Here is a 72,089-nt window from a genome sequence, read left to right as displayed (position 1 = left end):
TTAAAGGCGATTGTGGCCAGTTTGGATCTAGATCAGCCAGCAGTCGCTTGGAAGCTGTTTGCTTAAAAGCGTTTTTCTGACAATAACAAATAATTTAATTGGATACTGATTTGACTGCGCTTTTCCTGTGACCTGGCTCAAATAACAGAATTGTCATTAATCAAATTATTGATTTTGAACATTAATCAATTGTTTTTATTGTCCCTCGGGATAAATGACTCCAGCGCTTTCATGTTGAGAATTGAATACTGCTAAAGGCGATGCTAGGGGGCGTGAGAGATGTTGCACCTTCCAGTATCGCTCGTTTGTTCATTGTCGGCTCGGGTACTACGTACATGTACCCCGGGTACTTTTAAGTATACTTACATGTATCCCGGGTACGGAAAATATACTAAAATGTACCCAGGAAATTTAACCCTAAATAAGTCGTTGTCGACTATTTTTTTGTAATAATTATATATACACATTTATGTCAATTTTCTGTAGAATGGCCTCTATATTATCGGAACACATACTCAAAAAGCATGTTGATGCAGTGTTTTTTGAAGAGAAGTGTGTTTAAGATAATCGGTTGCGCGTTTTACGACATCGGATTTTGGGCGCGAATACAAATCGGGTACAGTCTAATATGGACCGAGTACAATTACGTTTATTTACCGTGCCTGGGGTACATGTAAGTATACTTAGAGTACCCAGGGTACATGTAAGTATACTTAAGAGTACCCGGGGTACATGTAAGTAGTACCAAAGCCGACAATGACCAATCAAGCTCCATTATCCCTAATGAACCGACTCAAAAAACCGAGTCGGCAATATTTGACTTAATTTTTGGTTTGGTTGCTCTCGAGGGATCGAAAATTTCAGAATCTTCCTAAAAGCCCTACGGGTTTGATCCCCAGAAGCGACATTGAAAACTAGCATACTTTGTTATCTAAAAGGTTGCTAAACCTGATATACAATGATAATGTGAATTTTCTCTCACATGATGTTCATCAGTCATATTATATAAAACTTACAGCAGTAGTAAACAACTGGACAATAATTAATGAACGCATCTTTCATTTGTCTTTGACACTTTGATTTTGACATGGCATAGATTTAAATATGTGACTGGACTTTACCAGCACTCTTGTAACAGAGCTAAAGTTTAAATGTACCATTGAAGATCGCCTAAATCCAGATTTGCTATTATAGACGTGTGAACAGTTTTAATGGTGTGACAAGTAAGCAAAAATTGGTCATTACCCAGAGGCCACAACTGATCTATGACTGTATTAAAACAAGAAAAATCAGTGCCTGATTTAGATTTCCTTAGATAGTTCAATAAAAACTAATTTCATAAGCCTGGTAACAGTTTAACGGTAATGCTACCAATGTGTCACACCAGGGCCTTGAATTTGAAATCTAGGACATGCATGGTCATTTCTTCATGAAATCAGGACACAAAATTGTATTTTACGTCCTTAATTGACCTGGCTTTAGTTCTCATATTATTATAAGCTCAATCAATATATTTATATCATTATTTATGCTTTGTGTATTGTAAACATATACACAATCATGCAGTTACATGATAGCAATAAATAATATCAAAGCTAACCATACTATAAAGGTCATTGACAAAGCCTATGGTCAAAATGTGAACACATTGAGTGTAATCGCCCTCTCGTGCCAGCAAAAACAACACGTTGACTGGTTGTCATTTTTGACAGTTCTACTTTCACTTTCATTTTGTGATATCAAACTATTAACAATTATGTGGCTGAGAAAAATATCGCCATTGCTTTTTATGCTCCCGGTAGGGTGGCCTATATCAGTTGAACTGTCAGTCAGTCAGTGTGTCAGTCTGTCCGTCCGTCCGAAAACTTTAATGGCCATAACTTTTTTTATATTGAACATAGCAACTTGATATTTGGCATACATGTGCATCTCATGGAGCAGCACATTTTCAGTTGTGAAAGGTGAAGTAGAAGGTCATCCTTCAAGGTCAAATGTCAAATATAAAGCGTCTGTCTGTCTGTCCGAAAACTTTAACATTGGCCATAACTTTTTCAATATTGGCGTGCATGCGTATCTCATAGAGCTGCACATATTGATTGGTGAAAGGTCAAGGTCATCCTTCAAGGTCAAGGTCAAAGGTCAAATTTTGCAATATTGAAGATAGCAACTCCATATTCAGCATGCATGTGTATGTCATGGAGCTGCACATTTTGAGTGGTGAAAGGTCAAGGTCATCCTTCAAGGTCAAAGGTAAAATATATGGGTTCAAAGCTGCGCAGCAGGGGGCATTGTGTTTCACAAACAACAGCTCTTGTTTAATATATTTTCTGCACATTTCTTCAAAAAACTTACATCAATACACGATTTTCTTCGTTAATTCAATCATTCCTGACAGACTTGTGTACATATTTCGCTTACATTTTTGACGCGCGTAGGTAGGACCGCATTACCGCTTCCGAAATGTGTATTTATACTATTGCCTTCGAGGAACTTATCTGATGTTTGACGGAAAGGGCCGAAATGTGCGAGTGTGGGTCAAGTTCCCCACAGGTACTACTTTCCCGTTCCCCCAATTTTTTTTCCGTACCTAAAATTTTTCGTACCCAATTTTTTTTCGTACCCAATTATTTTTTCGTACCCATTTTTTTTTTCATCCCCAATTTTTTGTTCGTACCCAAACTTTTTTCGGTCCCAATTTTTTTGTTCCCAAATATTTTTTCGTACCCAAATTTGTTTTTATACCCAAATTTTTTTCGCAAAATTTTTGTACCAAATTTTTTTTTCGTACCAACATACACAATTGTGCTGATTGTGGTGATGTAGATAAACTTAACTTGATGCTTTAATATCCATCCTCTCAAAAGCATCGTCACACCTGTACTGTCAGTACTTTGATTTACTTGGTAAGAATAGTTAATACAAATGTCAAGTTAATACAAAACAATTTTCTAAATAAAAACAACGTATGTTTGACTTAAAGAATGTCTAATTTCTGTTTGTTGGCGCATATTATACTCTTTCCTAAACAGATGCGCAACTGACCAGACGGTGTACGTTTATTATTTTATTACTGATGGTTTAAAAAGCCATTTAATATGGAAAGCCTGGTGAGGATAAGTATTTTATTAAGGGAGATTGATTGTGGTTACCAGCAGCCGACCACCGATGCAATAGTTAGTACATGCCGAAATATTCCTATGTAACAATACTTTTACATACATAAATGAATTACGTCATTGCTTTGTCAGTTGTTGTGATATATGGTAACAATTATAGCAGAATCATTTATACCTATAGTGCAATTGGACGTGTGGTCATTTTATTGCAAAAAAAACGGTATTTATCCAATTGCCTGACTTTATGTGTAGCTAAATTATACATTTCCACATGCATATTTTGAAACAAATAAATTGCGGTAAAATTGTATTAACTGAATGTCTTTACAGTGTATTGAATACTTCTAACGCTGACATCATACGTAACCATACTGGACCACTTTTTGACAATATATAAATCCTGTTTTTACCAAATAATACGTATGAACATTATATATGATGTATTCCTAACTAGTGTTGTTATATAAAATTATCATGTATGATCCTGCCAAATTGTGTTATTTAGACTAACTTTGGTTAATTAATTCATTTAATGCAGTCTGCAGTCAACGTTAACTATTAACCAGGCATGTTAAACGATTTAATGAAATCTTAAGAGACAATATGCAGAGCGTATATCAGACATGCTGTGTATGTTCAATATATTGCCATTATGTGATTTGCAACTAAAACATTTTTCATTACGGCCGTACGATACTTGTGCAACCCTTGAAAAATACAAACACTTAATCGAAAGATATCAAATATAAGTGTACTCTTTACAAAATGAAATAGAACCTAAGGAGCCAAATTACATTTGACAAGTACTTCCCTAAAAACAAAGAGATTACATTTAAATGCGATGTTGTTTATGGGTGTGTTTGAGTGTATTGAATTGTTAGGTTAACAAAGATAAGTATCTTGCCTGATAGGTAACACTCAAAACACAAGTTGAACACGGAATTTTCTTTCTTTAACTAGATTTAAGTTGACGACATGTTGAATAATAAATGAGAATATAACGATAAGGATAATGCCTGTTAAAGAAGTTGAACGATGAAACACTTTTAAGTAATTAAGACAAGAAAACGTGAAGCTTAATGACGTCAAACAAGCACTTGAACGACACAAGAATGTTATTCATCAATGCCTGTGTCAAGATCAGGGCAGAAACGTAGATAACCACGTCTCTGATCAGGGTCAAGACTATGTTAAAAAACTGGAAGCTAACTCCACTCTTATGCACATGTTTAATAGCTTTCCACAAACTATTGAAAACAGTGGATCGATTAAATATATCGGGGTAAGCATAAATGATCCAGTTAAGGCTGATACATTTTGTTGCGCTGTACCAGCTTTTAACCTTAATGACCTTTACATAACACCAGCACACCCAAAATGAATACGTTTCAAATATTCCATTGGCTAATTTGAGCATAATCTGCCGGGATGTTGGCCACATAACTGCGTCTTTGTAGTATAGAATATAACGCTAATGAATGCAGGGAAATGTGGACTATCTCTGCATGTTTATTATGGCCCAATTAAAATTACGCAGTGCCGGTTAATTTCATCCCCATTATAAAGAAGCGAAACTCCAGCTGCTGGAGCAGTATTGAATACTTATAATAAACAATTAGTTTGTCCTTTATTTAAGGCAAGTGGCCAATTGCCCAAACAGTACAAAACAGCACAAAACAGCACACTACAAAACAACATATACACATATAAGAATAAAGCTGGGGTCACCGCCTTGGAACGGTCAATGCAAAGCATTGGGGGTTTAAACCGGTTTTAGAGCGCTAACCCTCACACTTGGCCCAGCAATATTCGTGATACATTTAAGTGTAAATAAAATTTAACCTCATAGCTGTGGCATAATTGGTGTATATTTCTTGTTCGCTAAATTATGCAAGCCCTGTGGCTACGTCAGTGTTGCTAGGCACCAATTAATTTGTTGAGAGTTGGTGTACGCTTGTAAATGGGTTCAGTCCGTTTAAATTATAAGATCATGACAAGATTACATGGGTAACATAGGTTTGTTTTCGTGTCGGTGCAATTACCAGCTAATAAATACGCTGGTAATTTAAACAAATTGGTTTGACCCATCAAGTTGACATGTTTATGTAACGATACATGTATATAAGCAATGCTTTTTTGGAAACTAAAAACAAAGGATTTAATACATAGGAGAGACGCTAGAGGTTTATCTTCAGGGCCGCTCTTGGGGTGGGGTCTTGTCTGGGTGGAGTTAGACTGATTTTATCTTGTCTTGGAAGCGTTGTTAGTTACTTGGAGAATTTCATAGACTCATAAATATTGCAATAACAAATAATTTAAAGAATTATATGGACTTGGAAACTTTATGTTAACAACTGAATAAAGAGCAAAGTACTTTCCATCGAGTTTATTTATATATGTGTCGCTACGGCACATAGCATTGTAACTTAAATTAAACAACAATAAAAGGGTATTAAAACGCATTAAATTTAATTACCATTTAATTACTCAATGGTAGGAAAGATACCAGAGCAACAGAGTTACAACTTTTTGAGGAACGATGAAATGAAACTCCGGACAAGTGTCAACTACATTCCTTCTTTATAGAAAAAGAATATAGCGTCATGAAGTTAATATTTCAGATCATTATCGCGAAAATACAGGGAGAACAGCAATAATGGGTGTAAAAGATCCATATTACATAGCTTGGTTGTTTATGTGACTGCTAAAAAATCTAACAAGAAACGCCTGTCAGAGAAAAAAATATAATTAAAATTGAACGCTTTAAACCCAATGACCTATGCATGTAGATTAAAACAGTTAAAGTATGTGGTATGAAGCAATATAAAAGCGATGACGTCACAAAAATCAATGTAGCCAGGAACAGAGAGAGAACGAGTATCGTATAACGTAATTGACAAGCGAATACACGATGACGTGAACAAAACCCAGGGGCATGTAAAAGACTCACTCACTAAGACTGCTCGCTATTTCAATACTTTAATGCTCACTCTCTTGGACTCTGTATATATAAACTAAATCACCGTGACGACAACGTTATGAACGTCACCGACGTCATATACAATAAGAAATGTTCTATGAATAGATCTCAATGATATAACATTTCTCCCAACATTTGAAAAAGAATAAAATGTTGCATAGTAAACAAAAACAAATAAATTATCAAATAAGCAATTGATTAAACGTATAATAAATGTTAATGATGGTTATGACGAGATTTCTGTTTCTTGAAAGGCATCAACCGTAAAGTCATTTCCGATCAAGTCATAACATTTGCTGATATGTTGAACGCTTGTTGTTAACATAGATCTCGATTAGCTTTGATTAGAAGATGAAAAGTCATTAATGATTCTTTGTCTTGTTCCTTTTCTTTGCATTTTGTTCTTGCGTGATATGGTATTCTCGTTATAATTCTTTCCAGCAGTTTTACACACTTTGGCTATGTGGTGCCACTTGCTGCAAGAATAGCACCTTTTCCCATAAGCTATACAATGCTCCTTTCTTGCATGCACTTGATTTCGTACACAATATCCACATGGTTGGTAATTTCTCTTTGCTATTTTCTGTCTTTGCAAATGCGGTTTGGTCCGACTCTTGACTGCATGAATGAATTCTCTGGATTCTTCTTCCGAACTGCTTGAAGTTTCACTGTCTGTGTCATTGCTTGTATATCTTACTTCTCTCGATACCCTGTAAGGTGTAGGTCTGTCTCTGTTCCCATGATCTTTTGATCTACAAACCTTTGCAAAATGGTTCAATTTACCGCATCACACTTTTTTCCATAAGCTGGGCATTTTTCTTTCTGAAACGGGTGTTTCCTATTGCAGTATCTACAATTCAAGCCTCTGTCGTTTCGCAAGTCAATAGCAGCTATAGTGCTTATGCTATAAAACACTATAGAACTTACCTAAGCAAGTTGCTTGGGGTAGATTCCATCGTCTACAGAGTGTACAAGCGCAGAAATACTCTCCGCAAGACATTGTGTCACACCGGTCTTACTGACCTGTGTGAATGCGCGTTAAGCATTGTGGGAAACGGACTTTTTTCCATCATGGCGTTGGTAAACATAATAAACACGGAAGTGAAAAATGGTAATTAATTATTATCAAAAACAGGCCCCATCAAACCGGGCCAGCTGTAATATATACATGGATGCAGTTTATGCTTCAAAAGGAGCCACTTTTCATGTCAGTCTATTGTTTGTAAGAATCACTAAACACGTAACTTAGACTAACTAAACACGTTGCAAGACTGTATCTTCGAAATAGTAAATAAATCAAAATCATTAATAAATATTTATAATTAAATACCTGCTGAAATTTGAGAACGTAAACGATTTAAAATAAACGCTGTGAACATTACAAGGAATCTTACATGTAGGCCTCATGTGTGAGAGGATTAATCAGGGATAAAATAAATGGAGTTCAAAGGATCTAACATTTTGAGGAGGACGTCATAGTATCTTGGACATTTGGCACTTTCATATATTTATTTAGTAGATACTGAAAATGCTGAATGTGCTAATTGCAACATCAAAGACGAGCAGGTGAGATTTTTACAGCTTTATTTTTCTTGACATAATGTTGTATGTTTTCCATTTAATTTATATGGCGCTCTAGTCTTATTTATAAGACGCGCAAAGAATTTAGAGATACTTTTTATATGGGCTAAATTCTTTGCTCCAAATATTACCCATATAAAAAGTAGCTTAATATTAAAGAGCGTCAAAAATTTGGACTAATGGCGCTCAATTTTAGCTCGGCTGTTTTCGGGGAAAACCCTAGGTATTGTCATAGCTCGTCGTCAGATGTCGGCGTCGAGCTAAAATCTTTACATCGGCTCTAAAATCAAAGTGCTTCCACCTATAACATTTAAACCTCACATGTATATGCACCGTGATGATTTCTACACACCACACCCATCTGGGGTCACTCGGTCAAAGGTCAAGGTCACTAACCTCTAAAAATTCTTTTAATAAATTTCATTTATTCAAAACTGCACCGCAGCCTAGCTTGGCACCCATAATGTGGTTCTCTTGTTTATATATAATTTTAAAAATGTATTAATAACCAGAATAGTTTATGCATGTATAAATAAAAAGATACAGCCATGAACAGTGTGTTTTAATTTTTAATAAATATGCTTTGATTGCGTATATGCAAAACAATGAAGTCCATATATTGTTAACTGATTTTTAAAATGTTGAATGTCACACATTACGTACCAGTCGGTTTATGTACCGACACTTTATGTACCACTATCTGACACTTTATGTACCATATTTATAATATAAAGAGATAACTAATTTAATATGAATGTGTGTTATTGATGAAATGTATTTTGTGTGATAGTATTTATGAATTAAGACTTATATATTGGCCATAGATTTTATATTTTGTCAGATTGTCTAAGTGTCACTTAGTGTCTAAGTTTAATTTATTAGCCCAAGTACATGTAGTACTTAATAAATGATTTATTAGTCTTACCTGAAATTGAAGTAAATTATAAAAATTCATTATTTTTCTCTTATCTTATCCTGACTAAGGATTATAAAGTCTAAAATGTTTGTATTATATTGTATAATTGAAATGTGATACTTTGAAGAGAAGAGAGAATGACCATAATGTTCAAACTGTAAAAAAATCAAATTATTTCCTTCTTTAGACTTTAATCATGTTTAGAGAATGACCTTAATTCATAAGGACTGCTATGAATAAATGGACAATAACACCTATATTTTATGTAGATGGTACATAAAGTTTCAAAGTATCGGTAGTACATAAAAGGTCTGGTACATGTACATAAGGTGTTACACCCTAAAATGTTCATGGTATCAGTGTTTCAATAATGTAGTGTTTTTTTTATTATGTATTGCTTAGGTTGTTTTGTTTCAAATTTCAAATTTGCATTTATTTTAAAGCATTTTTAGTCATTTTGTGAATTCCATGTTTTTTGTAATAAGGTGAATTATGTTGTACATGGCGTCAAATATTAATTCATGGTCGCTATGGTGTAGAGAACGATGTCCGCTGGAAGTGGGTTCGATCAATACTCTGGAAGTTCTCATTATCGTCTCCATGGACAACACGTTCTGGTGTACCAAGTAGTAGTAGTAGTAGTAGTAGTAGTGGTGGTGGTTGTGGTGGTGGTGGTGGTAGTAGTAGAAGTAGTAGCAGTAGAAGTAGTAGCAGTTGTAGTAGTAGTAGTAGTAGTAGTAGTAGTAGTAGTAGTAGTAGACTAGTGGTAGTAGAAGTAAGATCAGTAGTAGTAGTTGCTGTTCTTGTTGTAGTATTAGATAATTAATTAATTAGTAGCAGTAGTAGTAAGAGTTGTAATGGCTGTGTTTGTATTTGTATTTAATTCTGATAATACAACACAATGATGCTGCTGCTAACGATGATGATGGATGATATGATAATGCTGCTGCTGATTGTGATGATGATTATATGATGGGACTTTGGTATTATAAAATTTGTGAGGTTCAAACACAAAACCTGTTGGATAATAAAACTTCTCATTTTATGACAAAAGAGCTAGATTGTAGAGTAAAAAATAAGTATAAAATTCCCTAATAAGAAAGCTACCATTAAAGGACCATGACTTGTGGGCTTCATCAAAAGCAATGCATGAAACAGTTATATCTCTTTCAAATAAATGCACTCAATATTGCTGTTCCAATTGATATGCTCAGAAATGCTTCTGGATGGGCATACACCAATGAGTACTTTCCTTCAGTTATTTCTTCTAAAGACACATTAACAACACTGTCGCCCTTACCAGGAATTCCGGACGCCCCCCCTAAGATGTTCCCTCCCCAGACATTTCCCCCATTTTAGTTTTAGTGCTTACATTACCCCCCCCCCCACCCCCACCCCACAATAAATTTATAATGGTTTGGTTGAAGTATAATCTTGATTTATTATAAAATGATTATTTTGCTTATGTAATATTTTTATATGAAGCAGCTTGTTTGTTGTTTTCTTTGGATTAATCATTCATTATTTTTGTTAAACTGTTTAAGGAGTGCATGTAAATCATTAGTAAGACCTGCATGTTGGTGTACTAGAGGAATACTAGGGGAATACATGGGATATTCTCAAAATCTTACACATGTTGTTTTTTATATAATTAAATAGGATCAATTGATGAATTAATTCAGCTTGAGTCAACATGGGCTGGGTTGTGGAACTATAGTTATTTGTTGTTTTTAATCCAATTACATAGGGTACTATGTAACTGTCAAAGAAAATATGCATTCATACGCATATAAGCCAAGTGTTGGATGTCACTGATATTTTCAATTTTACTAGTACCTAATTAAGACTAATTAAAACAGAATTGGACTTTCCTTGCAAAGTATTTATTATTAATAATAAAATAAGCTAATGTAATCAAAACATATTGATATTTTAATAATTTAATTCAATGATATTAATAATATTTAAATTTGCCCCAAAAAAACTAGGGCAGGTAGATAGGAAGGATTTTTTTTGGAAAACCAACAGTGTTGTCAGTGTAAAATATTTGTAAAGCTTCTTCAATTTCAGTTTTACATTTTATGACCTGCAACATATTCTATGCTACTTTATTTTAATATGGTAAGTCATTAAAGTGTTATTTATTTTTCAACTATATAATGTGCTAATCTCATATAATGAATTACTACCCCATTTAAAGATGACACCTAATCTAAATTCATTAATACAATAGTTATAATTGTTTTATTGTAACATACTATTCCACTAAAAAATGACCATCATAGAACATCAATGCTGTGCTTTTACTAAAATTTTCATTGATCTCGTTTATTTAAAGAAAAAAATATCTCAGGCACTTTTAAAAAAATATATAATTAGGGTGTCAAAATTTCGAGGGGTGAACGGAAGACTGTTGTAACTCATATTAAATAAAGAAGGAGATACTGCAGTTTTCCGTTAAGCCCTCGATTTAACAAACTGAACAAGTCAATTTGAACTTCTCTTGCAATGCAAATGGAGCCACTTGAAATACCAAATTGTTCCCATACTAGTCGGCAATATAGCTATGACATTGTGTCTATTCATAACACGCATCAGATACACCTTCTGAAACTTTTTAAGCGGTTTTGAAAACGCTATTTCATTGCAAACTTTCGTCAATAAAGGATACATGTTGTTATACAACCGAAAGTGAAAGTACAGTTAATAAAAATGAATAAAGAGCGAAATTGTTGAAAACTTACGAAAATTTTAATTGCTTCTAACATAAGACCGTAAGACTGAACAAAATTATACTTAACTTTTAAATCATAACATGAAAGTTTACTTATAAAGCAAATTCTTCATTCATCCGCGGACTTCTTTGTGTCGTAGTCATAAATGCCTCCAAATGGAGGTGCGTGATGCGTCTAAGTATAGAGGTGACAATAACGTAGTGACGTCACCATTTATGTATAGAATGCTCCGCAAGATATAAAGGAACGTCCTGTCAAGAGGGTTGTTTACTGCACACACACTTTCTGTCGTCATTCTTACGTCATCAGCGCGTTTTTCGGTAAAGAGGGCGATTGGGCAAAACGGTCGGGATGGTCCATTGACAGTCCGGTCAATTTCACCATATTCCTCCCCATTTTATAGCCCTCCTCTTTACCCCACCAAGACAGTCTGCCACACCCCCATACCACGTCCCAAGACCACACAATATGATCTCATTCTTACAGACCGGAAAAATTCTGGCCTAGTTTTTCCATTGCATTACCCATTCACCATTTGACCTTTGTATTTTATTTTAACAAACCCGAGCATTCATTTAATTACTTGACCAAACGTTTCCTTCCCTTAAGCATAGACCACCTTACTGAATCCTGACCCATATTCCAATATTTTACCTTATCCTATTTCATTATTGAGTTAAATAACCACAGGATCCAATTCCAGTCTGACACATAGGGTACACATTCCACTATCAATACCTCTTGGCCAGTGTCTTACAGACATCCGACCGCTTAACCACTAATGAAAGTGGCTGTCGAATGCAGTGAGTTCCACATTCCTAGCCGAAATCCACTCACGAACCACAGGTGCGGTTTCCACTTCATCGCCCCATTCACACTCGTCCACCAGAGACCCGGGCTCTGTAATCGACTCTGCCACTTGAGCCGACGCCCTCACCCGGGCCCCTTTCGCTACACAACTGACTGGCTCGGGTCTCTGAATCAAATCCATCTCTGGACTCGACACAGTCGTCTGAGCCTCCACAACCACACTCCGTTCTGATCCGGCTGTCTGTGTCAACTCAGTTGCCCGAATCGACCCAGTTGTCTGGACCGCCTGTCGCATAATTGGTGTATTTCATGTATATTCCTTGTTCGGTGTAACTGAATACATAATATCTGTCTTCATGAAGAAATGCATAAATGGGCATCATATGTCATCGTCAAATTAGACGAGAAAAATGCACCAAGTTATTGCCCATGGCTGGGTTCACTAATTAGTTATGTCTATGGTAAGCACATGCAGCACTGTTAATTTGTGTATATTTTCATGTTAAATGACAGGTGAACTTTCATATATGCAGTTAAACAAACGTGGTCTCGCTTAATTATTTGCATATATATGCACAAGATATGTAAGTCACACATAAAGCCATCCCGTATCAGGTAATTCAACTCATGTTAAAGTCAATCATCCAGACAGCCGTCACCCAATTTATTTGTCCATTATTGTATAAATTGGCATCTGCGTTGTATGAAGAGGAGTCCTAAGTTTGACAATCGAGTAGAGTAGTCACGCTTTCTTGACGTGGTGGCAAATAGGCCGCCGCGCTGTAAAATTGTACTTCATGAACATTAGAAGCGTTGTGTTAGAAATTATTTAACAGAAATAAATCTCGATGAAAACAGAAATGAACTTTGGTTATTACTGTGTGATAACAACGTGTAATTACGCTACACAGTACATTTTATGGTGCGCAGTGCCCGGATCAACCTGAAGTGCCACTTCTTTCACGGGCCAACGGAAAAAAAACACAGATGGAAAAAAACGGTCAGTGTTTTCATAAATTATGGCAAACAGGGTTTTATGTCAAATTTTATAAAGTAAGAAATAAAACGTAAAACAAAAGCGTCATGACAACGAACTTTTTCAGAATTGTTTTAAAGAATTTTACGAAGTTAAGTGTTTAAAGAAATAATTAATCATGTACGAAGAAATTATGCAAGTATCAAAATCATACAGTTTTTCATTGATCTGTAGTTTTTTTTTAAATATCGGGAAATTAAGAATAAAATAAATAAAAAAGAAAGTAATTTAAATTTCCTGAATTTTCTGAGTTATAGAAATAATGAAATTAGAGGCGAACAAATCATTGAGAATATTTAAAGAATTTTATATAAATTGTGTATGATTATAATATAGATTGTATACGAACTTCCTTTTTTTTGCGCACAAATCCATTTTAAATTGTTGGTATTTTTTGTAAAATTCCATTTAATTAAAACGTACAAGGAAATAATAATATCTTATATAGTTTTGTTTATTATTTTAATAAAGAAACTTTGGCGGTGGTTTTATTTATTAATATAATAAAAAAAACTCGGAGATGATACAAATATTCAAAGAATTTACCTAGTATTTTACATTGGCAGAATTAAGAATTTAGGAATTTAGATTATTTAAGACAGTTTTGTTTATTATTTAAATAAAGAAAATAAGGCGGGTTTTGTTTCTTAGAATGATAAAGAAAATTAAAGAGGACGAATAAATAAAATTATTGGAAAATTTAAAAATAGTTTTCCGAATTGTAAAAGAAAGAAAATAGGAAATAAGAACCGTAATGGTAATTGCGAATATGAATAGGGCAGACACTTAAAATTTTTTTTATGTAAATATGTATATACGTCATTGTGTTGATGCAAATATATGTAGGATATCGGTAATATTGAAGGTCTTGAGTAATTTTAAGTAAGAATTTAATGCGATCTGACGCGTATAGCGCAGTGAAAATATAACAATATGTACGCATTAAATTTCTAATATAATTGTTTAAGGGTTACAATTATATTTTATGAGCACGGCTGACTGATCAGCGTTCGGACATACCGAGCCCGAGGTTCTGATAACCTTAGCGTCCTCATGAGTAAGAGAATTTATCCCTGTGCCATCGAAGCAAATTACGCTATGGACAGAAGATGCGATGTCGCATAAGAATTATTTGAGTAGTTCGATTAGGAGCAAAGACCTGAATTTTGAAGTATACCGATACGTGTTCTTATATTATGAATGCATATATATAAAAGTCTGCCTTGTCATATTTGCGCATTTTTACAAGTGCACAGGTCAAACATGTCAATAAATCTATGCCCAACGGCAAAACTATAGTGATAAAGATGAGGTTTATGAAACCATGATATGAACAGGTACGTCTATCATTACCCATTACTCTAGGTCAATAAAGTGGCGCGCGCCTGTCAAAAATTTACTGGCTGCACGTGCGTAAAATGACAAAATACCAAATAGTCGGAATAGTAACCATACGATGCCTAAGGCGGTACACAGGTCATATTAAGTAAATGGCTTGTCAGATGTCAAACTGTCATGTACTTATCCGAAGTATGTTTTGAGGAATTGACTAATATTTTTTCGTTGTAAAGAATTTATTTTTTTTGAATAAGATATCACAGTAAGTTGTCATGACGATATTTAACAATAACTAAGGGGATATTTATAAATGTTTGCCATGATTTTGAACAACTGATACTTGTATCACCACGACGCAGATAAAAATATCGAGATTTGAAGACAACGCCGAAGAAGAGCGACTTCGCGAGACAACGCCTTCCACAACGAATAGAAGAAACAAACAACATAATTAGAATGGAACATCACGGCGTTTACTCTCAAAGTGAATACCTGGTTCTATCGCTAAAAGAAGACCAACGCCAGAAGATTTCGAAGGATAACAAGTGACGCAACACTGGACACAATACTTGTGACGTTAAACACTATAGAGTAGATGCAGCCGTTCAACTGTTTGACGTGCGTAGATAACGCATTTGGAATGATACTTCCGAGGCCTAAGGCATCAAGGAGAACACTGCTATAGTTAATACCTCGTGAGCATTATGGCCAATAGAAGATCTTAATGTCCCAAGAGAAATGAAGACGCTGGAACCAAGAACAAAAGTACAATCAACAACAACAGAAACAACAATGCGATCACAAAGGTTTTAACAGACGTCACAATTGATAAGCAACGCGGTACGCATCAACACTATATCCAGAGACAACATCACGATGGATTCAACAACAGAAACAACGACGTGATGACGGCTGGTTCAGCGACAAAAACAACAGAAACCACGATGACATATCCAGCCTCGATGTGAACCTTGATACGCAGATGAGTGCAACCGACCACGTGCGATTTGCCTACACAGCTTGGCGATAGATAGAGCTTCTTCACGACAGCAATGGTAGATAACATCACCCATGAATCAACATAGACAGAAAACAACAAACCAAGACATCTACTTGACAGCAACAGGTACATATTCAACCCGGGCAATACCTACTTCGAATGGACAGCACAGGAGGTCACTAGTCAAACAACGCCTGTAGTGTTACGTGGACAATCGATCAACGTCATTTAACATTGATACATGATATTGTAAGACACTTGTCATTCAGGATTTGATCTTTCTAAAGATTTTAAATCATAAAATATAAAATCTTTCTTTAATGAAAATGAGGTGTGTCGCATAATTGGTGTATTTCATGTATATTCCTTGTTCGGTGTAACTGAATACATAATATCTGTCTTCATGAAGAAATGCATAAATGGGCATCTTTTGTCATCGTCAAATTAGACGAGAAAAATGCACCAAGTTATTGCCCATGGCTGGGTTCACTAATTAGTTATGTCTATGGTAAGCACATGCAGCACTGTAATTTTTTGTATATTTTCATGTTAAATGACAGGTGAACTTTCATATATGCAGTTAAACAAACGTGGTCTCGCTTAATTATTGGCATATATATGCACAAGATATGTAAGTCACACATAAAGCCATCCCGTATCAGGTAATTCAACTCATGTTAAAGTCAATCATCCAGACAGCCGTCACCCAATTTATTTGTCCATTATTGTATAAATTGGCATCTGCGTTGTATGAAGAGGAGTCCTAAGTTTGACAATCGAGTAGAGTAGTCACGCTTTCTTGACGTGGTGGCCAATAGGCCGCCGCGCTGTAAAATTGTACTTCATGAACATTAGAAGCGTTGTGTTAGAAATTATTTCACAGAAATAAATCTCGATGAAAACAGAAATGAACTTTGGTTATTACTGTGTGATAACAACGTGTAATTACGCTACACGCCATACATCCATCTTGTCCGGGTCTCTGCATCAACTCAGTTTCCTGAGTCGACCCAGTCGCCTGGACGACGCCGCACCGCCAGTCAAACCTTTGGGCCAGGAAATTGTCTCTGACCTGGTTTTTTTTTCGTCTTAAAACCCACATCATTCTGCTGGGACCGGGATCTGTCCGTGGTTCCAACCCCTTCATTCAACTCTGCAGCTCTATCAAGAGGCCTGAACCGTCTCTCACACCGGTCCATACCTCTTATCATCCTAACTTGAACTGGCATTGCCCTTACGGGCTCCGCCACTTCATCTATAGGTCGTGCTATGCCGGTCTCCTCCGCAATTTCCTTGTCAAGGTTAGCCACCAAAGGAGCATCAACTTCCATCTCTTCCGAATCAGAGATGATGATAACCCCTTGTTCGGGGCCAACATTGACAACAGCCTCCGCAACCCTCACATAAATTACCAGGTGGATCAGTTCCGTGCATGAGCCATTCTTGAATGAATTGGAAATTGTTCACCGCCTTCATCCCAACTCGCCCCAGTAAACCCCGAAGCATATCCTCCCCCCTTCCTAAGCCACTTCCCACCAATTTGCCTTGCTTTAGCCTAACATGGCGATCAGACATGTTCACCATTGGCAGCCTGAGCCCAGCTTCACTGACATGGACCGACATAGGCACCATCAGGTCACTACACTCAGCCTCAATTGCAAAGGTGTCTATTGGCTTTCCCAAAGAACATTTACTCATGGCTACCGAGTGGGGTGGGATAATCACAGTTCGAGCGACAGTCACATTTGCCACTCTTGCCTCGACTAACCCCCTTTCTTGAGACATGGGAACCACTTGGCGATTTAAACACATGGTGGCTCACACTATGTCAATAGTGGCTCCATGTTTTCTCAAGAAATCCAGCCCGAGCAACATGCAATCTTCAATAGGGGCTACATAAACCCTCTCTTGAAAAACCATATCACCCAGTTGGATGGTTACTGGTCCGACAATGGAACCATTCATCTGCAGTCCTCTCCCTGCAGTCTTCATGTACACATGTTCCAACACCGGAACCTCTTCCTACAACTGAGCCACTACCCGGTCCGAAACCAAGGTAACCTCAGCCGCCGTATCTACTACAGCCTGTACTGCAAGGCCGTTCAGCCTCACTTTAACCCGGAACATCGAAACAGACCTAATCTGTCTGATTATGACCGGTGGGCCCTTATCATTGTGGATCAGGTCTGGACCCTCTACACTGACCCCTTGCCGTTTAAATCGGCAAATGACACCTTCCTACCTTCTCTAGGGGTATCACCGACTTTATCACTTGCCTGTTTGGGACAATGTCTGGCCATGTGACCAAGCTCGTTACAACGGTAACAGCGGTCACCCCTAGCCGGGGACGGTGTCCTGCTCCTAAGTTTAGGACAGTCCCTTTTGAAATGCCTTGCCTCGTTGCAATTAAAACATTGGCGTCTGGCTGGGGATGGAGATTGACTTCTGGTGGGTCTTGCCAACAGTTGGTCAAGTTTACCCATCAGGATGTCCATTTTCTCCTCCAACTTGACCACCCTTTCAACCAGTCTATTCTGAGAGGCCACCTTCACCTCAGCAACCTCTACCTGCCCCTCACATTCCATTTTTCGCACCAACTTTGGTCTTCCATACATTAACCCGTGAGTATGGATAGCCCATTTAAGTTTGGCAATGGCCTGTTCTATTGACACAGGCCGCTGATTTATAACTTGTTCTCCAGCCTCTCTCTCCTTAGCTCCCATGCATAATTTCAAAATCGCTTCCTGCACCATATACTCCTTTGGCAAACCCCTAAAGGCTTTGCCAGCAAGGGTCAAAACCCTGTCCGCCCAGTCATCCACAGACTCCTCCTCTCCCTGTCGCGCACCCGAAAAGGTTACCCTTGCCGTTTCCGGCAATTCCCGGTAACCAAACCTCCTCTCGAGCTTGTCAACTATCTCTATGTAGCCCAGCTCCACCTCCCTGTCCATCACTAAGGCATAGTACTCACTTGCCTTATCGGTGAGACAGAGACACAAGAAATCCCGTTTCTCAAAGTCATCCCATTCGAAAATACCCGCGTATTTTTCAAATTTGGTCAGGAAAGCATGCCAGCTTCCCCGGCCATCATAGACCAGTGCTTTAGGTAAGGACTGGATTCTAGATTTCTGTTGACCTAAAAGCATAGCACTCTGGCCAACAGGTGTTGCAACCGTGTTATTGGTAGCACCGCGCACCGCATGTGTAGCATGTCGCGAAACACAACGTGGGGTTGCTACGCTCCTGCACACCTGCGGTGTAGGTACCACCTGTGGCGCGGCAACATACCCTGACTGTACAGGCGAGGTCATATATGTCATATGTGGTTGGTTTACAGGGTCAATTAATTGACCCTGAGATCCAACCAACATATATTGCAGATGACCCGCTTGTGATACCGGCACATGTGTCATGATCTGATACTGACCAGGCTGTGCCCCATGCCCCATGGCATGGAACTGAACAGGGTACGTCCCATGTGCCTGGGGCATTTGAGCCATAGCCTGGTATGAACCAGACTGCACACTATGGTTCATCGGAATATATTGTGTCGAAGTCACAGACCTATACTGTACAGGTTGCTCTAATGACCTCTGCTGACACCCTATTTCCGCACTGGGCTGAGTTGCGGCCTGGTAGTGAACAGACTTAGGTTCCATTGGCATTGGCGATGGTGTCACAGTCAGATATTGTACAGACTGTTCCACTGACCCCTGATTAAACCCTACCTCCGTCCTTTCCTGTATCACTTTTGACCTTGCCCCCTGATCCCCCTTCTTAGCATCAGATGATTTGATATATGATGCAGGAGGTCCACTGAGGGACGCACTATCAATCGCTGCCGTCACCCTCTCTATTACTCCCAAACCCAAATTGGTGTCCGGCACAACGACTAGCTCACTAGCTGCCTCTAACCCCTCACCTTCATCCTCACCCTCATTCACAATTTCCATCTCATTTACGGTCCCTGACTCAGATTTGCTGAATCTTATCATATTCCACATTTGACTTGATGGTCGTATATAAGGGAGTTTGGCCAAAGCATCAGGTGTAATGCTACCGTGAAATTCCCGGTACGATACAATTGATTGGGCCACCCTGGCGCCGATACCCGGAACCGTTTGTAGTTCCGTTACCGGCGCCGTGCCAATATCCACTACTTGAACACGATTCTTTTTTTTTGATTTATGTAATTAAAATAATGTGTGAAAGAAATAGCGGACAAATATTGCAACGCCGATTTTAATTTTACGGGTAAACAGCACACACAATGCACGTATATTATAATGAAATATAGGTCACACAAATTGAAATGTGCAAGCAGACAAAAACAATCACGGGAATATTACACATTCAAATACCCCGTAAACTTGAAATGACATTGCATTTGAAAAACACACAAACACAATGATGGCATACAATTTAATAATCAAAGCACGAATTTCAATAAAAGTAACAAGTATTGAATCTCACATGTAGTGAAATTATGTTTCAATTATACCCAACAAGAAAAGCAAAAAATTCACAAGTTATTAATTTATAACTTGTAAAAATGTGATTTAATCACAAATCAATGCATAATAATTTATAATGATAAAATATCTGTATGAGTATATCAATACTCAGAAAAATGTAAGAAATTCACCAGTTATTACCTTATAACTAGTGAAATTGTAATTGAGTCACAAATCAATGTTTGCTGATAAAATATCTATTTGAGTATATAGATACACCCAAAGAGAACAAGTCAGAAATTCACCAGTTATTACTCGATAACTATAGTGAAATTGTGATAAAATAACAAATCAAATTTTACTGATATCTATTTGAGTATATAAATACACCCAAAGAGAAAAAGTTAGAAATTCACCAATTAATACTTGATAAATAGTGAATTGTTTTCACTACAATACAGTTACACAAACAAATTCAATGAAACAATCAAATTCAATACGAAGAACACTCAAATCCATCATCACTTATAGCGGAATTATTAATGATGAAAATGTGAAACTATCAGAATTAAATTGAGTAGTAGAAATACTCTACTGAAACGTTATGCTGATTACCTAAAAATGTGGCGATTCGCCTGACGATAGACAATTGACAAAACAATCACAATTCAAATGTACAGCCAGCTTAATATAAATGGCTTATATGGAGCCAAACAAGTTACAGATGCGACAGAGCAATGTAAATAAACACTGCTCTAAATATAAACGTGTGATGATTTAAATAGAATTCACAATTCAACACATTAAACATAAACAACCTAAAAATAGACGTCACAGATGAGCTGTTTAACGGTTCAGCGAACCGCAATATGACGTAAATAGTTAAACCTAAAATTTAGACAATAAGCTGACAAAAACCGACGAAATCGGTTTAGTTTAATGAAAAGTACTTTAAGTATATTAAAGAAATATTTTATTCACTAAAAGGGTATAAAACAACGATAGGAAACTTAAATTTAAATGAAACTTTATTTATTTTCAAGATGGCTGACTTTGAACGCTGACGGTTAAAAATAGCCGATTGTTTATAAGTGAAAATACTGCAAGTTTGGTGCTCGCAGCGCTTATGCTATAAAACACTATAGAACTTACCTAAGCAAGTTGCTTGGGGTAGATTCCATCGTCTACAGAGTGTACAAGCGCAGAAATACTCTCCGCAAGATATAAAGGAACGTCCTGTCAAGAGGGTTGTTTACTGCACACACACTTTCTGTCGTCATTCTTACGTCATCAGCGCGTTTTTCGGTAAAGAGGGCGATTGGGCAAAACGGTCGGGATGGTCCATTGACAGTCCGGTCAATTTAACCATAGCAGCTGTAAATGATTTCTTCTTTTTTGCTTACTCTGGCAATGTCCCGTTCTTGGTGACCCATCACCCCAATCTGGACAGATGTATCCTCGTGGATTTGAGCATCGCATAATGCTTCTTGGAGTGTCAATTGTTTATGCAATACTTTTCTTACAAACTCAGAATTGCTAGTAGTTTGCGCAAGATGTTTAAGTATACGATCATCTATGTCCACAAAATCGCATAAAAGCGCCTTTTCCCGTAGCCTAGCAGCATATTAAATTGTGCTTTTATTGCTTTTGGGACGCATCATAAAGAATAAATATCTAGAGTACGTAATGTTTGTTCTTTATAGGTGAAAAATAATCCGACAACTTACTAGTTCTGGCTACCATAACTTTAAATGTCGCTTTTTATGATTTTTGACTGGCGCGACTTTATAGTTATGGACCAACCCCATAAGAAAGTCAACCAGAAATTCCCGAAAAGTTGACAGTTAACAAAGACCGGTCCAGAACAGCTTTTAAATGCAGTTATTGGCCCAAATTAACCACTTGATCGGAAAGATTGACATTTTTCACATTTAACTGATATATTCTTTCACAAAATACTATCTTAAACATGTAAAATTAATATATTCTGCTCTTACATATCGAGAAAAACAGCGATGTGACAAGACTTTCTTGAAATGCGAATCTCCCGAGATTTCACGGTCATATGACGTTTTTTCTATTTTTAGTAACAAACCATGTGCTCAAGTGTTTTCAAATTCAGAATGACATTTCCCGGTATTTCAGATTATTCTGGCTTGTTTTGTAAACAGATTGTAGTGTAAATACAAACTCAAAGTAAATATTATTTAAAACTACCTAATTCACACTGAAATCAGTCTTATAATCCACCAGACGTAAGTTGTTAATCACAAATAATAGATTTCAGAAAACGAAAGTAATGTTTACAATTTCAGCATAAAATGTCAAGGTCGATCCGAAAGGATCCAAATGAAAACTCGTCACGTGACAAAGCGACAATGGCGTCAAAATTGTGATTTTCAGACCGATGAGAGTTATTTTCCTCTATTGTAAGATGCATTTGAAACATTTGAACCTTAAAATATTCCTCGATGCAGTAATTTATATTCATTCACCAATATATGTAGAAATGTATCCAAGAAAATGAGCATTCTTTGATTTATAGCGTGACATAAATATGTTACGACTCTGGTTGACTTTCGATACGGGGTTGGCTTCAGCGTACAGGTATGTCAATATTATATAAACTGTACGCTGAAGTTTCTTTAGCTAACAACTTACTTGACAGTTTCTCATATTATGTACTTTTCTCCGGATCCTCTAAACTTCTACTTAGCCTTTTTTACCTCTGGCCCGCCGTAGATTAGTAAAGAGTCCGTTTTATCATCATCTTCAGTGATTCTGAAGTATCGGAGTTGCCTTTCAAAGTCCTCTAGCCATTCACACCATGCCTGGCCCGTTGCTATGTGGTCGCTGCAGTCCACCCGAAACGGTTGTAAATCAAGCCTTCTATTGCCGTTTGCCATATCTCAATTCCGTATTATGCGCGCAATAACAGCTGTATCAGTCCTAAAATGTTTTCTCTCGTCGCCAATGTAAAAGACTTACTCACTAAAAGACTGCTCGCTATTTCAATACTTTAATGCTCACTCTCTTGGACTCTGTATATATAAACTAAATCACCGTGACGACAACGTCATGAACGTCACCGACGTCATTAGCAATAAGAAATTGTCTATGAATAGATCTCAAGGATATAACAGGGCAATACTGTAACATACAAATATTAAAGGGGCGGTACTGTAAAATTGAATTACCAATAAAACCAGCTTAGGTAATTAAATATTTAAGAATCGAACGTTTCAAATGGTAATTCCATTAATGTTTCCAAATTTTAAGAGAATAAAGATATAGTGAATCGAAAACCAACAAGCACGTGTTTTAAGTACGTTAATATCATATCCTTTTGATAAAAATGAGTTTATTAAAGCCACACACCTTGAAATGAAATACATGACATAGTAAATTTAAGTATAAATAAGAAACATATTTTATCTATGCCAATTAGAATATATCTGGTGGTAACAAGGTAGAAATCCGTCTCTTTTGCGCTTTTAAACTTAAAAATAATCGCGTTTGTCAAAAATGGACATATACGTCTAGAAATACTACTTTCGGTTTTAAAAGCGGTTGGAAAATAATAAATTACTTGCTAACTAGGCTATAGATGTAATTTTATCTATCTTAATTAGAATATATCTGGTGGTTACAAGGTAGAAATCCGTCTTTTTTGCCCTTTAAAACTTAAAAATAATCGCGTTTGTCAAAAATGGACATATACGTCTAGAAATCCTACTTTCGGTTTTAAAAGCGGTTGGAAAATATTAAATTTCTTGCTAACTAGGCTTTAGATGTAATTTTATCTATCTTAATTAGAATATATCTGGTGGTTACAAGGTAGAAATCCGTCTTTTTTGCCCTTTAAAACTTACAAATAATCGCGTGTGTCGAAATGGATGTATATCCTACTTTCGGTTTTAAAATTTACAAAAATAAAAAATAACTTGCTAACTAGGCTTTAGATTTAATGACAATTTTGCACACTTTCAAATTGCATCTATATGTATTGATTAACATGTACTTCATTTCAAGGTGTGTGGCTTTAAATTGTAAATTTAATATAAACATTTTCATTCAGATATTTTAATTTGCGAACACGCTTCAAAACATCTTCATAAAATGATGTTTGGGAAATTCCATTGATTAAATGCCATTTTAAAGAAACATTATTTTTAGAAATTAAATAACCATACTTTGAGTGAAATTTAGCGAATTTACTTCTAAGTTTATGATACAAAAGGCCTTGTTTTAGCAATTTCTATGTTAATATACGATTACGATCATTAAAATCTTTAATACAGGACCCAAGACTTTTAGGTTCACTGCTGGGTCAGTAAATCGTCACGGAGAGATGGAATGTACTATTAATAAACGCCATATGTTGATAACACAGTATTGTTTTCAAGGTATTAAATAACACGACTTTTAGGGAGAGAAATGAATGCATAACTATCCGTAAATGCCAGTTGTTTTGCATTGTGAGACACAACTACAAAAAAAGGTTAAGTGTCAATGATAGAAGGGAAATCATTAAACTATCTAGCAAATTTTTTATTTACCTACACAGTCAGTATGTCTCAAGATCTTTCCTGCAAGCCAGATGAGGTTACCGAAATGTGTGAGTTTGCTTTAAATAACACAGTGTGACTTCAAATGTCCATCAGAAAGTATCTTGATTTGATGTTTACATGAGGCACAATGAGATTTTTAAGGACTCGCGTCATGCTTAAATGGAATTTTTGTAATATGCTGCCAACGTAGCTTTTGTCCAGCCTTTGCATCCAGTCTTGTCAGGATATGCATACTTAGGAAGATACTCATAAGATACCATGAAACATTGCGTGCTCATTTATAGCCAAAAGCGTAGCCCCTGTAGAGACTGTTTAAGTGCGCAGGCTGGGCTTGAGCAAGGCTGACTGCAAATGCCATTACATTGTAGACCAAGTTTCGCACAAGATGGATGTACCAGTGTTATTTGCATGTGTGAAAAGACAACTTCTTTAAAGCGTCTTAATCAAATATGTTGATGACGAAGAAACACATTCTTCATAAGCCATGCAAGGACGCATAAGATGTGATCACACATTGTAAAATTTGTAACTACGATCACTATTATGTGGTTTTATATATGTGCAATTCATAACAAACATTTCATGCAGTGGATATGCAACTTTTTGTCGAAAAACAATAACAACAACACGACAATTCTTAAATCAGTTAAATTATTTCAAAGTCAGGATAAACCCCAAATATCTTTTTTGAAGATATTACTTGTTGACTATAAACCAGCTCAAGTACAGACCAAGATTTCAATAATCAAGTTGGAAAAATAACCTTACTTTTATACAGTTGTTTTAAAATGATCAGAAATTTTGACCAACCAAATTTAACATGTCCTATTATGTATGCATACGTTTATAATCATAATAAATAAGAACAAATGTTTTTATTAATCTTGGAAATACAAGGCAACGTACTAAAACATCCTTTATAATGCCTCTCGCTGTTTCGTATTTCAATACTAGCAGGACAACACCAATGAAGTAATCATGGAGCCAGACCAAAAACATGTTCAATATACGAAAACGTTCGTATTCAAATCAGTTTAAATGTAAGCTACATTGTAATCAGAATAATTTGGTTTTTAACAAACCTCAAGGCAGCAACATTTGATTTGTTTACTTCAGATTTGCAAGAAGTGGCGTAACTATCCGGGAATTGCGACATAGGAAGAGATGTAAAGTAAGGATAGGAGGTCAAATCCTATCCGTTGACTTTACAAAAATGGCTACCAGGTATGTATATAATTTCTGTTAGGGCGTTCCAATATGCAGCAGGAGTTGTAAAGTTCCAGTCCCACACAGGTCTCAGTCTTACATGGCAGGTTGCATACCCTCTGCTAGTTAAATCAATGGGTCCCTATTGCCCCCTGCCAAGCACAGGGGATAAAAGATAGAAACATTTGTAAGGACGTTTTGTAGTAAAGGTTCCACAGTTGTCAAAACTGGCTTGCTCAAAATCACCAGGGGTGAAATTTGATTTAATTTAGTATTCGTGTACATGATAAGCTTTGATTACATATTGCAGTTTTATTTCACTGTAGGCACCCTTTACATTATATATAAAGACATTTCAGTCTATACACACACACGTGGCAGAAATGTTATTTTCAATGTTTTTCATGAATAACTTACTTGTCACAGTTTTAACTTGAAGAAAAAAGAGAGGTTATTTGAGAGGATCTCCAATTTTGCTCAGCATTCAATCCCTAAATTAGATTGTAACCACTTATAATCAAAGTTGCATAATTATCAATGTGTTGCTTTTAAAAGTACTGCTGTTTTCTTAATTTCCAAAACATTTTTCAGTGAGAATTTATTAACGCATAGCATGCATAGGAAGAACATTCTTTTCAGAAGAAACTAGGAAAGCATTTTGTCGTTGTTTTGAAGCAATGAGTTTACAGAATACAAACAAAAGTTTACTTACTGTGATTCAAAAGGCTGTTCAAAGCATATATTTGAATCTTCACTGATCTAAGCAAGGTATGCCTCTTGGCTGATCTGAGTATACATTCGCATCTTCACTGATCTAAGCAGAGGTATGCCTCTTTGCTTATCTAAGCAAACATAAGCATCTGGACTGATATAAGCATAGGTATGGCTCTTGGCAGATCTTAGCATAGGCATGTCTCTTGGCTGATCTAATCATAGGTATGTCTCTTGGTTGATCTAAGCATAGGCATGTCTCTTGGCAGATCTTAGCATAGGTATGTCTCTTGGCAGATCATAGCATAGGTATGTCTATTGGTTGATCTAAGCATAGGTATGTCTCTTGGCTGATCTAAGCATAGGTATGTCTCTTTGTTGATCTAAGCATAGGCATGTCTCTTGGCAGATCTTAGCATAGGTATGTCTCTTGGCAGATCTTAGCATAGGCATGTCTCTTGGCTGATCTAATCATAGGTATGTCTCTTGGTTGATCTAAGCATAGGCATGTCTCTTGGCAGATCTTAGCATAGGTATGTCTCTTGGCAGATCATAGCATAGGTATGTCTATTGGTTGATCTAAGCATAGGTATGTCTCTTGGCTGATCTAAGCATAGGTATGTCTCTTGGTTGATCTAAGCATAGGCATGTCTCTTGGCAGATCTTAGCATAGGTATGTCTCTTGGCAGATCTTAGCATAGGTATGTCTCTTGGCAGATCATAGCATTGGTATGTCTATTGGTTGATCTAAGCATAGGTATGTCTCTTGGCAGATCTTAGCATAGGTATGTCTCTTGGCAGATCTTAGCATAGGTATGTCTCTTGGTTGATCTAAGCATAGGTATGTCTCTTGGTTGATCTAAGCATAGGTATGTCTCTAGGCAGATCTTAGCATAGGTATGTCTCTTGGCTGATCTAAGCATAGGCATGTCTCTTGGTTGATAAAAGCATACGTGTGTGTCTCGTGGTTGATCTAAGCATAGGTATGTCTCTTGGTTGATCTAAGCATAGTTATGTCTCTTGGCAGATCTTAGCATAGGTATGTTTCTTGGCTGATCTAAGCATATGAATGTCTCTTGGTTGATCTAAGCATATGTATGCCTCTTGGCAGATCTTAGCATAGGTATGTCTCTTGCAGATCTTAGCATAGGTAGGTCTCTTGGTTAATCTAAGCATAGGTATGTCTCTTGTCAGATCTTAGCATAGGTATGTCTCTTGGCAAATCTTAGCATAGGTATGTCTCTTGGCTGATCTAAGCATAGGTATGTCTCTTGTCAGATCTAAGCATAGGTATGTCTCTTGGTTGATCTAAGCATAGGTTTGTCTCTTGTCAGATCTTAGCATAGGTTTGTCTCTTGGCAGATCTAAGCATAGGTATGTCTCTTGGCTGATCTAAGCATAGGTATGTCTCTTGTCAGATCTAAGCATAGGTATGTCTCTTGGTTGATCTAAGCATAGGTATGTCTCTTGTCAGATCTAAGCATAGGTATGTCTCTTGGCAGATCTAAGCATACCGGTAGGTGTGTCTCTTGGTTTATAAAAGCATATGTATGTCTCTTGGTTGATCTAAACATAGGTATGTCTCTTGGCAGATCTTAACATAGGTATGTTTCTTGGCCGATCTAAGCGTATGTATGTCTCTTGGTTGATCTTAGCATATGTATGCCTCTTGGCTGATCTAAGCATAGGTATGTCTCTTGGTTGATCTAAGCATATGTATGCCTCTTGGCTGATCTAAGCATAGGTATTTCTTTTGGCTGATCTAGGAATAGGTATGTCTTTTGGCTAATCTAGGCATAGGTATGTCTTTTCAATGATCTAAGCATAGGTATGCCTCTTGGTTGATCTAAGCATAGGTATGTCTCTTCAATGATCTAAGCATAGGTATGTCTTTTGGCTAATCTAAGCATAGGTATGTCTCTTGGCTGATCTTAGCATAGGAATGTCTTTTGGCTGATTTAGGCATAGGTATGCCTCTTGGCTGATCTAAGCATAAGTTTGCCTCTTGGCTGATCTAAGCACAAGTAAGCCTCTTCACTGATCTAAGCACATGCAAGCCTCTTTACTCATCTAAGCACTGGTAAGCCTCTTTACTCATCTAAGCACAGGTAAGCCTCTTCACTGATCTAAGCACAGGCAAGCCTCTTCACTGATCTAAGCACTGGTAAGCCTCTTCACTCATCTAAGCCTCTTCACTGATCTAAGCACTGGTAAGCCTCTTCACTCATCTAAGCACAGGTAAGTGTTTTTACTGATCTAAGCACAGGTAAGTATCTTCACTGATCTAAGCACAGGTAAGCCTCTTCACTCATCTATGCACAGGTAAGTCTCTTCACTGATCTAAGCACAGGCAAGCCTCTTCACTCATCTAAGCACAGGTAAGCCTCTTCACTGATCTAAGCACAGGTAAGCCTCTTCACTCATCTATGCACAGGTAAGCCTCTTCACTGATCTAAGCACAGGTAAGCCTCTTCACTGATCTAAGCACAGGTAAAGCTCTTCACTCATCTAAGCACAGGTAAGCCTCTTCACTGATCTAAGCACAGGCAAGTCTCTTCACTGATCTATGCACAGGCAAGCCTCTTCACTGATCTAAGCACAGGTAAGCCTCTTCACTGATCTTAGCACAGGTAAGCCTCTTCACTGATCTAAGCACAGGTAAGCCTTTTCACTGATCTAAGCACAGGTAAGCCTCTTCACTCATCTATGCACAGGTAAGTCTCTTCACTGATCTAAGCACAGGTAAGCCTCTTCACTGATCTAAGCACAGGTAAAGCTCTTCACTCATCTAAGCACAGGTAAGCCTCTTCACTGATCTAAGCACAGGCAAGTCTCTTCACTCATCTATGCACAGGCAAGCCTCTTCACTCATCTAAGCACAGGTAAGCCTCTTCACTGATCTTAGCACAGGTAAGCCTCTTCACTGATCTAAGCACAGGTAAGCCTTTTCACTGATCTAAGCACAGGTAAGCCTCTTCACTCATCTATGCACAGGTAAGTCTCTTCACTGATCTAAGCACAGGCTAGCCTCTTCACTGATCTAAGCACAGGTAAAGCTCTTCACTCATCTAAGCACAGGTAAGCCTCTTCACTGATCTAAGCACAGGCAAGTCTCTTCACTCATCTATGCACAGGCAAGCCTCTTCACTGATCTAAGCACAGGTAAGCCTCTTCACTGATCTTAGCACAGGTAAGCCTCTTCACTGATCTAAGCACAGGTAAGCCTTTTCACTGATCTAAGCACAGGTAAGCCTCTTCACTCATCTATGCACAGGTAAGTCTCTTCACTGATCTAAGCACAGGCTAGCCTCTTCACTGATCTAAGCACAGGTAAGCCTCTTCACTGATCTAAGCACAGGCAAGCCTCTTCACTCATCTATGCACAGGTAAGCCTCTTCACTCATCTATGCACAGGTAAGTCTCTTCACTTATCTAAGCACAGGCAAGCCTCTTCACTGATCTAAGCACAGGCAAGCCTCTTCACTGATCTAAGCACAGGTAAGCCTCTTCACTGATCCAAGCACAGGTAAGCCTCTTCACTGATCTAAGCATAAGTAATCCTCCTAACTGATGCAAGCTTATGACTCTTGACTTATCAAAATTTGAGCCTCTTGACTGATCTAATTATGGGAAAGCCAAATAAAGCTTAGTTTTTGGCAACACTACTTCCTAAGGTTGACCACATTCAGTATTGCTTACAAAGAACCATTTATTTATATACTAGTCATATTGCAAACAGTACCCTAACAAGAGCTGTCACCATAGGATGACTTATGCCCCCTATAAAAGCTTGGTAGAAGTTATGAGCTTTTTTCAAACCTAAATGCAGATTTCGAAACCTAAACACGGACCGCAAGTTCAAGGTCACAGGGGTCAAAATTTGTGTGCGTATGGAAAGGCCTTGTCCATATACACATGCATGCAAAATATGAAATTGCTATCTGAAGCAACATAGAAGTTATGCGCATTTTTCGAAATCTAAACGCAAAGTGTGACGGAAAGACGGACGGACAGTCACTAAATGCCCTCCTTCGGGGCATAAAAATGTCTTAGAATATCAAAATAAATCAAAAAGCCACATAAACTAGAGAGCGGACACCATGCTTAATCCTTGAAATGCACTAAGTGACCCCCTGACCTAGTTTTTCACCCGGCATGACCCATATTCGAACTTGACCTAGATATTGTCTTGATACAACTTCTGACCAAGTTTGGTAAAGATCAGATGAAAACTATTTGAATAAGAGAGCGCACACGAAGTTTGACAGACAGACAGACAGTGCAAAAACTACATACTCCCTTTTCTTTGAAAGGGGGCACAAAAAACTGAAAGGAACTGGTTACTTGTTCTAAATACATGTACAAGAACTCATGACAAATTGATGTTTGTACTTGTTTATTCCTTTCTTTTAAAATATTTGAACATTCATTATTATTTTTATCTTAAAAGGATATTTTTTGTCATAAATTGTAGAGCAGAGCTTATACATCTTGAAAAGTCAAGAAAAGCTAAGAAATATACATATATCATTGATGTTATGACAATATTCATTAATCAACACAAAAATTGTTTTTAGTTAATGTTATGTTCTTTTCTAATGTATATTTATATATCATTTTGTTTACTAATGTTTAAAAACTATAAATAGAAACACAAAACAACATGCTACTAAGTTAACAAAACATGTCTATAGAAAATATTTGAACACACAAGTCACTAATTTCATTTCATGTTTCATTATGATGTTACAAAGTGACAAAACCAACAACATTCAGAGCTGGTCTCTACGCATTTAAGTCTCTATATAACAACAGGGTCTATGAAGGTTTAGTTTCATTATGCTCTTATAAAGTTTCAATAACAAAAACATTCAAAGCTTTTAAGTTTCTACAGTGAACAGGTTCTATGAAGGTTGGACTGACAGACGTTGACACACTGTAAAGGTCCTGTGACCCACAGGGGGTGTGGCCAGTTTAGTCCTCAGTCCACTCAAAGGGCTCCGGGGGTTCAGGCTCCTCCTCCTCATCCTCTATCTTGGGGCCACCAGCTGAAATGTGGGTAAGGTAAAGGCATGAGCCCAAAACAAATTTTTCTAGTAAAATGCATTTTAATTAGTAATTACTTACCTGATATCATATGCTTACTTATTCCGATAGGATCGTAATTTATCCGGAATTTTTCGCCCGAGGAATCCCACACTTTTAAGAAACCCGTCAGGTAGGTCAGAGCGGTCACATAGTGCCGTGTAGCCGCACAACCAAAACGGGACATTACCCAGAATCCACTCTTATTCCAATAAAAAATATAAAATATTAGACGAAGAGCGGGGTGGGAGGTGGGACTTACCGATATCAGGTAAGTAATTACTAATTAAAATGAATTTTACTAGAAAAATTTGTTTTAATAGCTTAATTACGTTACCTGATATCATATGCTGAATTTGCAGCTGAGGCGGGAAGGTTCGCGAAAATCTCCCCATCACAGCGGAACCCATATCTCGGGTTCTCAGCAAATCCTCGTTATTACGGTATTAACTTAATTCACGGATAAGCGTAATATACCTATGCCGTAGAAGATACTACCGTTTGTGCAACCACAAGGGGGCCCAACAAATACAAGTTGTCCTGTTGGCACTCCAGAGAACGAAGATAAACAGATGAAAAAGAAGTCTGATTCCTCCAGAAAGCAGCTTGAAGCACGTCAGAGAGTGGGGTATGATTAATATATTCCCACGAAGCCGACATTGCTCGTAATTCATGCGGTCTAATCTTAAAAAGAGACGAATCCCTTGAAGAAACAGAAGAGTAAGCCCTTTTTATAGTCGAGGCTACCCAACGGGAAATAGAAGCCGCAGACACATCGCCCCCCCCTTTTAAGGGAATGAAGAGTCTCTTGCGAGAACCTCGAATAGACTTAACTCTACTAAGATAGAACTTCAAAGACCTGACAGGGCAGAGGAGTCTATCTTCATCTTCATTACCACAAGTTCTAGAAAGACTTGGGAGCTTGAAAGGTTTAGAAGCCATTGAGGGGAGTTGATTTTTAGCAAGGAATCCTGGCTGACACAACAAGGTGACAGAGCCATCGGAGGAATCAAAACGAAGATGGCTTTCTTCGATAGAAAGAGCATGAATTTCACTTCTATGTTTGGATGAAGCCATGGTAAGAAGGAAAACGGTCTTCCAGGTTAGGAACTGTAAAGAAGCCTGATTAAGGGGTTCATAGGGAGCTTTAATAAGCGATCCAAGAACACAAGCCAAATCCCATTTGGGGGTAAGAGAACGAGACACAGGACGTTTAAGTTCCATGGCTCAGATCAGTTCCGAAATGGCTGGGTCAGCACAGACTTGTGATGACTTAGGAAAAGCCAAGGTATGCGAAAGCACAGATCTGTATCCTTTGATGGAGCTAAGAGAAAGTTTCTTATAATTAAAGATATAGATTAGAAAATCCGCTATGCGTCTAGCAGAGGGATTGAGGGGATCAATTTTCCCTCGAACACACCAATTAGAGAAGAGTTTCCAGCGAGCATCATAGACTGCTCTGGTGGACTTTCTCCTTGCAGAGGCAACGAGCGTTGAAGCCCTGACAGAAAAGAGTTTCTTCTGAAGGGATTGCCTGATAACGGCCAGATGTGTAAGTGGAACATGTCTGGATCCATGTGAAGTCTGCCTCTCTGAGATAGGAGATCTGACCTGTGCGGAAGTTCCCTGGGAAATTCGCACAGGAGACCGAGAAGGTCGTTGAACCAGGATCTCCTGGGCCACCAAGGGGCTATCAGGAAGATCCGGCAAGAATTCACCCTGATTTTCCCTAAGATTTGGGGAATTAGAATGGGTGGGGGATAAGCGTAAGCGTCCAGTTGATCCCAATCGAACGAAAGCGCGTCTACCGCCCACGCTGCTGGTTCGTACACTGGACTCACATACAGAGGAAGTCTGTGGTTGTCTCTGGTCGCAAACAGGTCGACCAGTGGATAACCGAATGTGAGGAATATCTGATTGACCACTTCCTGATGAAGTGTCCACTCCGATGGAAGTAACTGGTGTTTGCGAGACAAACCGTCCACCAGGGCGTTGAGACGACCTGGTATGTGTTTAGACAAGAGAGAGACGTTTAGGCTCTTGCAAAGAACAAGTAATTTCATTGTTTCCAGATACAGGGAGTGAGAGTGTGTCCCGCCCTGTTTCTGGATGTAAGCCACGACTGATGTGTTGTCTGTCGATACCATCACACAGGAGTCCCGAAGATGTGATTGGAATTAAGAAACAGCTAGAAAGACTGCTCGCATTTCGAGATTGTTTATGTGCAGGAGAGACTCCTGAGGAGACCACAATCCTGATAATATCAGGCTGCGGGGTTCCAGGTGAGCGCCCCAACCTTCCATGCTCGCATCCGTTATGAGATGTAAAGACGGTTGCGGGGGAAGAAGCGGTACTCCTGCCAACAGGGTCTCCTCGTCTAGCCACCATAGAAGGTGGGGGACTAAGGACGGAAGGATGGGAATCTGTGTTAGCAGATTGTCTGGAGACCATTTCCATCGAGCTGAGAGATAGTGCTGAAGAGGACGTAGGAAGAGACGTCCCAACTGCACGAAGTCTGCTACAGAGCTCAGGATACCGTTGAGTGAGAGGAAATCTTGAGCTGTGATATGAGATTGGGACAGCACCCATCTGACCTTCAAAAGGAGGTCTGATATACGTTGCGGTGAGACCCTGACCCGATTGATGTGGGTCAGAAAATTCATTCCCACGAATATGAAATCCTGAGAGGGAATGAGGTCTGACTTGGCTACATTGAGAAGGAGTCCTAAAGAGAGGAGCTCCTTCCAAGAGAACTCTAGGTGAAGCAGAAGCAGTTGACGATCCAGCTGGTGTAAGAGCCAATCGTCGAAATACTGAAGCAGTTGAACCCCGTTTAATCGGAGGTGTGCGCTCACTGCGGCCATGAGTTTGGTGAAAACTCGTGGAGCCGTGGCCAATCCAAAGGGCATCGCCCGAAACTGGTAGACCTGGCCTCGAAAGGAGAAGCGCAGGTACTTCCGGTAGTTGGGATGGATAGGAACATGGAAGTATGCATCTTCCAGGTCCAAGGAAACCCCCCATTGCATGGGTTTGATGGAGCGTCGAATGAAGGCAGGAGTCTCCATCTTGAAAGTAGGTTTGACTAGAAACGTGTTGAACACTTTAAAGTCTATGACTGGTCTCCAGGAGCCGCTTTTCTTTTAAACAAGGAAAAGGCGACTGTAAAATCCTGGAGAACAAGGGTCGTGAACCCTTTCTACTGCCTGTTTTTCCAGGAGTCCGAGAATGGAGTCTGGAAGTTGTGGATGCGGAGATACCAGATCTATTGGGACACGAGAGAGTGGGGGCCTTTTTTCGAATTGAAAAGTGAGGCCTTGTGTGACAAGAGAATGAACCAACGCGTCCGAAGTTATTTGGAGCCATCGATTTGCGAAGTGCATAAGTCTGGCCCCGACTGGTACCTCCGGCATCAGAGGTTGTGGCGGTAGAAAGGGGTATGACCTAGGGCTAACCTGAAGGAGGTCCACCCTTGCCGGAAGAAGGATTAAATGACTTCTTGTCCGCATTGGGTTTGCCCTTACTCCAATTTTGTTTTACAGAAGGCTTCTGATAGGAAGTTGTTCTGTTCTGAAAAGGAGGCCTATTTGTGGGCTGACGTGGAGCAGACGGACGCTTAGTAGGGAAACTGTCCCTTTTAGCGTTCTTGGCCGGTGGGGCTCCTGGGGGCTTAGAAGCAGGGCGCTTAAAAACCACAGGGCGCTGGCCAGAGTTGCTCCTAGCTAAGGAGGCATGTATCTGATCTTCACGATCAGCAGTAAGTGCCGACTGTATCCTCCCTCCAAAAAGAGAATCTGCTGTTAGTGGAGCAGTTGGAAGGGAGTTTAGGCCTGTTTCCAAAAGGAAATTATTGGGCAAGGAAGAGAGGATGAGGTCTCTCCGAAGCCTTAACATCTCAGACATAGACAACGCAGCATTGTGAGATAAACACTGCGTAGTACGTGAAAGATGTATCAACAAGGCCCGGAGCTCCTCTGGGATTGAATCAGAGAGCTCCCAAACCAAGTCTACAGGGTTTTTTCTCCACTTTTTGGGAAGATAGCCCATGGCTTTGGAATTGGGAATTTTATCGGCATTTTCATTAGATTGGGAAAATAAATTCATTAGCCTTTTTTTCACACGAAATGTCCACTGATTAGGGAAATACTAAATTTGATATAACTCTTTATAATCATTCAAATTAAAAGAACAAAATCATATAATACTTTGTTAGATGTAATTGAATTAAATATGAGATAAAATATGCATAAGACACTTCTTTCTAAAAAAAAATTGTTTTTTTTTTTGGAAATTGGGAATTTTTTGCCACATTTTGGGAAAAAAGTATACTTTTTGGGATTGGGAACATAGCCGAATTTTGGCTATAAAATCAGGCCAAAAAAACCCCTGGTCTAAGGCTGTGGCTGCCATGAGATCTAGCTGGTTAGCCAGACCTATGGAACGGCGTTCTCTCAGCTCCCAATTTTCCAACAGGGAAAGAGGGACTTATGTATGGGTAGATGATGAAGGCATTGTAAGTAACAGCTTACTAATGTCAGCATCAGGAACCGGAAGTTTGAAAAGGTCCAAACCGGTAGCAGGGTCGGGTACCGGGGCCTTATAACTTTTCCCGCCGTCCATCTGTTCAGGCTCCGTGAGCTCCTTAGGGGCTTTCCATGGAGATGGCGAAGGCTTATTGGCTGGTTCAAGTGACTGGAAAACAGCCATTGTGGAAGAGCCAATAGGAAGGCGTAGATCCACTCGGGAAGTAGCCTTACTTATCCTGCCGGGCTCTCGTCTGCGTGCTACCTGTTCTGTAACGGTAACCGCAGATCCTGTGAGAGACAAGGAAGGGCGGGGGCAGAAGTCCTCATCTAAGGTATTGAACATAAGTTCCTATACCTGATTGATGGAGGCCAAATAATAAAGTTCGGCCTCATTAGACTCCGAGCCCGCCTCAATCGAACCATCTGCTGGAGCATTGGATTGATTGAAACCGGTGGATATAGGAGAAGGAATATTAGATTCATTCGCTTCTATCATGAGAGAATCGTTTTCCGGCACCATCAAAGATATAGCTGGTGAGTTAGGTCTCTCAGAGATCAAGTCAGCAGACTCACTTTGAATACCAGAGGTCTCTGGTAAAGGATCAGTCGAAAAAGGGACAAAGATTCCCGGCGACTGTTGGATCCACAAAGTATTGGGATTTGATGGTGTAGCGGCAGCCCGGGGTATACTTCTATGCAATGTGGAAGAGACACGTGGGGCTGAAAACGCAGCCGAAGTGGTTAGATTAACCCCTGTACCTTGAGCCTGATATGTATGCAAACTAGTGTTTGAATACAAATTATGCTCAGTGGTTGTAGGAACGGCTGAAGTGTGTGTTGAGGCCAAAATAGAGGCCGACACACGTGGAAGGGTGTCAATAGATTCCTCAGAGAAGGATCGACTAGGGGACCTAAGAGTCCGAGAGCGCCTAATAGAGGAAGGTCTATGTCCCTTATCCCTGCGATGCCGAGACACTGTTCGGCGGCGCTGGGAATGATGTTTCCTGATCGAACGTCTCCCCGAGCGCTGGCGTGATCGCTCTTTATGAGGCAATCTACGTCGAGAAACACTCGGTGAGCGTGAACGACGTCCCCTCCGATAATGATGAGGGCTATTTGAAGTAGACGATGAGTCATACGACCACGAGCCCGAGGTGGAGGAGTAGCCGGAAACATCAGACACTACACGTTTACGTCTGTGACTCACAGTAGAAACGCGGCTGCGTCTACCTTTGTGGAGTACTGACAAGGTAGTGTCAACATCTACGGTGACCGGAACAGTCTGTGGCACAGACCGGTACCCGGTGACCGGATCGGTCATTACATGACCGGTGACTGGACCGGTCAATGACCGTTGACCGGACCGGTCAATGACCGGACCGGTCAATGACCGGTGACCGGACCGGTCACAGCATGACCGGTGACCGGACCGGTCAGTGACCGGTGACCAGTTGACCGGTCATAGCATGAACGGTGACCGGACTGGTCAATGTTGACCGGTGACCGGTGAAGTCTCCGGACCGGTCAACTGGTCATTCCCTATGAACGGACCGGGCAAATTTTGTCCGGTGTCGTCACAGGGTAGGGACCAATGCCTGGCAGCTACTGGTGGCATATGGTCAAGATTGTGTGGTGAAAAGTCCCGACACACGGAACTTTTCCTATGTTGATCTGATGCCGAGTCATTCAACTGGTCATTTCCGATGAACGGACCGGGCAAATGTTGTCTGGTTTAGTCACGGGGTAGGGACCGATGCCTGGCAGCTACTGGTGGTATATGGTCAAGATCGTGTGGTGAAAAGTCCCGACACACGGAACTTTCCCTACTTTGATCTGAACTATTCTTGTTGTGTCCACGACTCTTGAAGGGTCGATGCTTGATGGCCCAGGTATCTGCAGACCAATGCTCACAGAAAGGGCAGCAGTTATCCTGGGTACATCCTGCACACGACAGGCAGCTACCATGGTTGTCCCATGCTGCCCTTATGTGTCCACATGAGCCACGTGTTTGAGGCATTCTTTGCCTTGAACAAACAAACAAATACACAAAACGATACAGAAATACACGGATATATATTCGGAGAATGTTTTAACGCAATACAAAAACTTCTCTATTCTGTTAAATAGAAGAATCCAGCGAAACAGAAGCAACAATTAAGTTAATAACAAAATGTCGGCCTTTGTATATCGCCATCCGGAATAAGAGTGGATTCTGGGTAATGTCCCGTTTTGGTTGTGCGGCTACACTGCACTATGTGACCGCTCTGACCTACCTGACGGGTTTCTGAAAAGTGTGGGATTCCTCGGACGAAAAATTCCGGATAAATTACGATCCTATCGGAATAAGTAAGCATATGATATCAGGTAACGTAATTAAGCTATTAAAATGTTCTCCAGGTTAGCTTGTGCACTCCACACAGGCTAATCAGGAATGACTCTTTCCGCTTATACAGATTGCCCTTGCATCTTGGGGCAACTAGCTGCAAGGGTAAAGGTATAAAGGTATAGGAATTATGCAGATGTGAGCCTCATTCTTGGAAAACTTGGCATAATGTTGTATTTTTTCGTTGAATGATGTCTCTTCTTTTCATAAATCCAGTGTTGCTGGAAAGAGTCATCCATGATTAGCCTGTGGGGACCACACAGGCTTACCTGGGACTACATTTTGCGCACATGCATTTAGTCCAGTTTTCAAAAACCAGGCTCATGCAGTTGTTGATTGGCTGTCAAGTTAGCACAGTGGTTGGTACACACGCTTCTAACTTAGGCATATACTTTATTTTATCATTTTCTCAGTAAAGGGAGACAATGACTGCTTGCATCCATCTTGAGGCCACCAGCTGCAATTTGAATGGTTGTGCTCATAATTTGATGTGCAGTTAAATTATGCAGTCATTCCTTTTTTAAACTATTATATTTGTATTATAGCAATGATTCTACTAGAATGCTTATCTAACATTACCATAAACAAACTAAAAACCTTTCTTGACGTTAGCCTTAAAGTACAAATATAACGCCACATTAATCTACCCACCAGCCACAGGTTCCACAATCTCCTCTTTCTCCCCCTGCTTAATGTCCCCCAAGACGATGATACCTCCATTGGAGATGTCTTTGAGGGGCTGGTAGCGACTTCCCTCAGTCATTGACAGGACTTTCAGCTGTAATAATCAGTGCAAAGATGTACACAGCATGTATTCACAAGCTACAAGCTTGTTAGTAATATAACACTTCTTATGTTATTTTATTTGCATGTGCAATAAAACCCTTTCGGAAAGAGTGTTAATACAAAAAGACAGTATTTTTTGCATTTCACCAATTTATTGTTAATTTTCAATTAAAGTGGTATTTAACAAATTTCTGCATGAGCTGCCTCCGTACAAACTAAAAGAGATTTACACCTCAATCCTAACTCATGTTTTTGAGCTTTTTGTGCACAAGTAGATTTGTCCTGCCCGTCACAAATGCCATCTTTAGTTAGGTCTCTATGCAAGATTCTTGATCAAGTGTCATTAAAATTGATAAAAAGAAACATAAGTAGGCTATGGTGGCCTTAATCGCTCACCTGACTTCAAGGCACATCAATTTGCAATGACTTTAGCTGATGACCTAGATGTTGAACACATCTGACCCAAATTTAAACATGGCCTATATATTGTCAAGATATTGTGACCATGTTTAATCATGATTGAGATGGTACGTGGCATCTAGATATTTCAGAAGGTTTATCTAAGATTTGACATAGTGACCAAGTTTTTGGATGCACATGACCCAGATTAAAACTCAGTCTAGTCATGATAGACATTCTGACCAAGTATTATTAAGCTTGAGCCATAAGTGCGGCCTCTTGAGTGGAACCAAGGTCTGTCAAACATTTAACCTCATGACCTAGTTTTTGGATGCATGCTACCCAGATTAAATCCTAGAATAGAAACTGTCGAGATAAAAAATCATCCTATCTTTCATTAAGATACTGTTACGTGACCAAGACTGATCTAAATATGTTCAAGATAAACATTTATACCATGTTTCATTACGATTATTATCCTTCTTTATAAAGTACCAGAAAACGGCACTTTCCCAATAAGGAACAAGAGGCCCATGAGTGCCTGAATCGCTCTACTGGCTGGAATAAATAGGGTTCAAGCCGTTGATAGAATGAACAAGAGATGAGTTTGTCAGAAACACAATGCCCCCTACTGCGCCGCTTTGAAATAAAATTTATATTTATCATTTGGCAGGTATAGAAATCATCTCCCTTTAAAGCTTATTACCTTCCCTTGGATTTTGTTCAATCCAACTGTGGGGGGGGGGGGTCTGTAGACAGTAAAAAATGACCAAGTCAGACATCACTGACAACCAAGGCCTTTGGTTTATCAAAGAGATCATTGCCAGAGTTCATCATGTATCTTTGGACATTAGTCCATGTAATGAACCCTACCATTCACAAATTAGTACAGGAAAGAAATGATAATTATATCATTTAAAAAAAACACTTTCACTAATCAATCATTTAAGTTATAAATAATCAAAACTTAAATTCTTGGTAAGGAAATATATAATCTGAGATTTATAATTATATAAATTACTTCCCTTGAAAATAATTGTCTCTAACAAATCACTATTTTTAGTAGCAAATAATTAAAAGCCACTACCATGACTGTAGATTCTCAGGTAACCTTAAAGTACCTAAGATACTTGTATGCCCTTCACCTTTCACCACTCAAAATGTGCAGCTCCATGAGATACACATGCATGCCAAATATGAAGTTGCTATCTTCAATATTAAATAATTATCTTCCTTTACAGCTTATTACTTCCCTTGGATTTGTATTTTTGACCTTAGACCTTGAAGGATGAACTTGACCATGACCTTTAACTACGATGTGTTCAGAAACACAATGCCGCCTACTGTGCCGCTTTGATTTATTATGCCCCCGGTAGGGTGGCGTATAGCAGTTGAACTGTCCGTCAGTCCGTATGTCAGTCTGTCCGTCTGTCCGAAATAAAAACTTTAACGTTGGCCATAACTTTTGCATTATTGAAGATAGAAACTTGATATTTGGCATGCATGTGTATCTCGTTAAGCTGCACATTTTGATTGGTGGAAGTTCAAGGTCAAGGTCATCCTTCAAGGTCAAAGGTAAAAAAAATAAAATCAAAGCGGCGTTCTCATGAAGCTGCACATTTTGAGTGGTGGAAGTTCAAGGTCAAGGTCATCCTTCAAGGTCAAAGGTAAAAAAAACCACATTTTAATATTATTTCAAAGCAGCGCAATAGGGGGCATTGTGTATCTGACGAACACATCTCTTGTTTAAAAAATATATATAATTTGACAGGTCAGATAATTATGTCCATTTAAAGCTTATTACTTCCCTTGGATTTGTTTTTTCGACCCTAGACCTTAAAGGAGGATGTTCACCTTGAAATTTTATCACTCAAAATGTGAAGCTCCATGAGATACACATGCATGCCAAATATCAAGTTGCTATCTTCAATATTAAAAAAGTTATGGACAATGTTATTTTTTTCCGGACGGACAGACAGACTGACATACTGACTAACTGACGGACAGTTCAACTGCTATATGCTACCTTGCCGGGGGCATAAAAAAGTGAAGTCTCTACAGTGGTAACAATTTAATATTAGATGACCTATGACCCACAACGCAACCCATACACTGACCACCATATCTCATAATGAGCACTTAAGGCTCAGGTGAGCTAAAATCCTGTTTGATTTCATTGCCTTCACTATCCCGAACTCATGACCTCCACCCCAAATGACCTGCCCAGACTTTTAACTTTGAATCCTAAAAAGTTTGATTATTATACATAAATAACTTCTAAAAACAGGTAACTGTAACCTTGTTATGACCTTTATTGATTTATATCTCTGATGGATCTATTTTGAATAGGCCTTTTCCTTGTCATTTTGGGGAAAATGCAACTGCGAATTTTTTTCCCCAAAAGTCCACTGATTTTGGAGTAACTAATTCAATATTTCAAACAAATCATATAAATTATTAGTAATAGTTATAAAGATGTAATCAAAATAAAATTGAGATAAAATAATCACAAAGCGCTTCTTTTATTCTTAAAAAATAAATACAATGGATTTTTTTTGGATTTTTATTTACAATTTCTCTTTTGACAGGGTCCATTTAAAGGACCTATAGAAAGGGCAGGAAAAGGCCTGCTGAATCCAAAATGATCAACAACAACTCACCTGTGCCAGCATGGTACGAGCTGGATTGTTCAGCATCTCAAAGTTGGGCTCGGGTTCCTTCTTTTTCTCTTCTTCCTTCTTCCCTTCCTCCTCTGTCTCCTTCTCACCACTGGATTTCTCTCCCTTGTCGGCGGATTTGTCTCCCTTCTTTTCTGTTCTGATGTCTGGCTTCTCGTCCTGAGACATAAGAAATGATTGATTTTAGTCGGGCTCTCTGAAAACAGGGCTTAATGCATGTTGTAAACTGTCCTCGCAGATTAGCCAGTGCAGTCTGCACATGCTAATCTGGGATGACACTTTACGCCTTATCTGAATTTGTGCTTAAAAGAGATCTCCTTTAAACAAAAATACAATAAAAGCGGTAAGTGTTGTTTCAGATTAGCCTGTGTGAACTGCACAGGCTAATCTGGGATGACACTTTATGCACATGCATTTAGCCCATTTAATCCCATTGTTTTAATTTAATCATCTATTAATTTTTTTTAGATAATAGCAGTAGTTAATATTACAATGAAGTGATTTTTTGGGGGGTTTATAACAAAATAATTAAAACATGTTGAATTTGAAGTTGAATGCTGGATTTTGATTTGATTATCCGCAAACATGACCTGTTTATCATACCACAATGAACCCTCTAAGTATGCAAACAAACTTGTGACTATTCATAAATGAACTATATTTTGATTTACAAATTGACATATCATACATATCCTTACTATGTGCAAGTCTTAATAATATAGCCATTCTATTGTCAACATATAAAATACATCTTTGTTTGGAGCAATTGGCAGCAATATGACAGCACAAACAGTAAACAAGAGCTGTCTCGATCGGAAGACATATGCCCCCGAAAAACGCTGGTTCGAAAGCTAAACGTAGATTTCGAAACCTAAACGCGGACCCTAAGTTCAAGGTCAAGATCAAAATATGTGTACTTATGGAAAGGCCTTGTCCATATACACATGCATACCAAATATGCAGGTTACATCTGAAGCAACATAGAAGTTTTGAGCATTTTTCGAGCGGAAACGCATTTTTTTTGATGATTCAAGGGCCATAACTCAGAAGTGCCTGGGTAAATTTGGCTGATTATCAAACTTAACCTAAATTTTATTGTCTCACACATATTTATGAAGTTTGGTGAAGATCTGATGCCGATGACAATTGCTTGAGTTATTGAGCGGAAACGAGAAAAAAACACTCAATTTTTCGATGTAACTCAGGAGTGTCTTGGTCAATTTGGCTGATTATCAAACTAGACCTAAATGTCATGAACTATGACATTTGCTCGAGTTATTGAGCGGAAACGAGATAAAAAGCAATTTTTCGGTGATTCAAGGGCTGTAACTCAGAAGTGTCTAAGTCAATTTGGCCGATTATCGAACTTGACCTAGATATTATTGCCTTACACATTTTCATGAAGTTTGGTGAAGATCCTAAGAAATTTGCTCAAGTTATTGAGTGGAAACGAGAAAAAACCATTTTTACGAAGATTCAAGGGCCGTAACTCAAGAGTGTCTGGGTCAATTTGGCTGATTATCTAACTTGACCTAGAGGTTATTGCCTTACACATTTTCATGAAGCTTGATGAAGATCTGATGACAATTGCTCGAGTTATTGAGCGGAAACGAGAAAAAAACAAACTTTACGATGATCCAAGGGCCGTACCTCAAGAGTGTCTGGGTCAATTTGGCCGATATCCAACTTGACCTAGATATTATTGCCTTACACATTTTCATGAAGTTTGGTGAAGATCGGATGACAATTGCTTGACTTATTGCGCCAACTAATCCAGACGGACTAAATGACTGACTGTTGGACGGTGCGATTTAAATATGCCCCCAGAACCTATGTCTTTCAACAAAGATGAATATAAAGCTGAAATGGGATTTGTACTGCAGCGTACACATGTCTAGTTTGACCTTTCAAGTGTTAAAAATACAGCTTATGTTACTATATAATTATATATATTGAAAAGCATTTTCCTGCATGTCATGAGTACATAAACTTTAAGTATGCCTAATCTATCCATAAACAATGTCAGTAAATTAATGTTAGCCTTCCAAAGCCAATCCTAATCAGGTAGCCCTGGCTTAGAGCATATGTTGTCGGCCCAGCCACCGGGAGGTCATGGGTTTGATCCCCACTGTCGGACCGTTCATAAGATCACCCCCAAAGACACTAAGTAGCAGATCAACCAAGGATACGGACTAAAGTAGCAGATCAACCAAGGATACGCACTAAAGTAGCAGATCAACCAAGGATACGGACTAAAGTAGCAGATCAACCAAGGATACCGACTAAAGTAGCAGATCAACCAAGGATACGCACTAAAGTAGCAGATCAACCAAGGATACGGACTAAAGTAGCAGATCAACCAAGGATAAGGACTAAAGTAGCAGATCAACCAAGGATACGGACTAAAGAGCTTTTGCAATAAGCCTTTGGCTTTCAATGCAATTAAGCCTACTTAATAGGTTTCAACTACTTAAAGAGGCCATCATGTAGCATTCCCAAGCCATTTTCACATACCACATCCATCTTTTCTTCTTCTTTCTTCTTTTCTGCCTCTTTTTTCTTCTGTTTGGCCGTGATGGACAAGATGGCGGTCTCTACTTTGTCCTTCTTGTTCTCCTTTTTCTCCTCCATGTTTGGAGGGTAGGCAAACATGGATGGCCTCGCGTTGGACTTCAGCTCCAACTTGGGCATCTATATAGACAGGCGTATATGGATTGTAGTAATGACAGAAATACAGAAGCTTGTCACAGCAATCACAAAAAAATCTCACGCCCTCTACACACACACGTCACATGTTTAATATGAAGCAAGCTAAAATATTAATGTTATATATAACAACTTGTTGAGGGGCATTACAACAGTAAATTTATACACTGCATCAACGGGCTTTATAAACATGAAACACAAGTGTGGACTAAAATTCAGTGGGATCAGTGTCTTCTTGTTTTGAAGGCTGGTTTATGTTTTTGTATTGCCAATGTTGCCCTGATAAATGCCATTGACATATTTATATACATATTTATTCATTTATTATGAAGTTATTATCACCCCTGTAAGCAGCCAGTATGTTCATGTCACTGAACAATATTATTCATGTCAATTAATAACAAAAGTGATAAAAGGGGCATAATCCAGTATATCAATACAGAGCTCCAAAGCATTAATTAACCCCCTTAAATGTTCAAGATTTAATGCATATGCGTAAATTGCTGTCAGATTTTTCAGAAACTTTCCGTCTAAACAGCATTTTTGGTAAGAAAGAACTTCCTTTAAACTAAAAATACCATTAAAGCGAAAGATATGTCCATGATAAGTCTGAGTGAACTGCACAGGCTAATCTGGGTTAACACTTTCTGCCCATGCATTAAACCCTGTTTTCTTAAAGTGTGCTTAATTTAAAAGATAGCGGACTGCACATGCTAATACTTTATGTACATTATGTTCGGTGAACACCATAACAAGAATTATTGTCCCTGATAAGACTTTACAGACAGCACAGGCCTATTTGGGACAACACTTTAATCACATTTATCCCATTTTCACCGCGACATTGACGGTATAACACGTTGTGGAATATACTTGCTTGTATTCAACACTGTGGAATATACCTGTCGCGTGCACTGACTACTTTTTAAATGACGTCATGCAATAAAATTAGGTCAATATTGTTTGGTTCATTGGTCGAATTTAAGGTCACCCATTAGAAGAAAATGTGCATATTTTGCAGAAAAACATATATATGACATATTCACCAAAAGAAATGTTGAAATAAAATATGAAATTACACGATTTTTGTTTTGTTATTTTTTTATTTATAACAAAGTCGACAAAACTTAAGCTTCAAAATTATACGACCTTCAACCTTTAAATCTAGTCATATGACATAATTTTCGCCATCCGTATAATAAATCAGCTGATTGATGGCGTCATAAAATGACATACTTATTGCGTCATTTTCCCCATTTTTTTGACGATTTATTATAAACGCGACTTATTTCACATGTTTTCTACATGTACTGTATGTCGACATATCTGAATTGTCAATTGATCACATTTTCCTTATTTCGTGTAATGTGCATTGTTTATAACCAAAGCATATACTTTTGACATTTAACTTAAATATTAAGAATGTACAACAAGCCATACACATATCGCACAGTTCATGAATAATCTGCTATGTTTGCTTTCCTATTTAATGCACGTTAGGCATAGAGCTGTGTAAAGTATAAGATGGTAAAAATAGCACCACACTGGAATTGGGAACGTTCCATTTTGTACACGGGTATTTTCTACTCATTTATCTGTTGTGTACTGGAATGTTTTCCATTCTTTGTGTATTTATATATTAAATTATTTTCTCGTACAATAAGGGCATTTACCATAGATAAATAAAACATTGTGCAAGTTTAAACATAATTATGTTTGTATGCAGAAATCTGCAAATGCAACCGAGTTTACCAAAGGCTATTATTAGATAAACTGCTCCGGTTCATGACGTAGCGTGTGACGAAGAAGAAAGTTTATCGCGTTCATAAACTCATTTGAATAAAGTGATAGAATGGCATAAGGGTCTTTATCTAACTATGCTAAAATAATTATTAAAGACCCTAGATGCAAAATCGTCAATTATTGAGTTAAATGGATTATTAGATGGATTTTAAAGGATAATTAAAGGTAAGATACTAGTTCTTACGTGTTTTGATTTTTGTTTGTACTTTTGTCGTTCCCTGTTCTCGGGGAAATGATTTTAACATGGGCGCCATTGATGCATCGGATCACACACGGCATACCCATAACATTATATAAAAAACACGTTCTGCGCGTCCTTAAATTCGTCGTCCGAAATCGGAAAACGTACTGCCCTGTATATTTTGTCAAATAAAGTGTCAGTCACTGCAATTGTCTGTTTACTCGTCAAAATTGTCAAGGTCTTCGATAGCTAAAGAAACTTCAGCAGACAGTTTATTTAGTATTGACAGACCTGTACAAAGTCGCGCCAGTCAAAAATCATAAAAAGGGACATTTAAAGTTATGGTAGCCAGAACTAGGTCGTCGATGGTGTACATGTATGTTGACATCGACAGCATTTTGTCAGGAGCAATCGCCGCCATATTGGATTTTGATCATTTTCTTTCGAAAATAAAATTAATTACAGTAAAGTAAAATCTTCTTTTCGCGGGCGTAATGTGTTAAAATTCGCATACTGCATAAAATTGAATGTAGGCATATGGTGATATTTTTTACGTGTTTTACAGTTTGTGTGTGAATTTTTTAAAGACGATTTTGCGTACCAGAACAAATAGACTACATGTATATCACTACGCATGGTTACATTTTTTAGATTTTAAGCGCTTTTATGACTGAATTAAAATTATTGTTAAGGTTATTAGATCTATTTATGTTAAATGTTACGTTGAAAAAATCAAATGGGATAAATAGAATACTAGGATTAGCGTTGAATACAGAGAAGTTTATGTTGCTCGGCTCGAACACCGAAAGCGCTCGCCAAGGCTCGCGCTTCCGGCGTTCTAAGCTAACCTAGTATTCTCTATATATTTAGCCCTGTGTTCCCAGAGAGGGGCTTAAATGCCGTTACCTTAAGGTCCGAGTTGAGCCCAATGGTGCAGGTGGGGGTGAAGGCGAGGCACAGGAAGTGGGTCAGCGGGTACCAGAACCAGAACTGGGAGAACACCAGTATGCCCACAATGGCCTCCAGGTTGCTGTGACCTGTGCGTGACTGCAGGGATATTGTCATGTTACGGCCTCCTGAAATACATAGGAGAAGAAGACTGTAGGAAACATGTGAGCCTGGCTCTGGGTTTAATGGGTTTTCAGGGATTAATGCCTGTGTGTAAAGTGTTGTCCCTGATTAGCCTTACTGTTTGCACAGGCTAATCTGGGACGACATGTTCCACTTTAATGGAATTGTATTGTTCACAGTAAGTTTCTTTTCAAAAAATATCCTGTTTAAGCAGAAAGTGTTGTCCCTTATGAGCCACAGGCTAATATGTGACAAAATTTAAGCAAATACAATAAGCCCCGTTTTCCCAGGGCACTGCACTAATATAAAGAGAGCAAAGCTTACCTATAGCCACCTTGAGCCCTTCAGTGACACAATTCTTAGGGAATATTTTTTTTTAAGTCAGAAATTGAAACTTAGTAATTTCAACTAATAACCAACTTAGTTTGAAATATTCTACGACACATTCTGGAATTGACAATACAATAAATGTCATGTGAAAAAAACATGTTCAGTAGAGGACATACCCGTAACCGCTACGGTGTAATGCACATAAGAATGCCAATATTGTTATCACCAAATTATGATCAGTGTTGATCATTAAGGTAAATACCACAGCTCTAGCATACCAGATGGCCATAAAACATTCAGTTATTTCTTGGATTCATCATTCAATAAGTCATGAAGATAGGAGGTGTGGCGCCGATTGACTTATTCTGATAATACGCGATCAATCATCCACTCATTAACTGCACAACTGATAGGAATGCGAATATGGTAAAGTCAATGACATGCAGTGACCCAAACTCTAAAGGAAATTATTTTAGTTTCCAGAAAAGTTAAAACATTCCTACCATCAAATCTTCTATTTTTATTTAAGAGCAGGCCTGTTTAAGTGTTTTTGTTTTTATTTATTCTTGTTATTTTTTATATTTCTCCCTTTAGAATATTCTTTGCTCTTTTTGAGCCCACAGATTTTGCTCAATAATTTAAGTTCAATGTAAAACTAGAGCGCAAAAGACCCTAGTGCGCTAACCTGAGACCCTAAGAAACATAATTGAACTGATAAGCTTTGGCGATGCTTGTTTTAAAAATTTGAACCATGACCAAGCTTTTTTGCCCCTAATAACAAATTTAAAGAGGTCACAATAATTATTTATAGCCATACAGGGAAAACTTCCACAAATACTGGTAATTTTTTTCAGAAGACTGGAGTCATTTTCGAAATCTGCCAAGATGTCATTAGACTGAACAGAAATTTAATGTTCTGAGCAAGTTTCATGAAGATTGGACAAAAAATAACTTCTAGAGTATTCACAAGCAGTTTAAACCCAACATTACCAAGCTTGAAATTCTGCATGGGGACAAATGTTCTGACCAAGTTTCATAAAAATTCGGCAATAAATGTGGCCTCTAGAGTGTACACTAGGTAAATGTTAACAACGCAAAACCAACCCTGCATTACAGACAAAAGCTGATTAAAAAATCTCACAAAGAGCATGTTTAACTCGGTTGATAAAAAAATATGTTCTACAAAACATTTGCAAAATTTGCAATTGTTTCAGATCTGAAATTACTCCTATTGGATTTATCATGAGGCCTACCCAGACCTATCTCAGACAAAGACCTTCATGAACGTCAATGAAATACAAATAACACCCTTCAAACAATGAATAATGTCCTATCTGAATCGACCAATGCCCATCACAGTGGTTGCTGTTAACAGTAAGGGCAGTAACTGTTGTGGTGAGAAAGGGAAGTAATCTCTGCTGGCAGGATTTAGATGTAAACAGCTGTCAATTAAAGGCCTTGACTTCCGATATGTTGGACAACAGCAGAGTTCTTGTAAAGTATTATGACCAATTATGCTTCTGTCAGCAATAAAAAGTATATAAAACATACACCCTTGAGAATAGATTTTTTGTTTTGTCAAGAAATGATCAAATATAAACAGGTTCATTTTAATGATTTCGTATGAAAGTGCCAAAAAGTCAAAGTACAATAAAATTTGATAATAAACAACAACTGACTTATTATGTGTTACTTTTGTTTCCATTTTTATGCCGACTAATATAATCCCAAAATACCAGCACCATAAGAATAACAATATCTTGGAAATAGAATTTAATTTAGAAAATCTAAAAATGTGGTCCATATTAAATTCACTAGATAAAACGCAGCAGCTAAGGCCTAATTGCTTTTCTTATAGAACACAGGGAATGTTTTTGAAATGGCTTTGTATATTTAGGTGACTTAACAATAAGAGGCATTTATTTTAAATTGCAGGAAACATATTTCAGCCATACACCATGTTATATTTTCTGGGGAATTTTCATTACATTAACAAACATAAATAGATACTAAGGAATAAAGTTGTAGCACGTGTTTCATTGTGTAACCTTTGAATTAGCAAGATTTTGAAAGAAGAAATGACAATCACATTTTTATCCAAATGCAGTAGAGTAAACAGTTCTAATTGTTTTGAAAGGTTTGCTTTTTTCTTTAAAAGTTACATGTACATCTAATTGACAATAAATTGTATTGAATTTATAAAGTTGATGTTTGGTAAGCGAGTTGTACTCTTTTTCATGGGGATTATTTTAAATATTCAGAAATCCAATTGGTTGAGAAAACCCCCATTTATTCCACCATTACTGTCGCACTTTTTAAATAATAACAAGACCAGATGCTAGATGCATGAGATTTTAAATACTATAGGTTATGGTTTAACTTGAACAATACAACATATGACAAAGTTATTTGAATATCACATTTCAAATAACATGCTTGTTTTTATTCTTTGTACAAGAATGTTTTGTTTTGCCAACTTGATTGAACATTTTGCACCTAAATAAAGCTTACAAAAAGGCCAAGTAGCAGAATAAATAAACACAAATACCATATACATTAGAACATTAGCTTAAAATGATAACCTAAACATAATAAAACATTGTTATTCTATGAATATTTGTATTCCCATTCCACCATAATCATATTCTATTTTTTTATATATATTGCAGATTGAGAAATGCAAAATCAATACAAATTCAATCAAACATCAAATTAATAGTTTTTTAATTAAATTAACCCTTGACCACTATGCATTTTCACGCATTTGTAGTCCTTTAGAAAGTTAAACTCTATTTAAGTCCTTTCTGACTAGAATCAAGTTTTCAAGGCTTCTTATCCAACCCTCAGATACTGATGAGCAGTAAAACAGCATAACACCTGAACAGACTGTGAGTTACTCGCAGGCTGTTCTGGTTTTATGCTGTTTGCAAATAGCCATTTTCACTTTGCTTTTGAGTGGGAAAGGGTTAAATAAGACACCAATAGTAGTCTGTTGGGCCATGGTTACCAAATGTTTGCAAGGACCACTTACATCTTGAAAGTACCAAGACCGTCAGTCTTGTTACTTTATGGTATGGCAACAATCAGGTCAAAATCATTAATGGAGAAAAATGATGCAGCTAATTAACTTAAATACAATACTTTTTATCTGTTTATTTCTTTATATGTAACTATTACTTTTTGGTCTCAGTTTCCAAAGGACCAGTAAATGGTCTTTCGATCTTCAAACTCTTAAAATTTAGAGGCCAAAAATGAATAAGATCACAACCTTCTTAATGTCTTCGCAAACTAAAGGGTGCGACTCTGGTAGCAAAACTGCTGCCATCGAAATGTAGTCTCTAAAAGTATGTTTATAACCACAGCAGAAACCGAAAACAAAACAAACCCAACTCAGCAGACGCAAAAAGTGCTTTTTTTGTAACAATCTCACAACCTCACGCTAGAGGGGGGTGTGGGTTACCTGCATACAGAATGCTTTGTGCAAGAATTACAAATGTGAAACAAATAAACACATGCAAAAAGTGCCTATTTTGTAACAACATCACGCTAAGGGGGGGGGGGGGGGTGTGTTACCTGCATCCAGAATGCCTTGTGCAAGGATGGCCCCAAACTTGGCTATGATGTCATCATGCTTGTCACTGATGATCTTGCTGTACATCTGGCGGAAATGACTCGACTGAAACATGGACCAATCATCTATTCTGATATGGCAAAATAAGACATGTAAAACATATAACTTGTTACAGCTCATACAAATATTGAATTTTAGTACAACTTTTTTTTATACAATCAGTTTTGGTTAACCTTTTCTTAAAAAGGATTAATATCAAGAACCATTTACTGAATCCAATTAGACATACAAGTTAACAAGACTATTGCCAAGCAATATTATGTCCCCTACCGGCTCCACCATTGTCATAATTTTTTAATTTTCTTTATTTGTTGCCAAAACAACCAGAATTTTTGACGTAGGAACAAAATGAAATGATGTGCATAATGTTCATATTGCCATCTATCCATGTTTCAAGGTTTTTGAAAAAATATGAAGAACTTTAAAAGCAGGATCCAGAAAAGTGTGACAGACAGACAGACCCACAGACAGACTCACAAACAGACGCACAGAGCACAAACCATAAGTCCCCTCCGATGAAACCAGTAGGGTACAATAAACATTGAAATGTACCAATATTTTGGATAAATATTTAGGATATGGTAATTATTGAATACATTGATGGCAGTTGAAAGTCTCCCCTTGTTGTCCCAAATATATTCAACAACACTGCAAGTTTAACTGAGGTTTAATTGCTGTAATTATCTGAACAATTTTCAATGCCTGAACAGTAGTTTAATTGAATGTCTTTGCATTTTATTTTTTTATAATGTGTTTAGAAACTGTTTGCAAATTAGTTGCTAATCCCTAGTTACTTGCTGACTTGAAGAATATGTTCTAATAACAAGAGATGTGTTTGTCAGAAACACCACACCCCCTTTGATGCTGCTTTGAAATAAAATTTCAATATATCATTTGGCAGGTTTAAAAATTATCTCCCTTTTAAAGTTTATTACTTCCCTTGAATTGTATTTTTTGACTTTTGACCTTGAAGGATGACCTTGACCTTTCACCACTCAAAATGTGCAGCTCCATTAGATACACATGCATGCCAAATATCAAGTTGCTATCTTTAATATTGCAAAAGTTATGGCCAATGTTAAAGTTTTCGGACAGACTGACGGATGGAGGGACGGACGGACAGTTCAAATGCTTTATGCCACCCTACCGGGGGCATAAAAATATGTACTGCAAAATTTCTTCATACTTTCAGGGCAACAGATAAGGATCGTTTTATCGTTTTTACGATTAATAGTGTACATAAAACGAATTGAAATACAAAATCGATCGTACATTTAACGATTACAAAATTGGAAAACGAATTGCAATCGATTCTTTGTCGTTTTATTTTACCGATACCCTCCATACTGTGTTTGATTTGAATTAGTATATTGTAACTTTCAGTACGGTCGTAATATTAGTGAAAAGTTTATATGAACACAGGTTCAGGACGGTGTCTACATAAAAATTTTCTTCCGTCAAAAAAATACGCGAAAATGTCGGCATCTTGTTCTAAATGCGGACGTGCTAAGAAAATCTCATTAGCGGCGTGCGAGCCTAATATGTTACAATTTGTAACGCGAAACAATTCGTTGGGTAAAAAGGTTGTAAAGAGTGTTTTAAAGCTAAAAATGTGTGGTCTGAGACAGAAACACAGGACTGGTATAAAACAGACTCATTATCATATATGCTTGGTCAATAGACAATTAAATGAATTTATTAATATAAGCAAGCAAACATTGACAATATGAATGCATAATGACTTTAGTTAATTTATTGCAATAAGAATTGCTGCAAATTGTCACCGCCGAATATAAAAGAGCTCATCTCACCCAGAAATAAAGGTAAGTTTTTATTAATTGGATTTATTTTGACGAATTGATTTGAGGGGAAAAACTAATTGTTTCAAAAAGCTTGCAGTGAAAACTAATTCACATGAAATCTTATCTGTTGCCCTGTACTTTCTGGAATTTACTTGGCAAACTGAAAAAAAATCTGCATATACAATAATACTCAGAGTGGGACTGTAATCAAAGTCTGCATCACAATTTATTATGTGAAAAATGTTAGAATCTGGAAAACTCAAGGAGCACCAGAAAAGTCTATGAAATCTGGGACATTAAAATTGCTTTGACAAAAACGTCATCGCAATCTGCAGCCAAATGGAGCATTATGCACAGTGTTATATATAGTTGCCAATGACGTCGTATTCTTGGAGTGTTCTAACATAGTTCATGAATATTTCATATCAATAATCCAGACAAAAGCCAGTAAAGAAATCTCTAAAGAATCTCCATCTTAAAATATCATATTGTTTTTTTGATAATAAACAAATTCTACTGAAAAGATTTATATGAAAAGCTGCAAGCTTCTTTCTCTTTGGGATGAGGATGAGCAACATATGCTTTCTTTCTTTTCAAAAACAATGAACTTTGATACTTTAAAGACATAATTATGCACTTTTTTACTCAGAAGTTTGGATAAGTTGAAAATTACAATAATTTCTGACTTTACCCCTTATTTTACAGACAACTACAAATGTTTCACAGCCACAGATGCCCTATTAATGCATGCTATATTAAGGACACAGACAAAGCCACTCTATATTCTACAGCACACAAAAGGCTTTCACCACTTTCACAACTATTTTCACGCATTTAAAGTCCCTTAGAAAGTTATATTTAATGCAAGACCGTTATTACTAGATTCAAGTTTTAAAGGTTTCATTTCCAACCCTTAGATACTTATGAGCAGAAACAGCATAAAACCTGCACAGACTGCGAGTTACTTGCAGGCTGTTCTGGTTTTATGCTGGTTGCAAAAGCAATTTTCACTTTGCTTCTGATGGGGGAAAGGGTAAAGTAAAAATTCCTTCCTTAATGATCCTCTTCACATTCAGCTTGGAAGGTTTGAGCAAAGCCTACCAAGCTGTTAAAGAGTTGTCAGCATCAACTTCATAAGTGTTGGTGCATTTTAAAAGATGAAAATAATCATAAGTTGAGTTTTTTCACAAATTGCACAAAAAGTAACCTCTAATTTTTTGTTAAATATAAAAGTTCAATTGAATTATTTTTTTCCGCTCATTATATGTAAATACTATTTCCCAGGCAATAATGATAGGCATGATGTACATTTAAACCTCTGAGTAAATACTTTTGAAAAGTCTATTTTCAGATTAAACAAGAGATGTGTTTGTCAGAGCACAATGCCCGCTAATGCGCTGCTTTGATTTTTTTTTGGACCTTTGACCTTGAAGGATGACCTTGACCTTTCACCACTCAAAATGCGCAGCTCCATGAGAGACACATGCATGCCAAATATCAAGTTGCTACGTTCAATTTTGCAAGTTATGAAGAAGGTTTAAGTTCTGGTTAAAGTTTTTGAATTTTTTTAACCTTTGACCTTGAAGAATGATCTTGACCTTGACCTTTCACCACTCAAAATGTGCAGCTCTATGAGGTACACATGCATGCCAAATATGAAGTTGCTACGTTCAATATTGCAAAAGTTATGAAGAAGGTTAAAGTTTTTGAATATTTTTTTTACCTTTGACCTTGAAGGATGGCCATGACCTTGACCTTTCACCACTCAAAATGTGCAGCTCCATAAGATACACATGTATACATGTCAGACGTCCCGATCTCTGCGGGACAGTCCCGCTTTTGGGCCCTTTGTCTTGGCGTCCCGATATGAGACGATTTGTCCCGACATTCGTAAAAAACGATGTAAGGTCTATGTTCCCAATAAAATTCGCTATTCTAGCTCTGTTTCGCTAACACTTACCACCGCTAATCCCTGTATTGCCCCCAATTAACAATCCGATTATACTTCTTGTGTGTACCAGTGTTGTTTATGACACCTTATCAGCGATTTATAGGCTATTTATTGATTTTATCAGGCATTCACACCATGGTGGTCTTCAAGATAGTGGTCGCTTATTGCTATCGATAGTTGTATTATAATGAAATAAATGTTGAAAATGTGTTTGTTTTTGTCTTTGTTTGAAAAGGTTTACAAAACAATTGTTTTATAAAATTAACTCTACGCCATTAATGAGTCATTTACATTCAATGTTTAGTTCCAAAATAGAGGAATAATTCCGTGTCAAGCTGATGTACTAAATTGATTGTGAACACTTCAAAATTACAGGTACGATCAAGATCACCGATTTACTACTACATAAACAGGGTGTTAGATCATGTGACTTTGTGGCGTTCCCCCTTTTAACTTTAATATATGTATACAGGATGGTAAGTGGTGCTTTATTTTAAATAACTTTTTTTAACAATTTATCTTAAGAATTTCAACTAGTGCATAAAAGACAGGTTTCTATGCTGATTATGGCAACGTGATATACATCAGAATTACTTTATTTAATACGCCTGTGTTCTTTTGTTAAAACATTCCATTTATACTGCATTCATTGTACATGATTATGCTTACGGCGACATGAAATTTTGTCACCGATTTCAGACGTATTAAAGGATTTATTCCTATACCTTAAGATATCAGCACAAACTGCAAGAAAAACAGTCTTTTATGATGACTAAAGATTTGTTTTAATGCACTTCAATAACTCAAGATATTTGCATAAATAAAGTTCATAACAGTGTGATTACATTCTGTCCAGCCCGTGTGTAAATCCCTGAAAACCCTGTTGATTCTGCACTCTGATAAATATGACCTATGAATGTTAGCTTGAATGTTGCATGTTGAAAATGGTAGAAGCTGTTCTGTTAGACAAGTTTGTATTAATAATGAGCATATGAACAGAATAAGTCCATGGTAAATCCTACTTTGTTGTGAAGGGTGTAATCAAAACGTGCAACAATCATACAAAGTGCCTTCTTCACAGCTGAATGCATGTTTTCATGGTGTGAACCTTGAGCTCAGGGATTCTATTGCATCCCAAGATTGATCAAGCAAAACTAAACTGCAAATAGCTTCTGACATCTGTTCTGATTGCGTCTCTGGAAATCACACATTATTCCAATCCTTGCCTGAATTTTTTGGCTTAAATTCAATAAAATATAAAACAATACAGAATGAGACTTTCTCTTGGAAAAGGATTCAATCTATAATATTTCATTAATATTAGCATGCATTTCAGCTTACGCAAGCTACAATTCAAAATGCATGTTAACTCAAAATGGAAAACATGATATTTGGAATTTCTAAAGTGTTACAATGGTTTTATCTTTGCTAAATAAGGAAACTCTCATGGTGGCCAAGTTTTTCAATGGACTGGAACCAAATATCACTTAAGAGGTAATGTTCACATGCTTTTACTTTAGTTTCAGCATGTAACCTGGTTTTGTACCCCCACATGACCAGGTTTCAAACTCGCCACAGATACCCTTGGGACACATGTTCTGACCAAGTTTCATACAAGCTAGAATATATAAATGTCACCCCTAGAGTGTTCACAAGTAATTTTATTCATTTGATTTTTGTACCTTGTTTTTGACCTACACAACCAAGTTCTATTCTTAATCAAGACACCATTGGAAAAATATTCTGAGCATGATTCATGATAGGGAAATAAATTTGACCTCTGAAAAATGTACAAGCATTTTTTAAAATATGACCTGGTGAAATAGATTTTGACCTCATGAGACCCAGTGTCCAATTGAATCGAGACATCATTTTGGACAATCACAGAGTTGTGCAAGTTTCATACAGAAGGGGCAATATAAGTCCCATCTAGAGCATTCAAAAGGTTTCACTATAGCCATATATGGAAAACTGCCCTGCTCCCATGGCTGCCATGTGTTTAAATGGACTGAGACCATATTCAAACTTAGCCAAGATATCATTTGAACACATATTCTGAGCAAGTCTAATGATGATTGGGAGACACATGTGTCTTCTTGAGTGTGTTCACAAGTTTCTATATATATATAAACAAGACTATTGCCAAGCAATATAGTCTCCTACCGGCTCCAACATTGTCAGAAATTCCACCATTGTCAGAATTTTTGCCATAGCAACCAGAATTTTTAATGTAGGAACAAAATGAAATCACGTGCATAATGTCCATATTGCCATCTATCCATGCTTCAAGCTTCATGAAAAAATATTAAGAACTTTTAAAGTTATCGCAGGATCCAGAAAACCACCATTTTCAGCAGTAATTCTAGTCTATTTGTTGCCATAGCAACCAGAATTTTGTACGTAGGAACAAATTGAAATGACGTGCATAATGTCCATATTGCCATCTATCCATGTTTCAAGTTTCATGAAAAAATATTAAAAACTTTTTAAGTTATCACAGGATCCAGAAAACCACCATTTTCAGCAGTAATTCTAGTCTTTTTGTTGCCATAGCAACCAGAATTTTTTACGTAGGAACAAAATGAAATGACGTGCATAATGTCCATATTGCCATCTATCCATGTTTCAAGTTTCATGAAAAAATATTTAGAACTTTTTAAGTTATCGCAGGATCCAGATAAGTGTGACTTACTGACTGACTGACAGACTGATAGACAGAGCGCAAACCATAAGTCACCTCTGATGAAACATTAAATATACATATAAATATACATTAAATCCTGTTTTCCAAGAGCATTGTCATAGTTACACACCTTGGGACATGTGACATCGTTCTGCTGGACAAGGATCATGGCTGAGGCTATCAGCGCCCCCTGGCGGACGTAGTTCACAGGGTCATTGGTCATGGGTTCGATAAGACTGATTGCCTCCTGTGTGAAAAAAACCCAAATTGTTAGCCCTTTACCACTCAGATACTCACTTTGATATGTCTGTAGTCCATTAAAAAATCAAATTGTTAGCCCTTTACCACTCAGATACGCACTTTGATATGTCTGTAGTCCATTAAAAAATCAAATTGTTAGCCCTTTACCACTCAGATACGCACTTTGATATGTCTGTAGTCCATTAAAAAATCAAATTAAATTGAAGACCTTTCTTACTAGATTCAAGTTTTAAAGGCTTCATATCAAACCCTTATATACAGATGAGCAGCAAACAGCATAAAACCTGAACAGCCTGGGAGTAACTCACAGGCTGTTCTGGTTTTACGCTGGCTGCATATAGCCATTTTTACTTTGCTCCTGAGTGGGAAAGGGTTTTTAAAGGCAGTATCAGGAATTGAGTGGGACATTCATGTATCTGATTAACAGTTTTAGCTGAGATACGGAAGTTTCAGGCTCAAACCTCAAAGTATGCCAGACTTTTACAGAATTGCATTCATTGATATGTGTCTTGTTCTGAGAAAACTGGGCTTAATACATGTGCGTAAAGTGTCGTCCCAGATTAGCCTGTGCAGTCCGCACAGGCTAACCAGAGACGACACTTTCCGCTTTAATGGTATTTTTAGTTTCAAGGAAGTCCCTCCTTACTGAAAATCATGTTTAGGCGGAAAGTGTCTTTCCTGATTAGCCTGTGTTGACTGCACACGCTAATCTGGGACGACACTTTACGCACATGAATTAAGCCCAGTTTTCTCAGAACAAGACACATATTATTAGTTATACCAGCTTGCCTGATTTTTCACATAATAGCCTCATTCTAGGTAAATCAGGGATGACACTCTCTGCCTTAACTGGTTTTTCGTTAAGATTAAGAGAATTCTTTTGAAGGAAAATCCATAAAGCAGAAAGTGTCAGCCTCATTGGCCTGTTTTGACTGCACAGACTAATCTGGGACAACACTTAATGCAAATGAATATAGCCCAGTTTTCCCTGAACGAGTTCATATGAATTCAAGTATGCAAGGAATCCTTTGACAGAGGTTACTTTAAATAAGACTTTTTCAAATCCTTCCAATATATATGACAAACAACCTTGATATCTGAGACAGGGCCTCAGGTGTGATGTTAACTTGTAAACAGCCATAAAAAATGGTATCATACATCATCAAAGCTATTTCCTGGCAGATACATAGTGAGAAATCTGTCAGACAGAAAATTAACACTTGCCCAAATTCAAAAGTCCCTGGCAATTTAAGGCACTGAAGCATAACATTAGCCTCGTTTAAAGAAAACCTGGGCTTAATGCATGAGTGTGAGGTGTAGTCCCAGATTAGCGTGTGCAGTCAACACAGGCTAATCTAAGACAACTCTTTCCGCCTTTACAGGATTTTCACTCAGAAGAGAATCCTTTTAACGAAAATCACCATAAAAGCTGAAAGTGTTATCCCCGATTAGCCTGTTATAACTGCACAGGCTAATTTGGGACAACACTTTAAGCACATGCATCAAGCCAAGTTTTCCCAGAACACCGAACAATAGGACATGTCCAACAACACTAAGACATGTCTTGCAACACTAGGACATGTCTGGAAACACTAGGACATGTCCGGCAACACAGACACGTATGTTATCTTACCTCATACAAAATGGTGGTTTTCTTTGGTTTATCAAGATCACGTGCTGGCAATGTATATTTCCATTTAAGGTAAATATATTCTTAAATATCCAGTCAGTAAAGTCATTCTTCCAAAATTAACATAAGATGATGTTACACAAATGTGCAAGACATTAGTTTAACTAAATTAAGTGATAGAATTTCCTTAATGACTGCATGGGTTCTCAGTGATACAAATTAGTTTCACCACTTTTTGCTGATGCAAACACGGTGATGAAGAGTCAGTTCAAATTATGATTGATTATTATTAGAACTTGAGCGGAATATTCTTATATTGAAAACAAAAGAAATTCTAATGATAACAGAATTCGTAACTGTCTGTGACATAATCTCAATATTTATGTGATTCTCAAGAGACTAATATGACCACTTAATAACTCGTTAAGACAGTAAGCCCATTTGACTGTACTTCCAACATTAATGATAAAAACTTAATTATATAGAAATCTCTCTGTGACATAATCTCAATATTTATAACATTTTTCAGATTCCAATATGACTAACCTACTCATGAAGTCATTAGGACCAATACACTGTACCTTGAGTCCGGTGCCTGCACAGGCAATCCCCAGCGCCATAGCAGCTCCAAACCTCACATGGGGGTTGTAGCTCTCAGACAGAAGGGAGACAACACTGGGGCACTGCTCGGGAGTCCTGGAAGTACAATATAAGTGATCATAGCCTCTGCTGTTGTTGTTTATTTTTTTAATGAGATTTTTCATGTTTTAACACTTTTTCAGTCATATGGACCGTGTTCTGGGATAATGGGGTTTAATGCATGTGCGTAAAGTGTCCGCACAGTCTTATCAGGGATGACACTTTCTGCTCACATGGATTTTTGTTCTGAATAGATTTCCTTTATATAACATATTCCATTAAAGCCGAAAATGGCGTCCCTGGTTAGCCTTACCAGAACAAGGCTCATATACTTGTGGTCAGTTTACCTTCTCACGTTCTCTCTGGGACGGAGTGGTTAACCTGAACTGAGTGCACAAACTTAATTGTGCTATGAAAAGACAACTGCATTATTTGAATCCCAAGTAGGGGGCAACAAATGAATTAAGATTATGATTATTTATCATTAAGTTGATGTGGCTATCTTATGTTTAATTTCCATGTGTGCCCATCATGAAACATTTGATTATGTTGCATGTAATAGTCTATGTTTAATTCAAACACTATACACAATTCTCATACAAGTTCAAGGTTAAGGTTAAAGCTTGATGAAATGGGTGTAAAGAGTATTTTTAAAAGCTTTAACTGTGATAGTATCAAAGAGCGCCACATGATACTTTCAAAATGATGTAACCTGTCCCATTCGTATTGTTTGAATAAATCCAGGTCAAAAAAGGTCAACGTTGGATATATTGGACGCACTGGGAATGATCAAAAGCAACAATTGTGTCACTTATTAAATTTTGTGTCAATGGTGTTACATGGCCAGTTTTAACCTCAGAGACATGATTTGAACAAACTTTGTGGAGGGGCACAATATATTTTTACATACCACATACTCAACTTTTGACCTTCATGGATTTAGAGAAAAGTATTATTAAGTTTTTTTGCTATAAAAGCTTTGAATTTATGAACCACTGGGTGTGGCCAGTTTTAACAGTAACCAATGGTATTCTGCGACAACTCTTGATGCCTAGACTGTAGGCCATCATCACCAAATAGCGCTATCCTAAGTTCAGGGAGACCAATTGTTGAAGACTTGAAATGGTGATCTTGTTGTTGACCCAATATTACCTTGAGTCAAACATGACCTTGATATTGTTGAGATAAACTTTCTGACCAAGACTGAGTCATAATTTGACCTTTAGAGTGGTAACAAGATTTTCCAAAGGTTTGGGCAGGTGACTTAGTTTTTGGATGCACCTTACCCAGATTAAAACTAGGCCTTGATGTTAACAAGATAAACATTCGGACCAAGTTTCATCAAGATTTGAAAAAAAGTGGCATATAGAGTGGTAAGGAACTTAAAGGTGTAGACACACAATGGGAACACCGCATGCCAAATGACACTACGCGGGACATACTGTGACCACATTGAGCACTTTTGAGCACAAAGTGAGCTAACAAACAATTTAATAAAAGCGGACACTATGGCCCCTGATATTGCGTACTGCATACAGGCCACTCTGGGACCATAGTATTACTTTTGCATTAGGTCCGGTTTTCCCAGAGGGCCAATCAAATTAAACATAAAACATAAATCCTTGGCATTGGCCAGCTAGGAAAGGTACTAGATACCACAGCACAAGCCTGAGTATAAATCTGAACATGTTACATATGCACCCAGCTTAACTCCAGACCAGCCTGAGTATTTGCTCAGTCTGCTCAGGAGCTGCCCTTTCTGCTCATAATGCACACAAGGTTTTATGATCTGTTTAATAAACAGGACAGCTACAGACCAGACTGCCCAATTGTGCGATTTGTCTTTAGCTACACTGGTCACATATAGCATAAGACCCATTTTCACATTATATGGCTTATATTTTATTTGTATACTGTGTTAATTCCACAGATTGCCCGGATCTGTCTCACATCCTACAGATAAGGATACAAAGATTTATATCAAACAGTACAGCCTGCCAGACAGCCCTTGCAAATACTTCAATTGTATGACTGCAACATTGGAATATAACGCTTCACTAATACAATCAATTGAGCAATATGGCAGATTTTCTTTCTTGCAAATTATTATAGTTTATGCAAACATGTATGAATTTAAATGAAAAGAAATACAGTCATAGTAAAATCAGCATTGGGTGTTGTTCTTTTAAGGCACTCAAAGCAGCACTGCTTAAACCAATATGTACATACATATGGACAATGACAAAACTTTATTAATGCCTCCAACATTGTACAATCATGCCTAGCACCATTTAAAGGTAGTTCATTTTACTATAACGTGATAAGTCCTGAGTAAAACAAGAGCTTGTCACAGTAGTGCCAAATCCCCGCCGAAATGTGTTTGCTTGTATGACAACATTTGTTTTAGAGAGTAGAATAATATATATGTAAAACATGGCACCTGTGCCATCTATTTATTACTCATGGATCAATTAGTTATATAGTGTTGAAGTTATGCTGTAGAGAATAAAATATATGGAAATGAAAGAAAGGGAGGTAATTAAAAAAGAAAACTATAAACAGTTACTGTTCTTGATCACTGTATTTTTCCTTAAACTCATCTATTCATTTTGCAGTGAATACTTCAGTGTTCAAATTAAATATTATTGTAAAATTAGATAAAAGGAGAAAAATAAAATTGAAAACTGGGGATAATAATCAGTAAGCACAGTAGATGTTTCGACAAAAGGTGCACAAGGCTATTTAACCCGTGTTTTGTGAAAATGAGTCCTATGCCATATATGGCCAGAGTAGCAACTGACCAGCCTGTCCACTTGTAACACCACAAAACCTAAGTGACTTCATAGTGGAAAGTGTCATTTCTGACCAGAAGGCACGCTACCTTGGTCTGGTCTGGAGCAATGCTTGCCGCATAAGGCATAATACCCATTTTTGCATAATGCTGCCCATTATACAAGTACACTATGTTGTCGGCCTAGCTAAGCGCTATTTGTGTATGTTAGTTCGAGCAAAAAACAATCAAATTCATAGAAGTTTCTAATGTTAAATTGATCAATAAGGTTTATCTGCAGGAATACAAAATATCCTACACAAATAATATAATGTCTAATCCAAAATTTAAGGGGCATCTGAAAAAACTTTCAACAAATAAACTAAACATTGGAGAGAAAATGAAAGATTGGATGTTATGTGCACGTGTTCAGAATAGGTTAGATTCAACTGTATAATTAATTTTAAAACAGCTAAGGCTACAGTCTAGTTTTTATATAAGTACTAACTCAAACTACTCGACAATAATAACAGAAAGTGTTTAATATTAAGTCAATACTTATTTATACCCTTTGAAAATTATCCAAAATTGAAATTTCTAATATATTGTTTTAAAATAGATCATTAATGTATAATTCAAATACAGATCTCAAGAAGTGATATTGTTAGAACCAGGAGATCAGTGAGCAGGGCTTTTTTTTTATTTACTGTTAAGCGGCCATGCCTCCACCCCATTTTGTGCAAAAAAAATGAGTTGCAAGTTCCCAAAATTGTGAAAAACAGCCATTCTCACAGATTGTAACAAGATATGTGTTTGTCAGAAACACTATGTCCTCTTCTGCGCCACTTTGAAGCTATATATTTGACCTTTGACCTTGAAGGATGACCTTGACCTTAACCTTTCACCACTCAAAATGTGCAACTCCATGAGATACACATGCATGCAAAATATGAAGTTACAATCTTCAATATTGCAAAAGATATAGCAAAATGGTAATGTTTGGGCAAACAAACACACCAACAGAAAAACAAACAATATGTACCCCACTATAGTGGGTGGGGGACATAAAAAAGCCCTGGTGAGTTTTTAAGTTCGCTATTTTCCTAAAGCAAGATTTTCTAGCACAATGACCTCCCTCATCCACACTGACCCCTCCACCCCTGGTCCCTGTATCACAAAAGGTGAATAATGATCACAAGAAAATCATCAAATTCATCAATTATCTGAACAACCTGTGAACACATCATTAGTGGCCAAATGGTCTATTTCACAAGATGGCTTGATGGACCAGGAAAAATGATTAACTGTGTCCATGCTTGCCCTGCCAATCACAACTGGTTTGCACACCTGATACAAAAATACAGACTCCTCAGACAACTGCTCAAACACGAAATAACTTAAAAAGAAACCAAATTGCTAAGAACCAACATATAAGCTTTTACCTAGTTCATGGTTCAAACAGAAATCTCAAACCCAAATTCAAGCACTTTTCAAGGACTTTTTAAGGCAAAATTTTCTTTTTCAAGGCCAAGAACCGTACATTAGTTTCCTTTAAAAAATTCATTTTGAAGCCAGATTAACACAGTAATAAAATATCTTTATTTGCTCAAACACATTAAACTTATTTCACAATAACTCATACATGTTATTTCTAGTTATTACATACAAATACATGTTATCCATCCTTAACTCAATGAGTCTCACATATGCATTTACTTTTTAAAGTTATTACAAACAAACACATTGTCTCTTTCTATGCTCACATCAAACAGACAAGTTAATTTCATTTAAACAGAAATCAGTTACTATAACATTTTGTCTCTCACAGGGCTGTTGTTGTTTATGTCTGTTTTAGATTCAACAGTTTTAACAATAGTACCTTCCTGTTTTACCAAAAAACACATCGCAGGAACGCTGTTTGCTTCTCAATTTCATGTTTTCTGAGTGGGTTTCCCCTTTATCGTGGCTTTTCAAAGCGCTTTCCCCCATCCTCCCAACACCAATGGTCTTCATATAGACCCAACATAGTGCTTTTCGAATGTCATTTGTTTTCTGTACCCAGGAATATTCATAAGTTTCGCGCAAAACATAACGATTAACATCATTTTGACAACTTGTTTATGACCAGAAAATAGCTCAATGAATATTCATGTTTAAAGAATGTTGAGGTATCCTGTAAGTTGTAATTATTTAAGCTTTTTTCTGCATATCAATGGTGTTTATGACCAGAAAGTAGCGCCAGGAATATTCAGTTAACCACCCTGGTTTGAAACGACACTTCCCCATCGCTGCATTTTTACTCCCGAAAATTTATCACAATGGAGAACCTCTGACGTAGTACACATAATCTGTGACGTGTACACTTAACATTTCGTACCTAATAGTGTACGAAACTTATATTTCCTACTCAACTTTTAGCGCGAAGGAATTTATGATAAATTTTCGTAATATTTCCCTTGAGAACGATTTTAGTTTATAATTAAAGCAATGATAAAAGTAATTTTGAACAGAAATAAAAAAATTCAAGGCTTTTTTACATGAAATAAGCACTTTTCAAGCACTTTTTCAAGGCCAACACTTGTTCAAGGGCTTTTCAAGCCTAAGACTCGTTTTCAAGCACTTTTCAAGCCCTGTGCGAACCCTGTAGTTTCAGTAATGTATACATATTTCTTTTAGTTGAATTGTTCACCAATTTCAACAGTATTTCAGTCATTTCATGGAGGTTAGTTAACCAAACTTGAACTGTTACCAGAACTCTGGCCTAATTACTAGCTTTAACTTGTGTGGTCATTCATAAATGAGGGTCCTTGCCAAGACAAATAAAATAAAGTACTCAATCTCAGGCAAAATGTGCCCTCTGGGAAAACAGGGCCTGATGCATTATGCACAGGCTTATCCCACTTATGACACTTTCTGTCCTAAGACGCGATTCTTGCTAAGAGTAGACTTCCTTTAAAAACAAACTTCCATAGAAGCAGAAACTGTTGTCCCTAATTAGCATGTGGGCACTGCACGGGGTTAATCTAGAAGGAAACTTTACACAGAGCATTTATCCTCATTTTCTCATAGCACAGTTCTGTGGCCATTGAGAAAGATCAAGTTAGAAGAATTATTCAAAGAAATCAGAACTTTCTGACCCAGACAGCCATACAAACAGAAACTCCTTGGGGACAACCATACAACAGCTGGCCCCATGATAAGCTGGAGGATATTAAAATCTAAGCTACTTTTGTTACATACTCTCAAGGCATTTATCTCTAAAAGTAATGAATTATAACCATGCTGAAATTATATATAGATCTGTAACCCTTGAATGATTTTGAAAATGGATCTGATGAAATAAATTTGACAGTGATATGACAGTGATGGGTTCATATCGATATCAATTTCCATCATATATTTCCTTCACTGTTTTATTTAGTTTTATTATTTGCACACGCATTATACATCACTTTTTATAAACTCACAAAGCGGACAGCTGGAACCCTGGATATCCCAATCATTTAAAAACACCACAGTATCAACTAAAATCACTCAGTCTTTGAATGTCAACACTATTAGTCTCCACTTCATTACTTCCCTGGAAAAAGAGATAATCTAGATAAGTCAGAGACCTGTAGTTCATAATAATTTTTGTTAAGGATCACTGCATTTCATGTCGGGCAAGAATCCACAAAAAGACTTCACTCAAAAGACTTTTGCCTAGGCTCCAGTGAACAAAGCTGATACATATCTGCAGGGGAAACCCATCTTAATTAATTAACCTGAGGCTTGATTGAATTTCCTTCTGGTCAAGAGGCTATTGCTTGTGAAGTGAGAAATGTATGCATCATTGGCACAACACAACATCAATAAAAGAATAAATTTCTATCACAGATTTAACACATTTTTTATGAGGTTACACAGTTAAAATGTCAACCATGGTAACCATGTATTTTCTTGATTTTGATGGATGTTCATGTTTATCATGGTTAGTTTTGACCACCCATCCAACGCTGTGAAAATCCATGGTCAGGAAAATGGTTTGTTATGGTAGATATTGGCTAGACTGACCATTATCAATCACCTGGAACCGTGGTATTACATGGTAGGCCATGGTGTTTATCAACCATGGTAAGTTGGCAAATGATCAGTTTTGTTACTTGCTAGAAAAGTGTCCATCATTTTTGCTTGGGTTAAATACAAACAATCTTTGTAAGAAACAAAAGTTATTACATGTTTTAAGCTGGCATTGGCACTAAAAGCAGGAGAAGCACTGGTGGTAACCTTCTGACATATTTCCAGGCTGATAAGCCCATGTGCTTTATCAGCTTATATTCACACCTGAGTGGCTTTTATAGCAGACTTGTCAAATATGGCTGGGTCTTGATGGGGGCCTGATCTGGTTCAAGGTCATCAGTTTTTGCAGTAGACTGAGCTTAAAAGGTTGCACCTGATACTGAAATCTTTCATGGTGAATTTATTCACTCTCACCTCTGAATCTATTGTTTTCACAAGTGTGTATAACCACTTGTGCTGCTGTTTTGTAACAATAAATTCTTCACAAGATATCAAAACTACAAATTTTCAAGACAATAGGCAAGATCTCAAATAAATCAAGTGAAATTGCAAATAACTATGACTGAACTTAGAGCACTTACAGGAAACATTGACATGTTCTGATGCTACGTTTGTACCAGACATTAATAAAGAACTTTCACAATTAATCAGTAGGCAATGGTCTTTGTCCATGATGATAAATGGCAAATCAATTGAATGATGAAAACATTTCCTCTTTTCAATTTGTATCATTGAAATATAAACCAATATTCATTTGGGAAACTCTCATGCCTAAGCAAGCCTTGTCCAATAGTTTCAAGAAAATCACTAATTTCTGAATAGGCAACATTTGGGAAAATTTTAAATATTGAAAATGGAAAATTTCTAGTATTGAACATGGTTTATTTAAGCTGGAAATATTTTTTTTATAGATAAACAAGTTTTCAAAAAAATGATGCTGACCAACTGTTTATGCATAGCTAGTGGAAACAAATACATTTTTGTCCATAAATCATCCGGAAAGCAGCAACATAAACATTATTGAGAACACGAAAATAGCTAAAAAGAAATCTCAGAAATGACAGATCATCTAGATTCTGTCTTGTCTGGGAACCAGCAGTGTCACAGGGAGCTTGACTGGGAACCAACAGTGTGACAGTGAGCCTGACCACATGGGTGAACTGTCAGTGAACTCAATCTGTAGAGAAGACAAGGTCAGACATCAGGAACAAGGACTCCATTATCCACCTGCTACCTGCTTGGGTAATTCCTTACATTGGAAAGCCTTACAAGGGTCTCTTTTATATGAGCTGTGCTCTGTGAAAAAGGGTTTAATGCATGCGTGTAAAGTGTCATCTCAGATTAGCCTGTGCAGTGTGCACAAGCTTATCAGGGATGACACTTTCCACTTTGATGATACTTTTTCGTTTAAAGAAAGTCTTCTCTTAGTAAAAATGCAGTTTAGGCGGAAAGTGTTGTCCCTGATTAGCCTATATGGATTGCCCAGGCTAATCTGGGACAATACTTGACGCACATGCATTATAAACCCATTTTACAGAGCACTTCCCATATTTAGTATTATTGTTGTTGGTTTGTTTTGTTGTTAAAGGGGCCTTTTCACAGATTTTGGCATTTTTTAACTTATTCATTAAATGCTTTAAATCGATAAATGTAAACATTGGATCGTAAAAGCGCCGGTAAAAAATCAAGAATAAAATTAAAAAAAGGAAAAGAACATAGCCCGGACCAGGTTTCGAACCAGTGACCCCTGGAGTCCTGCCAGAGTCCTGAAGTAAAAACGCTTTAGCCTACGGAGCTATTTCGCCGAGTACACATATTGCACGTATTTTATACCTTATATAAGCAATCTTCGTAGTTTCACAAAATTTAACGACAAAAACAGAACTCTCCAAATTATTCAATCGTTTCGCGTTGCAACGCTTTATAAATTTTAGGTTTTAAAATCGTCAAAAGATGCATATAATGGCTATATTAGACCATGGTAAATGTTCAGTATTACTGTTTCCTCACAAATATCATAACTAAAACGAAAATTTGCGAATCTGAAACAACTTTTTTCAATTTTGTCAATTTACCAAAGCGTGAAAAGATCCCTTTAAGCTTTTTGAATATAACTGACTAATGTATTGATGCTTGTGTGAGTGTGGGTGAGACTTTTTAATGTTTTGTGGTTTGTGTAGGGGTTGAAAATGGTTCAGATGGCTGTGTACTGTCTTTTTCACTTTTCAGACTAGTGTGAAGTTGTGTTTGCTTTATCAGAGTTTTACAAGGCGTTAATGAGGCCATTTTCTAGCATTACATATTCATAAACCACTATGCTATGTCAAAGACATTACTAATATCACCATTACACATTTTTTTACAGGGCTACTAATTCAAAAATGGTTTCACTTGAGATGTAAACAGTGTCAAGCACATCCACCCTTCAAGGTTATGACCAGTATACCCATTTTTAAAAATAAATTAAGATATTTGTTCAAGTCAAAGTGTTGTTAAAAGCTCTTGTGGAATGGTTCTTCTGTTACAAGCCCATGTGACCTTGACCTTCTACCTTATGACCTTATAGACACCATGCTGAATGTGTACAACTACTAAGTGACCCAGTGACCTAGTTTTTGACCCAGCATGACCCATAATCGAACTTTACCTAGACATCATCTAGATACAACTTCTGACCAAGTTTGGTGAAGGTCAGATGAAAACTTTTTGAATTAGAGAGGACACCAAGCTCAATGTTTAAAACGCACTAAGTGACCCCGCCACCTAGTTTTTGACCTGCCATAAGCCATGTTCAAACTTGGCCTAGACATCATCTAGATACAACTTTTGACCAACTTTGGTGAAGCTCTGATGAAAACTACTTGAATTGGAGAGTTCACAACATGCTGAATGTTTAAAACGCACTAAGTGACCCCGTGACCTAGTTTTTGACCCAGCAAGGCCCATTTTTGGACTTGGCCAAGAAATCATTTAGATACAACTTCTGACCAAGTTTGGTGAAGATCGGATGAAAACTACTTGAATTAGAGAGCGGACACGGTCCAACCGATAGACAGACAGACAAGCTCAACAGACAGACAAGCTCACTCCTATATACCCCCCTTAACTTTGTTTAGTGGGGGTATGATTAATTTTTGACAAATTTTCATGCATACACCATCTATTTAGAATTTTAATGATCATTTCAAGGACTTATAAAGTACATGTATTTATTTTTTTAGAAAGGCAAACCATCAATATTATATCCAAAATGAAGACATTTCACAATCATTATAGAACTGCAAACCAGATACAGCAGTTGCCCTCCTCTTGCATGTTCTTGCATCATCAGCACACAAACGCCTGTATCAACAGTATGGCACCAGCAAGCCATGATTGCCAGTCATTCAATTACCATACACATTGCTCCCAACACCTCACAGTATGTAAATTTCTTCCCACTAATAAAATGGTAAAAATCTGTTTCATTTTGGCACAGCTGCCCGCCCTCCCTCCCCATTACAATGCTGGCATCAAAGCCCAAATGAAATAAAACACTAATGAGCATTGACAGTCATGGCCCATCATTACAGGGCTTTATTTATGTTTACATAGCAGACCAAAATTTACAGTTTCTTGCTCAGCAGGTTGCTAATGTGTTTCCAATAGCGTTGTTCATGCAACAACTAATTAAATAATTATTTATGTAATTATGTGTGCATTCAGAATGCAATCATGAATCAATATCATATTGATTATCCATACAATCGGGCCACATCTTTTAAAATAAATTTCCAGTGACACATTACATGAATCATGACGTTCATTGCCAAAAATTAAAACACAGCACCTCCATTTTATGGTCTAAAGACAAGTGAACAAATAAGACAATTTGTAACCGGTTCTATTTCAACAATCACATGACTTTTTATCAAGAATGCCTTAAAATTCTTAAATATTCAAGTCTGTTTATGCCATTATGACCATATCTAAACAATGGACATATATATTTTTTAGATGATAATTATCTGAAATGAATACATATGAACCCCACTCGGAGAAAACTGGGCTTAACCCTTTACCACCCAGCCATTGTACTTTGACACATTTGAAGTCCTTTAAAAAATCAAATTAAATTTAAGTCCTTTCTTAATACTTTCAAGTTTGAAAGGCTTCATTTTCAACCCTAAGATACTGATGAGTACCAAACAGCATAAAACCTTAACAGACTGCGAGTTTCTAACAAGCAGTCCTGGTTTTATGCTGTTTGCGCATAGCCATTTTC

At 37.5% G+C, this 72,089-nt stretch overlaps 1 protein-coding gene across 1 annotated transcript; it reads right to left on the bottom strand.

The window, feature by feature from the left end:
- Positions 1–30,833: 30,833 nt before the first annotated feature.
- On the bottom strand, positions 30,834–61,136 carry LOC127835164 (26S proteasome non-ATPase regulatory subunit 1-like). The gene is made up of 8 exons (XM_052361473.1): positions 60,939–61,136; positions 58,597–58,713; positions 51,973–52,075; positions 47,905–48,074; positions 44,823–44,999; positions 42,291–42,467; positions 39,097–39,223; positions 30,834–31,502 (listed from the first exon to the last, which is right to left on the bottom strand). The coding sequence occupies exons 1-8, from the start codon at positions 61,119–61,121 to the stop codon at positions 31,429–31,431; spliced, it is 1,128 nt and encodes a 375-aa protein (XP_052217433.1). The 5' UTR covers positions 61,122–61,136; the 3' UTR covers positions 30,834–31,428.
- Between the last annotated feature and the right edge of the window lie 10,953 nt (positions 61,137–72,089).

Source organism: Dreissena polymorpha, chromosome 6 (genome assembly GCF_020536995.1).
Source record: "Dreissena polymorpha isolate Duluth1 chromosome 6, UMN_Dpol_1.0, whole genome shotgun sequence".
NCBI lineage: Eukaryota > Metazoa > Mollusca > Bivalvia > Myida > Dreissenidae > Dreissena > Dreissena polymorpha.
Note: the sequence above shows the minus strand (reverse complement) of the source record. Positions and strands in the feature narration are given on the sequence as shown.

Coding starts and splice junctions, on each gene's coding strand:
- LOC127835164 (XM_052361473.1), bottom strand. CDS start 61,121: ATGAAAAATCTCATTAAAAAAATAAACAACAACAGCAGAGGCTATGAT. Junction 52,076..58,596: donor ACGATGTCACATGTCCCAAG/GTGTGTAACTAT, acceptor TCCATGTTTCAG/TCGAGTCATTTCCGCCAGAT. Junction 45,000..47,904: donor GGCTCAACTCGGACCTTAAG/GTAACGGCATTT, acceptor CTGTCTATATAG/ATGCCCAAGTTGGAGCTGAA.